The sequence below is a fragment of the Tachyglossus aculeatus genome, chromosome 6 (assembly GCF_015852505.1).
Source record: "Tachyglossus aculeatus isolate mTacAcu1 chromosome 6, mTacAcu1.pri, whole genome shotgun sequence".
In the NCBI taxonomy this organism is placed as follows: Eukaryota; Metazoa; Chordata; class Mammalia; order Monotremata; family Tachyglossidae; genus Tachyglossus; species Tachyglossus aculeatus.
This window is the reverse complement of record NC_052071.1, coordinates 40,095,333-40,167,067: the sequence shown is the minus strand read 5'-3', so window position 1 is coordinate 40,167,067 and position 71,735 is coordinate 40,095,333. Positions and strand designations below refer to the sequence as shown.

Here is a 71,735-nt window from a genome sequence, read left to right as displayed (position 1 = left end):
CGGCAACATATAGAGATGGTCCCTTCCCAACAACGGGCTCACAGGCTAGAAGGGGGAGACAGACAACAAAACAAAACAAGTAGACGGGTGTCAAAACTGTCAGAATAGATAGAATTATAGCTATATGCACATCATTAATAAAATAGAGCAATAAATATGTACAAATATATGCAAGTGCTGTGGGGAGGGGAAGAGGATAGGGCAGAGGGAGGGAGTGGGGGGCAATGGGGAGGGGAGGAGGAGAGGAAAAAGGGAGCTCAGTCTGGGAAGGCCTCCTGGAGGAAATGAGCTCTCAGTAAGGCTTTGAAGGGAGGAAGAGAGCTAGTTTGGCGGATGTGTGGAGGGAGGGCATTCCAGGCCAGGGGAGGGACGTGGGCCAGGGGTTGACAGTGGGACAGGCGAGAATGAGGCACAGTGAGGAGACTAGTGGCATAGGAGTGGAGGGTGTGGGATGAGCTGTAGAAGGAGAGAAGGGAGGTGAGGTAGGAGGGGGTGAGGTGATGGAGAGCCTTGAAGCCTAGAGTGAGGAGTTTTTGCTTGATTCGTAGGTTGACAGGCAACCACTGGAGATTTTTGAGGAGGAGAGTGACATACCCAGAGCATTTCTGCACAAAGATGGTCCGGGCAGCAGCGTGAAGTATAGATTGAAGTGGGGAGAGACAGGAGAATGGGAGATCAGAGAGGAGGCTGATGGAGTAATCCAGTCGGGATAGGATGAGAGATTGAACCAGCAGTGTAGTGGTTTGGATGGAGAGGAAAGGGCGGATCTTGGTGATGTTGTGGAGCTGAGACCGGCAGGTTTTGGTGACAGATTGGATGTGAGGGGTGAACGAGAGAGCAGAGTCGAGGATGACACCAAGGTTGCGGGCTTGTGAGACGGGAAGGATGGTAGTGCCGTCAACAGTGATGGGAAAGTCAGGGAGAGGGCAGGGTTTGGGAGGGAAGATAAGGAGTTCAGTCTTGGACATATTGAGTTTTAGATGGCTAGCACTCGTAAACTACCCTTCTTCATAGGTACCTTTAGGAAGAGTCATGTCTTCTGCCATGGAAATACTCTACTTTTCTCTCCTTTTCTTTTTTTGGTTTTTGTTAAGCACTTTTACCATGTGCCAGGCACTGTGCTAAGCGCTAGAGTAGATACAAATTAATCAGGTTGGTCACAGTCCCTGTCCCACATGGGGCTCACAGTCTTAATCAGCGTGGCTCAGTGGAAAGAGCCCAGGCTTGGGAGTCAGAGGACCTCAGTTCTAATCCCAGCTCCGGCCCCTGCTTCCTGTGTGATTTTGGGCAAGTCACTTAACTTCTGTGTGCCTCAGTTTCCTCATCTGTGAAATGGGAATTCAATGCCTGTTCTCCCTCTTAGTTAGACTGTGAGATAGAGATAGAGATACAGAGATAATCCAGGCAGAAGAGTGAAGTATAGACTGAAGCAGGGAGAGACAGGAGGATGGGAGATCAGAAAGGGATCTTTCTGCCTGCTCTGAGATATTCCTTTCCCTCCTTTCTTAGATGAATGGCTGAAAAATGTCTTCACTAAACTATTAACCTTTTTCAAACTCAGCAGGAAAAGCTCAGATCCTCCAAGCCCTTAGCTGACATTTTGCTCAGAATTTGATCCCTACCCACTCATTAACCTGACTTCTAGTCAAGTGCTTAGCACAGTACTAGGCCATAACAAGTATTTCATAAATACCATGATGATCATTACTACTATTCCTGAACAATAATAGTAATTGTCATACTTATGAAGCATTTACTATGTGACAAGCACTATACTAAGCTTGGAGTAAATATAAGACAATCAGGTTCCACATGGGGCTCATTGTCTAAGTAGGAAGGAGCACAGGTATTGAATTTTGCAGATGAGGGAACTACGGCACAGAGAAGTGAAATGATTTGCATACAGTCACACATGAGACAAGTGGTGGAACCGGGATTAGAACCAAGGTCATCTGACCCCCAGACCCATGGTCTTTCTACTAGGTCGTACTGCTTCTTCTTATCTTCTTATCTCCACCTATACTCACTCCCTTGGTGAACTCATTCACTCTCAGGGCTTCAACTATCATCTCTACACCCAAATCTACATCTCCTCCCCTGTTCTCTCTCCCTCTCTCCAGGCTCGTATCTCCTCCTGCCTTCAGGACGTCTCCACCTGGATGTCCACCTGCCACCTAAAACTCAACATGTCAAAGACTGAGCTCCTTATCTTCCCTTCCAAACCCTGTCCTCTCCATGACTTTCCCATCACTGTGCATGACACTACCATCCTTCCCATCTCATAAACCCGCAACCTTGGTATCATCCTTGACTCCGCTCTCTCATTCACCCCACACATCCTACCCGTCACCAAAACCTGCAGGATTCACCTTCACAACATCACCAAGATCCGCCCTTTCCTCTCCATCCAAACCGCTACCTTGTTGGTACAATCTCTCATCCTATCCTGACTGGATTACCTCATCAGCCTCCTCTCTGATCTCCCATCCTACTATCTCTACCTGCTTTAGTCTATACTTCACTATGCTGCCTGGATTATCTTTCTAAAGAAATGCTCTGGGAATGTCACTCCACTCCTCAAAAATCTCCAGTGGTTGCCTAACAACCTTCACATGAAACAAAAGCTCCTCACTATTGACTTCAAAGCAGTCCATCACCTTGCCCCCTCCTACCTCACCTCCCTTCTCTCCTTCTACAGCCCAGCCCTCACCTTCCACTCCTCAGCCACTAACTTCCTCACTGGGCTTCATTCTCACCTGTCCCGCTGTCGACCCCTTGCCCACGTCCTACCTCTGGCCTGGAATGCCCTCCCTCCTCACATCCGCCAAACTAGCTCTCTTCCCCTTTTCAAAGCCCTACTGAGAGCTCATCTCCTCCAGGAGTTCTTCCCAGACTGAGCCCCCTTGTTCCTCTGCTCCTCCTCCCCTCCTCATTGCCCCTACTCCCTCCCTCTGCTCTACCCCCTTCTCTGCCCCATAGCACTTGTGTATATTTGTATGTATTTATTAGTCTATTTTATTAAGGATGTGTATATATCTATAATTCTATTTATCAATTTTGACGCTATTGCTGCCCGACTACTTGTTTTGTTTTGTTGTCTGTCTCCCCGTTCTAGACTGTGAGCCAGTTGTTGCATAAGGATTGTCTCTATCTGCTGCCGAATTGTACTTTCCAAGGGTTTAGTACAGTGCTCTGCACACAGTAAGGGCTCAATAAATATGATTGAATTAATGAATGAATTTGTATGAGTCGTTTGTATGGTGTCTCAGCAGTCTGAAAGCACCCCAAGAACAAGGATTCCATGCATCCATGACTGAACTCGGCTCGTACACGGGCCAGCAAAGAGTGCAGGACTTCATCGAGCCTAGACTACATCTGTCCCCCACCTCACCTTGAGTGCCATATTGTCCACTCTCTTGATGAGATCTTCCTGTCACCTTGCCCTCACCTCATTCACTTGCAGTTTGCTATTCAGGTTATAAATCTGCTCTTGGATCCTCATGGCTGAGGAAAAAAACAACAACCAAAAAAAAAAAAAAGAAACCAAAAAAAACCAGACTATAAAAATGGACTCCTTTCATCATGCTTCTCATTTCAGCCCAAGGGAGTAGCAGCCCGAGAGGGTGGACCCCTCCTCATCTTCCCTAGAACAGACCTCCAGTAATCTTTCCCGGTTGAGCTTCAACCATGACCAAGGTACACCTTCCACTCTCTTTTTTTAATGGTATCCGTTAAGTTCTTACTTAGTGTCAAGCACTGTTGTAAGCACTTAAATTGAAACGAGTTTATCAGGTTGGACAGTTCCTGCTCCATGTGGAGCTCACAGTCTAAAATGGAGGGAGGAAGACTTAATCCCCATTTTACAGATGAGGTTACTGAGGCTCAGAGAAGTGAAGTGACTTGCTTAAGGTCCCACAGCATGCAATTACCAGAGCCTGGATTAGAACCCAGGTCCTCTGACTTCCAGGCCTGTGTTCTTCCACTAGGCCATGCTGCTTCTCTCTTCCCTAACCTACCTAGGAAATTGGTTTCCTCCTTTTCCTGGTCTTGCCCATCCAGGTCACTCAGCAGTTCCTCCAGTTTCCTTTCTAACTCCTCTTCCATGTCATCAAAATTGATCTCATCATTCTCATCTTCACTGCTGCTACTGTTGCCGCTGTTTCTGCTGAGCTCATTGAATTACTCACGCAGCTTATTGAATTCTGGTAATTTCCAGCGGAAGAACCAACAAAATGAAGCAGATTAAACACCACCCCTGGCCATGCCCACCTGGCTCTCTCCTCTCACCCGAACTGGCAAGACACACAGTACCAATAACCATACGTTATTGAAAATCACAAGCATCTTCGGGGAAGCAGCGTGGCTCAGTGGAAAGAGCACGGGCTTTGGAGTCAGAGGTCATGGGTTCGAATCCCGACTCAGCCACATGTCTGCTGTGTGACCTTGGGCAAGTCACTTAACTTCTCTGAGCCTCAGTTACCTCATCTGTAAAATGGGGATTAAGATTGTGAGCCCACGTGGGACAACCTGATCACCTTGTATCCCCCCCAGCGCTTAGAACAGTGCTCTGCACATAGTAAGTGCTTAATAAATGCCATTGTTATTATTATTATTATTATCTTTGCCTGGAGGTGCCATTGTCCTGGGCAATGATGTCTTGTGCTAATCCAGGATCTAACTGGTCAAGTAGAAGACTTCGCAATGGATTTCTCTGAAGGCACTCAGACCTAGTGAGGCTCCTGCTTGGGTCCAGTAATGTGGACGAGTGGTGGGAGCTAAAAGAAACCAGGACCCCTACTTTTCAGACCCCCGTCCTCCCCAGCAGACTATGTGCCTCACAGGTCCTGGAAAATCCAGAAAGAGCCTCAAGGTGACCATTTCCAGGTTATCAGAGCCCAGTGGGTCACCAGGGAAGAGGACCCTCAGTCAATAAATCATATTTATGGAGTGTTTACTGTGTGCACAGTATTGTACTGAGTGCTTAACCCTCAGGTGGGGGCAGGGGGAAGAGAGAGAAGAGGGCAAGAGAGACCAGGGGAAAAACCCTTCCTTCGTGAGCCCCATTTTGCCTCAGCCAATGTACCTGACAAGCTGTGGCCCAACTTGCAGTTAGACAATCCTGGAGGTACATCGGGGCTCAGGAGGGAGCTGCAATTCCCCGCTTCCTTATTTTCCTCTTTAGCAACAAGCTCCCAGCCTGGGATCAGGTGTCCTGAGTCAAGGAATAACCCAGCAAAAAGGCTAGGGTACAAGCCAGAGGCATCTAAGGAGCCACTGTCAGAAGAGGCTAGAGTTAGAGTTCGTTAGTTAGCCACTGTCAGTTAGAGTTCGTGCAGAAAGGCTTTGGTGGAGTTGGAATGGAGGAGAGGAGAGTAGGAGGGAAGAGCATGGTTAGGTGAGAGGAGGGTGGGTATTCTATCCAGGTCTGCGCAAATTCTGAGTTCAAACAAATTCCTGATGTGGTGGCAAATCTAACCATACACGCATGGGCTTCCTATTAAAGAGGAGAGCTGGTTAACCCAACCCTTTCCTACTCATCCTGGGAGTTAGGGCCTAACACAAGGTGTGGGTATATAGGCAGTGTAAGGCTCAGGGGGCTGTGTAAAGCCTGGGTCTAGCACAGACCGGAAACAATCAATCAATCATATTTATTGTGTGCTTATTGTGGGTAGAGCATTGTTCTTCAGTAGGGGGGTGGTAAAGTTCAGTCTTGACCATTTAACTTCCTGCTGATTTACTCCTGTGGACTTTGGGACCTCACAGCTCATTCCCCTCGATGAGCTACTTTTCTGGGTCCAGACTGCCCTACTCAGGGATCTCTGCTGCTAAAGGATACGGACACTGACGGCTTCAGCATCGGTACTCAGCAGTCGCTTCACTTCCTTCTCGCTGGCTGGAGTCCAACTGGGTGCAGAAACTCCTCACCCTGGGCTTCAAGGCTCTTCATCACCTCGCCCCCTCCTACCTCACCTCCCTTCTCTCCTTCTACAGCCCAGTCCGCACCCTCCGCTCCTCCGCTGCTAATCTCCTCACCGTACCTCGTTCTCGCCTGTCCCGCCATAGACCCCCGGCCCACGTCATCCCCCGGGCCTGGAATGCCCTCCCTCTGCCCATCTGCCAAGCTAGCTCTCTTCCTCCCTTCAAGGCCCTACTGAGAGCTCACCTCCTCCAGGAGGCCTTCCCAGACTGAGCCCCTTCCTTCCTCTCCCCCTCGTCCCCCTCTCCATCCCCTCCATCTTACCTCCTTCCCTTCCCCACAGCACCTGTATATATGTATGTATGTTTGTACATATTTATTACTCTATTTATTTATTTATTTTACTTGTACATATCTATTCTATTTATTTTATTTTGTTAGTATGTTTGGTTTTGTTCTCTGTCTCCCCCTTTTAGACTGTGAGCCCACTGTTGGGTAGGGACTGTGTCTATATGTTGCCAATTTGTACTTCCCAAGTGCTTAGTACAGTGCTCTGCACATAGTAAGCACTCAATAAATATGATTGATGATGATGATGATGATGCAGGACAAGAATGAAACCAGAGAATATTCATCCAATCGTTCAATCGTATTTATTGAGCGCTTATTGTGTGCACAGCACTGTACTAAACACTTGGGAGAGTACAACATAACAATAAACAGATGCATTCCCTGCCTACAACAAGTTTATAGTCTAGAGGATACTCATCCTAGTGTTTGTTAAGCTCTTTCTATGTGCCAAACACTATACTAAATGCTGGGGTACTCTCCTTCTCTAGTCTATAAATTTGCGTGGGCTGGGAAATTGTCTCTTGTTGTATTGTACTCTCCCAAGCACTTAGTACAGTGCTCTGAACAAAGTAAGTACTCAATAAATATGACTGAATGAATAAAAGCAGATTCCCTGTACTACTCAGTGTTCACAGTCTCAGGGGGAAGGATTCTCCATTTTACTGCTGAGGAAAAGGAGTCCCAAGAAAGTGAAATGACTTGCCCAAGGTCACCCAACAGGGAAGTGGTGAAGCTGGGATTAGAACCCAGGACTCCCACCTCTCAGGTCTGTGCTCTGTTTCCCTGGGCCATGCTGCTTCTCTAAGACAAACACTCCCCAACCCCAGATCAGGAGGGGCTGTCCCCTAGCTGCCCATGGAAGAGCAGTCGATCAGAGCTTCTTCTTCGAGGCCTCAGCCATCACTGTCACTGATGCCTTCCAGCCAACACCCCCAGGGAGCCACCTAGCTAGGTCCCTGCCCACCCCCACCCTCTTGCCCCAGCCAAGGGCGATCAGCCAGGTGGGGTGCTCCTTCTCACCTTCTTCTTGGCTGTTCTCCTGAACCACCACTTCCAGACGTTCTTCAGGGGCCCTGAGACTAGAACAGAGAGGGAGACGGAGTCTGTCAATCAGGCTGGCAGAGGCGGGGAAAGGCGGGAGGGAGTTGGGGGCCGATAAGGAGAAGGCTGTGGGATGAACAGACGTGTTGGCCACTGGGGCCCTTTGGGCAGGACAGGGTTGACTGCTGCAGTCAGGCTCAGAATGGGGCCTTTGTCTGCTAGACTGGACAGGAGACCTGGAGGCTCCAAAGGTAGGAGAAGAGACTTGAAAGGATTGGAGGGGGATGTCCTCTGACCAGAAGGTCAAGGCCAGCCAAGAGTCTGAGACTTACTGCCGTGGTCCAAGATGAACCTCTTCTCTCTCACAGCCATTTTTTTGGCTATTGGGTCAGTGGGGAAAGAGTATTTTTCTGGAGGAGGGCAGAGGTCTCCTTCCTCTCCTTCCTCTGGGCACACCAGCACCTGAACAATACAGAATAATAATAATAATAATTAATTATGGTACTTATTAAGCATATACTATGTGCCAAGCACTGTTCTAAGTGCTGGGGTAGATGAAAGCTGTTCGGTATGGACACAGTCCTTGTCCCACATGAGGCTCACACTCTTAATTCCCATTTAACAGAAGACAAAGGGCAGGCAATAGCTAGAATACTCCCTCTGGGGAGGAAGGAGCCTGTGGAGGACACAGATCCAGGCACTCGTATGGTCTAAGAAGATAACACCTGCATCAGCCTCCTCACTGGTCTCCCTGCCTCCAATTGCTCTCCTCACTCTGCTGCCCAGATCATTTTTCTAGAACATAGCGTCTCCCCACTCCCCCCAAAATATCAAATGAAAACCGATTCTTCACTGCATCAAGCTGAAACTCCTGACCTTTGGCTCACTCAATCAGTCGTACTTATTGAGCGCTTACTGTTTGCAGAACACTGTACTAAGGGCTTGGCAGAGTACGCTATAACAGAGTTGGTAGACACACTCCCTGCCCACATCAAGCTTACAGTCTAGAAGGGGAGACAGACAATATAAACTGTAGATAGTACATTAGGCTGAGAGAGGGGTTAATAAAGGGTGCAAATCCAAGTGCAAGGGCGATGCAGAAAGTAGTGGGAGAAGAGGAAATGAGGGCTTCTTGGAATAAGGCCTCTTGAAGGAGCTGTGCCTTCAATAAGGCTTTGAAGGTGGGGAGAGTGATTAGCTGTGGAATATGAAGAGGGAGGGCATCCCTCTAAACTGTGAGCTCACTGTGGGTAGGGATTGTGTCTGTTTGTTGTTGTGTTGTACTCTCCCAAGCACTTTCTACAGTGTTCTGCACAAAGTAAGTGCACAATAAATACGATTGAATGAATTCCAGGTCAAAGGCAGGAAGGACATGGGCGAAAGGTCAGCGGCGAGCTAGACAAGATCGAGATACAGTGAGTAGATTGGCATTAGAAGAGCAAAGTGTACAAGCTGGGTTGTAGTAGGAAATCAGGGAGATAGATAGGAGGGAAAAAGGTAATTGAGGGCTTTAAAGCCAGCTGTAAGGAGCTTCTGTTTGATGCAGAGGTGAATGGGCAACTACTAGATGTTGTTTAGAAGTGGGAAAACATGGACTGAACGTTTTTGTAGAAAAAATGATCCGGGCAGCAGGGTGAAGTACGTACTGGATTGGGGAGAGACAGGAGGCAGGAAGGTCAGCAAGGAGGCTGATGCAGTAATCACATCAGGATAGGATAAATGTTTGGCTTTCAGGCACTCAATCAGTTCTCTCCTCCTTTCCTCCAACTACCCCCTAAGTCGCACTCACGCTAACCTACTTTCTGTCTGGTTCTCATCTCTCCCACTGCCACCCTCTTGCTCTCACCCTCCTCCCTGCAAAGAACTCTCTTCCCCTTCATAATTGGTAAACCACCTTCTCACTATCTTCAAGAACTTTTTGAATTCACAGCTCCTCCAGGAAGCCTTCCCCAACAAATTTTAAATCTCTCCATGGCCACTTCAGCACTTCTGTAAATAACCTGATTATTTAAGCACTTATTCATGTCCAGATCCCCATTTCCTTCCTCCTACCTGTAACTTACATTTGTGTCTGGCTCCCCAGCTAGACCGTAAGTCCCTTGAGGACAGGGACTGTAGCTATGAATTCGATTGTACCCTCCCAAGCACTTGGTATAGTTCTCTGCATATAGGAGGCACTCAATAAATACAACCAACTGACTGAATGATCAGCAGTGGGACTTGGTGGGTCAGTGCCAAACTGCACCTCTACTCAGAGGAGTTATTGCAGGCGGCTCTAGAAGTGCCAAAGGAAGAGCAGGATGGCCAAATGGAAAGAGCATAGGCATGGGAGTCAGAGGACCGGGGTTCTAATTCCGGCACTGCCAATTTCTTGCTGTGTGACCTTGGGCAAGTCACTTCACATCTCTGTGCTTCAGTTCCTCAACTGTAAAATGGAGATTAAAGACCTTTTCTCCCTATATGTCAAACATTGTTTTAAGCTCTGGGGAGGTTACAAGGTGAACAGATTGTCCCACATGGAGCTCACAGTCTTAATCCCCATTTTACAGATGAGGTAACTGAGGCCCAGAGAAGTTAAGTGACTTGCCCAAAGTCACATAGCTGACAAATGGTGGAGCCGGGATTAGAACCCGTGACCTCTGACACCAAGCCCGGGCTCTTTCCACTGAGCCAGGCTGCTTCTCTAACGGGGACTGTGTCCAACCTAATTAACTTGGACTTAACCAAGTGTTTAGAATGGTGCTTGAAAATACCATAAAAAGACCCCAGTGGCTTTGGGTTACTAGAAATGGGGAACCCCCATCATGCCACAAGCTGTTGTTTCCAGTTTCTCTTGTTGACCAAACAGCTCATCTCAAACTCCACCCCACTGTCTCACTTCAGAGCCCCTCAGGCCTGTACCAAGCACTTAGTACAGTGCTCTGCACATAGTAAGCGCTCAATAAATACGATTGATTGATTGATTGGAAATCAGCAGTGATAAGATACCATTTAAAAAATTGAATTGGGAAGAGAGGGCAGGGCCTACGGGGGAGCAATTTCATTTACATGAGCTGCTGGTTCCTCCTTGGGTCCACATTGATTCTTTGAGTCCCTGGGCATTTGGGCTGGTGTTTATTTTCATGGTGGCCTAAACTGGGTGAAAGTGGGCTACAAAGGAGACTGCTCAATTCCATCAGGTCAAAGCAGTGACAATTTGGTTTCCTCCCCAGGGAGTGGGCAGCTATCAGTGGTGCCCTCATAAACGCTCATTTGGAAAGGAGATTTGGCCCTTATGTTTGATCTGAGAGACACAGGCAATCCCGAGGCAGGTTTGGGTGTCTGTCTTAGGGAGCTCAGCTCTGCTGGGGGACTTGTTTATTGCTTTTTAGGTTCACTTTATTGGGGGAATGTTTTTCTTCCTCCTTTTTTCACAACTTCGAAGTTATTCTTTGTTTCAGAAGGAAAAGTTGAAACTTTCTCCCATTGCTCATAATTATCCCATTATTACTGTGCTGAAAAGTTTCTTGGGAAGAAGTGTCAAGTTTGTTGTCTCCTTAATAAGGCCCAGAGTGTGATGTCTGGGTGTTTGCAAAAAGTGGTTTTAATTGCTCCACTCTGTTCACTGCATTGGTAATAAGCAATGCCCAACGAGCCTATTAATGCTCAACAAACCTAACTGAGTAAGATAATCATGAGAGGCTTTCACCCCTTTCAGTGACAGGTTGAAAAATGAAAGCCTAGGAAGGAAGAACACTTTAAGAAAAGGAAAATATACAGACATTTTTCCAACAAAGATTATGGCTTCTTAAAAAGTCAGGTTGGGAGCTGGATATTTGAATCAAAGCAGATGTATTTACCTGGTAATACAAAGATTGCCATTTTCCTCCTATTTCTAATGGGAAAAATTAAGATAGTGTTTCTTTGACTAGAATGCATCAGGTGGAAAATCGGGAAGAATGACTTTATTATTACTAGTCTACATTTGAATTCAGAGTGACCCCTGCCTCTCTGTGTCCCCTCTACTTCAAGGTTAGAGTTTTCTGAGGAAATGAGAGAGGTTTTGGCTTCAACCCGACAGAGAGAGACTCAGTATTGTAGCATCACAATCTCAAGGCCCATTTCTGGCTCTGGCCCCTCCACAGTTGTGTTCTAGCACCTCGCTCTGTGGTAGTTGCAAATTCTCCTGTTTACATCACAACCTGCATCTAATCTCCTACTCCTGTACTGGGATCTAACATAAGAAAGAACTAGTCTTCCCCAGTGATCAGAGCAGGGCAAATCTCAAATAGTGGGACAACAGAGAGATGAACTGTGTGTAGCCAATAGTGATGCTACATCATCCCGCAATGGTCATTTGGGGTTCTTCCACCACCATTTGGCAGCTTTTTAGAGGACCCTTTCAGGGTCTTGTTTTTGGCCTAGGTGAGTGGGACAGGACCCCCTACTGTATGGTGATGCTGGCAGTAGTGGCAGCTACTATTGCCACTCCTGCAGAAGAGGGAGATTTCTAATAATTATTATTATGGTACCTGTTAAGTGCTTACTATGTGCCAAGCACCACATTAAGTGCTGGGGTATTTATGAGATTATTGGGTCAGACAAAGTCTCTGCCCCTCATGGAACTCACAGTTTCCAAGTGGGAGGAATAACAGGTATTTAAACCTCATTTTACAGATGAGGAACCTGAGACACAGAGAAGCTAAATGACTTGCCCAAAGCCACACAGCACAAGATAGCAGAGCCAGGATTAGAACTCAGGTCCCCTGACACCCAGTCCCATACTCTTTCCTCTAGGCAACACTGTTTCCCAGTGACTGGGACAACAATGTCACTGCTACTGCCTCCCTTTCTGATCTTTCCCCAGGATAGCAGTGACCCACTGAAGCTTACACGACAATGTGGGGGACCAATATAAAAGTATTTACAACTTTCAATTGTGTGGACATGTATACCTGAATACCGAGGGGAGTTTAGGTAAAGTTCATAAGTGCTAGAGTTGATGGAAGGGATGATATGGCTTAGGACCCAGGAAAATTAATCAAGGAAAGCTTGTCTTGTCTTGATTGTCTTTTTTCTATACCATACAAGAAGAGGACAGAGGTACAAAATAATGATAATAATAATGGCATTTGTTAAGAACTTACTCTGGGTCAAACACTGTTCTAAGTGCTGGGGTTGATATAAGTTAATCAGGTTGGACATAGTCTCTGTCCCTCAGGGGGCTCGCAGACTAAGAAGGAAGGGGAACAGGTATTGAATTCCCATTTTACTGATGAGGAAACTGAGACAGAGAAGTGAAGTGACTTGCTCAAGGTCACCCAGCAGGCACGTGGTGGAGCCAGGATACCCAAGTCTCCTGGCTCCTAGGCCCGTGCTCTGTCCAATAGGCCATGCTGCTTAGCTGGAAAAGGAAGCATGAAGGATTTGGTAGCATCAATTGTCTGCCTGGGAGCTACCAAAGAAAGTTATGTAATCTCTTTCTTGAGAAAACTCATTCATTCCCCCTCCTAGGTCCTCAGCACTTATATGAATATCTGTAATTTTTTTATTTATGGTAATGACTGTCTCCCCCTTCTAGACTGTAAGCTCATTGTGGACAGGGAGTGTGTTTGTTTATTGTTATATTGTACTCTCCCAAGCACTTGGTGTAGTTCTCTCCACAGGACTGAATTAATGAATGACTTCAGGATTCCTGGAATGGGACTGGGCCCAGTCCAGGGGTACCTGGTTCCTAAAACATCCCTGCTGGCACCGTGCAATCCCACTGGCATTATGTTGGCTTGGAAAGTTATGTTTTTGTCTTGGGCAGACGTAGATCAAAAATTATATTTTTTACAATGATTGCATCTTTCCAAAGTCTGCAAGCCACTGCTGCTGCAAGTGGCGCATCTGAGCTCTGTGATCTGAGATCATTCACATCCCAGAGCTAAGTAAGAAATGGGCTATTTCACTGACCTCTGTGGGGAGCCACCGCCTTAAGGGGCTTGAATTATGGCACATCCTCTGTCACAGTAAAGACAGATGAAAAGGGATTTTGAGAGCAAACCACTTAATTCCTCACAGGATTTGACAGTCCATGCCCTTTCCCCTGCCCTGCGCTTTGATTATTGCTTGTGATTGGCAGGGAGAAAGGAGAGTGAGTGGGGCTGTTCAAACCTCTAGTACCAGAATCAATTCCACTGAACAAATTCTTGGTCCTCAGTGTCAGTAACATGGCTTATTTGTCCCCTTTGAGAGATAAAAGATGTCACTGATGGCAGATCATTTTCCAAAGAATCCCAGGAATTAAATTCTGTGGGAAATGAAGTTTGGTCCCTAAATTATGCTACCTCTTCTTCAGGGAGTACTAATTCTATTTCTTATATGTCCATCTCAATTGATTTTTATGAGTAATAATAATGGAAATCACTCGCTGCAGCTTGCTTAACAAGGATCTCAATGTAGGTGGGGAGAAGTTGTGTTGAGGGGTGAGGTTTGAAGGCCTGGGGATGGGAACAGGGAAGCCTGTTCCAGCTGCCCAAAGAACAAGGAGGAAGGGTGGTGAACTGGAAATATTTTCCTTTCATTTTCCTAACAGGAAAATTGTCATGTGCAGTGTGTTTTGCCTGATGCAAAGGTGCTACACTGATGGGCCTCTGATTCCGGAACCAATCCCTGGTACTGAACCTATGAATCCCTGTCATTACCACAGGATGGGGTAGAAGATATCTCAGACTTGCTCTGCATCTGCTCCTCACTTCTCTTGGGGCCCTTATGCCTGTTGCATCGCCTTGCAGGCAGGACCCAGGCGACATTTGTCCTGACAATTTTGACATCTATCTATATGCTTTGTTTTGTTGTCTGTTTCCCCCTTCTAAACTGTGAGCCCATTGTTGGGTAGGGACCGCCTCTATATGTTGCCGACTTGTACTTCCCAAGCGTTTAGGACAGTGTTTACAGTGTTTACTATGTGCAAAGCACTGTTCTAAGCGTTGGGGAAGTTGCAAGGTGATCAGGTTGTCCCACGTGGAGCTCACAGTCTTAATCCCCACTTTACAGATGAGGTAACTGAGTCCCACAGAAGTTAAATGACTTGCCCAAAGTCACACAGCTGACAATTAGCAGAGCACGGATTTGAACCCATGACCTCTGACTCCAAAGCCCATGCTCTTTCCACTGAACCACGCTGCTTCTCTCATCACTAGCCTCATCATCGTCCTCATTTGGGGTGACCTTCACCTCCACACCCTCTCATACTTCTTCCTCAGCAATTTGTCATTTCTGGATTCACGAGCTTCCATGCCCATCCGTCCTCCTGGACCCGAGCTACCTTTCCCCCAGATGGGCATCTTCCTCTTCCCGGCCAAGGAGGAAAGCCTTCCGCTCGTCATTGCAATTACTGCTCTTTGTCGCTAACTTGCAGTCCCTTGAGCTCCCTGCTGATCATGAGCCATCAGGTGTATGGGCTGGTGACAGCTACCTGGTTGGGGGGCACCCCTCCTGCCAACCGTCCTGCTCACCCTGTCGCTGCGGCTCTGCTTCCGTGAGCCCGGCACCATAGAACGCTTTGTCTGTGACGTCCCCTCCTCCATCAAGCTGGCTGGCTCCCACCACCGCATTCCTCAGATGACTATTCTCACCTCTGAAACCTTAGCGCTGCACAGGCCCTGCTCCTGCATCTTCCCCTCCTATTTCCACATCATCCGGACAGCCGTGCTGAAGGAGATCTGCTGTGCTGAAGAAGACCCGCTAGGCCAAAGGAGATTCACCATGACCTCAGCCAACACGAACTCTTTGTCACCTTTGCTGAAAGGCATACGAGGTCTTGTATTGGGTAAATTTCAGAGTAGGTGCCAGATGATTCTGTCCTATACTAAATAACAATTTTATCAGTCAATAGTATATACTGAGTACTTACTGAGTATACTGTTTGCAAGATTACAAGGCAATAGAGTTGGAAGACACGATTCCTGGAGTGGCTAGTGGCTAGATCACGGGCCTAGAAGTCAGAAGGACCTGAGTTCTAATCCCGTCTAGGCCACTTGTCTGTTCTGTGATTTTTTGGGGTGAGTCACTTAACTATGCTGAGCCTCAATATCCTCATATATAAAACAGGGATAAAACCCATGTCTTCCCCCCCCCTTAGGCTGTGAGCTCCATGTGAGGCCCAGACTGCGGCTAATCTGATTATCTTTTACCTAATCCCAGCACCTAGAACAGTGCTTGGAACATAGACATCCAAGACTACAATAATTACAATCTACAATAATTATATAATACAATTAGTATGTAATAATAATTTTAAAAGGGAAGTCAGAGTCCCCAAGGAAAAGGAGCAGCATGGGGTACTGGAAAGAGCCTGGGTCTGCGAGTCAGAGGACCTGGGTTCTAATCCCAGCTCCTGCACCTGCTTCTTGGGTGATTTTGGTTAAGTAACTTAACTTTTCTGTGCCTCAGTCTCCTCATCTGTAAAATGGGAATTCAATGCCTGTTCTCCCTCCTAGTTAGACTGTGAGCCCCACATGGGACAGGGACTGTGTCTGATCTGATTTACTTGTATCTACCCCAGCACTTAGAACAACGCTTGACACAATGTAAGCATTTAACAAATATGATGATGATCATAATAATGACCACAGCAGCAGCAGCAGTCCCTCCCATAACAGGGGCAGGGCAACTTTCTCTTTCCAAATTTCCTACGATTGCCACCGCTCACCCAGGAATCTTTCTGCCCAGGCACATTCCAGGTCTGACCATGCAGCACAAAGGTAAATAAAGTCTTGGAGGTCTCCAGCTTGGTTATCCACTCTGATCAAGTTCACTGGATAATTACTCAAGTTCCACCTCTCTGGATAGCCCCACAACATGAAATAAAAGGGCTTTCCTCAAACTTTAAAATCTTCATTAATCTCAAAGCTCATTTCTGATTTCCCTCTCCGAGTTTTCAAAAATAACTTGGGAATTCTGAAGGGACTTGAATGCCGGGGCTTAAGGGACTGTGGGACTCTGCCAGACTTTATTTTGTGATCAATTTCCATCATCATAATAGAGTGGGAAATGGTGGCCTTCTGCCTTTTTAGGTCTTTAAAGACTTTCCTCTCCTAATCCTCATCCCCCACAAAATCTCCACTCCCTTTCCAGCCCCATACTCCCAATGAAAAATTGTCTCCAAAGGCTCAGACCGTTATAGAAAAGTTATTTTCTAACTATGGCTCACGTAATTGTCCACCCTCCCTTGCTCTTAGTAACCGAGAGGCTCTGTAAACAGTTTCACTTGTGCAGATCAGAGACTCATTACAAGAGGGAAAAAAGACTCTGCTTGGCTTTAATGATCTACAACTGAAAAAAGGTATCTTTTCCTCAGAGAGCATGTCAACACATTGCTGGTCCCTTCAATCCACTTCCCATTGGTGGAATTTCACTATTAGGGTTATGATCCCTGGAGTCTTCTTGAAATATTAAATGCCTTCCTGTTCTTGGTACTGGTCTGAATATCAGTGATATGCAGGTCTTTCTCTCAAGGTGAGTGCAAGAACCAGTATCATATCCCTCTTGCCAGTTGATCTAAGCTATATCATACTAAATCATCTTTGTTGTTTGCCTTGGAGAGTGTAATGTATCAGCCACTCAGAGAGCGCAGATCTGGCCTCAGATCATTTACTATTTTGAAGACAAGGTAAGAGACATGTTTATACTAGCTACTATCCCTTAAAAAAAAATTGGTACAGTGTTGAATGTACTGCTTGAAATTCCATCAACTCAGTATTTGATGTACTATTCTAGACTATACACTCACTGTGAGCAGGAAACGTGTCTGCTAACTGTTGTATTGTACTTTCCCAAGTACTTAGTACAGGATTCTGTACATAGTAAGAGCTCAATAAATATCACTGACTGAGTCCCTCTAAGTGCCCTACAAATATGGAGTCAGATTTTAAAATAAGAAAATGGTGTTCCAAATAATTAGTTTTGTTTCTTAGGGTAAATTCAGAGATTCAGTTACTGTCAAGCAAATTCATCACTGGACATACAAAATTGTATGTGCCTTTTCTCATGCTGGGTTTGTGAGGAACCAAAGCAATACCAACCAATTTGACCACCCTTAAGCCAGGCTTGGCTGGATGCTTTGGTGACCCATCACTGACCAAAGGCTATCTGTGGATTTCATTGTTACTGTGAAAGGACTACATTTCCAGCAGGAGTTACCTTGGAAACTATACAATTCAGTGAGTATCCGGTCTTCTTCACAACCGGAAGGCCCATTCCAGCTTTTTGATTATTTTAAAAAAGGATCTAATTCATTCCCTTCCCACCTCTTAAGCTAATGGAGGACTTTGCATTTTAATTCTAGATGTTAACCATTGGGAATAAAAAGTTCTGTATTATCTTGTATTTCCTACAGTCACCCCTGGAATTCCATTGGGCTGACTCACTGGAGAGTCGGTAGTTCCTTTGAAATGAAGGTGATAGGTGCCTGAGAGCTCCAGCTGGTGAAGTCAGACCAAATCTGTAGCTTCCCAAATAGGCACAGCTATCTTCCAAACTTTTGACATACTCTAACTCCAGGTACATTTTTGCATAAGAATTAAATGTATTTTCCAGCTAAATATCACTTAAGAGAAATGGGATGTTATTTTGTGAGATGAACATGTTGGCTGAGGTAAGAAAGTAGCCTTCTCTTCATGTCCCCTCCCTCCTGCCCCCAAAAGGTTAATGAAATTAAGATATTACATTCATCCTGTATCTCTGGGCTTCTAAGTAGTGAAGGAACAGCAAGTGCCTTAATAAAATATGGTATTTCATTAATTCAATTCATTCAATTGTATTTATTGAGCACTTACTGTGTGCAGAGCACTGTACTAAGCACCTGGAAAGTACAGGTTGGCAATATATGAAGATGGTCCCTACCCAACAATGGGCTCACGCTCTAGAAGGGTGAGACAGACAACAAAACAAAACATGTAGACAGGTGTCAAGTCGACAGAACAAATAGAATTAAAGCTATATGCACATCATTAACAAAATAAATAGAACATTAAATATGTACAAGTAAAATAAAGCAATAAATCTGTGCCAACATATGTATAGGTGCTGTGGGGAGGGGAAGGAGGTAGGGCGGGGGGGATGAGGAGGTGGAGAGGAAAAGAAGGGCTCAGTCTGGGAAAGCCTTTTGGAGGAGGTGAGCTCGCATTATGGCTTTGAAGGGAGGAAGAGAGCTTGCTTGGTGGATGTGTGGAGGGAGGGCATTCCAGGCCAGGGAGAGGACATGGGTTGGAGGTCAATGGCGGGACAGGAGAGAACAAGGCCCAGTGAGGAGGTTAGCGGCAGAGGAGCAGAGAGTGTGGGCTGGGCTATAGAAGGAGAGAAGGGAGGTGAGGTAGGAGCGGGTGAGGTGATGGAAAGCCTTGAAGCCGAGAGTGAGGAGTTTTTGCCTGATTCATAGGTTGACAGGCAGCCACTGGAGATTTTTGAGGAGAGGAGTAACATGCCCAGAGCATTTCTGCACAATGATGATCTGGGCAGCAGCATGAAGTATAGACTGAAGAGGGGAGAGACAGGAGGATGGGACTTCAGAGAGAAGGCTGACACAGTAATCCAGTTGGGATAGGATGAGAGGTTGAACCAACAAGGTAGTGGTTTGGATGGAGAGGAAAGGGAGGATCTTGGCGATGTTGCAGAGGTGAGACTGGCAGGTTTTGGTGACAGATTGGATGCGAGGGGTGAACGAGAGAGCAGAGTCGAGGATGACACCAAGGTTGTGGGCTTCTGAGAAGGGAAGGATGGTAGTGCCATGTACAGTACTGGGAAAGTCAGGGAGAGGGCAGGGTTTGGGAGGGAAGATAAAGAGTTCAGTCTTGGACATATTGAGTTTTAGATGGCGGGCAGACATCCAGTTGGAGATGTCTTGAAGGCAGGAGGAGACACGAGCCTGAAGGGAGGGAGAGAAAGCGGGGCAGAGATGTAGATTTGGGTGTCATCAGCACAGAAATGATAGTTGAGGCCATGGGAGTGAATGAGTTCACCAAGGGAGTGAGTGTAGATAAAGAACAGAAGGGGACCAAGAATTGACCCTTGAGGAACCCCTACAGTAAGGGGGTGGGAGGAGAAGGAGGAGCCCGCAAAGGAGACTGAGAATAAATGGCCAGTGAGATAAGAGGAGAACCAGGAGAAGACATAGTGTGTGAAACCAAGGTTGGATAGCATGTTGAGGAGAAGAGGGTGGTCCACAGTGTTGAAGGCAGCTGAGAGGTCGAGGAGGATTAGGATAGAGTAGGAGCCGTTGGATTTGGCAAGAAGGAGGTCATTGGTGACCTTTGAGAGAGCAGTTTTTCTGGAGTATAGGGGACAGAAGCCGGATTGGAGGGGGTCAAGGAGAGAGTTGGCATTGAGGAATTTGAGGCAGCAGGTGTAGATGACTCGTTCTAGGAGTTTGGAAAGGAATGGTAGGAGGGAGATAGGGCGATAACTAGAAGGGGAGGTGGGGTCAAGAGAGAGTTTTTTTAGGATGGGGTAGACGTGTGCATGTTTGAAGGCAGAGGGGAAGAAACCAATGGAGAGTGAGCAGTTGAAGATGGAAGTTAAGGAGGGGAAGAGGGAAGGGGCGAGCGATTTCATAAGATGAGAGGGAATGGGGTCCAAGGCACAGGTGGATGGAGTAGCACTTGAGAGGAGGGTGGAGATTTCATCTGAAGATACTGCTGGGAAGGATGGGAGAGTAACGGAGAGGGTTGAGAGCAGGGGGGTTGGAGAAGGGGGAGGAGTGACTTTGGGGAGCTCAGAATTGATGGAGTTACTTTTACTAATGAAGTAGGAGGCCAGATCGTTGAGGGTGAGGGATGGAGGAGGGGGAGGAAAAGGGTGTCTGAGAAGGGAGTTAAATGGACAGAAGAGCTGATGGGGATGATAGGCATGGGTGTCAATAAGGGAGGAGAAATAGCTTTGCCTGGCAGAGGAGAGGGCAGAGTTAAGGCAGGAAAGGATAAACTTGAAGTGAACAAGGTTGGTTAGCACTGTACTCTGCACTAGGGTAGATATAAAAAAATCAAGTCCCACATGGGCTCACAGTCTAAGTAGGAGGGAGAATGGGTACTGAATCCCCTTTTGAGAATAAGTTACTTTATTCAAGGCAAGCACAGAGAAGTTTAGTGATTTGCCAAGTGTCACCCACCAGGCAAATGGAGAAGCTAGGATTAGAAAACAGGTCCAAAGTAGTTCAGCTAATAACCCACAGAGAGGCTAGATAAAGAAAAATATGTTCCCATTCAATGAAATCTATCAGTGCAGTCAGAGCCAGAGTAGAGTCTTCCTCCCCTCCCCGCCCCCCAAAAAAATCCCAACATAGAGCTCATTTTTAGTTTAGGAGGGGATAAGATTGCTGATTAGAAAAATCTTCTCTCCCTCTGTCTTTATGACCTCAGTTTCTGCAATGAGGGCATCTGCTCCAGCAGCAGATGTAGCCATCAATTCTCAAAAGCATTCAAAACACTGGATTTAGGAAAATTCATCCTCCACCTCAAAGATGGAGAATCCATTCAAGTTTAACGTAGAAGGCTGAGAAGGGTTCTAGGATGTTCACTCTTCAAGCAAATTTTGCAGCTTTTTCCCCATCACTGGATAGAGATTCAGCCTATTTTGATTATCCATGAAAAGCAAAAGGCTAAATTAAGATAACTTCTTTGGCACCAATTTCCTTCAGAACTTTGAGTCCTGTAGGCTACCCAGAGGTACCACTTTCCTAGCAGGGGATTTCCTCATTTGGAAGAAAGAAAATAAAAACAGGAGCAAACAGTAGTTCATTTATTCAATTGTATTTATTGAGTGCTTACTGTGTGCAGAGCACTGTACTAAGCGCTTGAGTACTAAGCACTTTACTAAGAGCTTGTAGTGAGAATTGAAGTTCTACCCACTACAAAAAAAGCAGAGAACTCACTTGCCTTTCCTGATCAACAAAAGCTAATTCCACCCTAATTTGAACTGCCTTCAGTAACCTAATGACCTCAGACTAGAGACCAGGTTATCCACAGATCCCAGCTCTGAGGAATACACAGTTTTGTGTTGGGTGCCTCCTAGAAATTATACCATCTGCTCCTTGCCAGATGATGGCTAATGACCAGAAATCTTGGGGAACAGATCAAGTAACTCCCATCCATCCCCCTTGGAGTCAGAACTCATTGGGCTTCTACTTTCTAAAATTCAAGCTCGCTTTCCCTTGTCTTGGTTCCACAGGTAAGAGAAAATGAATAAACTGAAAGGAACCAACTACACTGAGGTCACAGAATTCATCCTGGTTGGACTTTCCAATCAGCCCAAAAGTCAAATCATTTTCTTCTGTATCTTCCTCCATCTCTATCTGGGAACCATCATGGGAAATATCTTCATCATCACGGTAGTGTGGAAAGAGCCGCGACTTCACACCCCCATGTATTTCTTCCTTTGTAATCTGTCCTTTGTTGACCTGGGTTCCACCACCACTGCGGTGCCTCTGATCCTTGTCAACTGCCTAAGAGACTGCCCCACTATCACCTACAATGACTGTTTTGCTCAAATGACCATCTCCATCTTCTGGAGCATCACCGAGTGCTGCCTATTGGCCATCATGGCTTACGACCGATTCATCGCCATATCAAACCCCTTGGGTTACATGCTGATCATGACACTGAAGGTTTGTTTCCAGATTGCCACTACCATGTGGATAAGTAACTTCCTGCTGGCCCTACTTACTGTGGTAGCCATACCGGTTCAATTTTGTGCAGGCCACAATGTAGTGAACCATTTTGTATGTGAAGTGGAAGCCGTCTTAAAGCTGGTCTGCTCTGACACCACTGTCAGTGAGATCCTGATGTGGATAGGTGCTATCTTCATCTTGCCCCTCCCCTTTCTGTTCATCCTCCTCTCTTATATCCGGATCTTGGTGGCCATCTTGAAAATCCGCTCCACAGCTGGGCGGGGGAAGGCTTTCTCCACCTGTGGATCACACCTGACTGTGGTGACCATCTACTACGGGACCCTCATCTCCATGTATCTCAAACCTCAGAACAAAGACAGTAAGGACCAGGACAAAATCATCTCTATATTTTATGGAACAGTGATCCCCATGATGAACCCTCTCATTTATACACTGAGAAACAAGGATATGATAGCAGCCTTGAGAAAGGCAGCTGGGAAAACCAAGCAAGTTAGTCTCTCGGTGTGAATTCTGTGACATGTAATTCTGAGTTAAGAATGACTTGAGAAAGAGGTATAATTCATTACAGGAGAGAAATGAACTAGAATTGATCCATAAAGGCATTTGGAGGGCTCCCACTCCACGTCTGCCTCCTCCACTTGCTGTGGGGCCTTGTGCAAGTACCTGAATTCATCTGTGCCTCAGTTTCCTTATCTGTAAAATGGGGATTCCATACCTATTCTCTGTCCTTCTTAGACTGTGAGCCCAATGTTGGACAGAGACTTGATTACTCCAGTGCTTAGTACACTACTTGGTCCATAAACACGTAACAAACACAATTATTACGATGAAATGATATATTATAAATGACATAGTTATATTAATGTCTCTCTCCCACTCTGGAATGTAAGCTTGTTCTAAGCAGGGAGCATGCTGCCAACTGTGTTGCATCATGTGCTCCCAAGCAGTGCTCAACCTATAGTAAGTGCTTCAATACCACTTTTGTTATTCTTCCCAGTGTAGGGAGGGGTTGGGCAGAGGGGGATAGGAAGGGGGGGTATTGTGTCTGTGTGTCTGTGTGTGTGAGTTTTCACTCAGCATGGAGAAGCAGAAACATGAGACCTAGCAAAAGCAGAGACACCTAGTGAGTTGGAGAGAGTACCCTACAACTGGAGAGAAAGGATCAGACTAACTGAGGGCTACCTCCTGTCACTGGAGCCCACTAGCCCCCTCCCTCTGCCTGTGTTTTTCCTCAAAATTCTCCTCTATTCCTAGTCCCCAGCAGACCAGGGGCTTCCCGAGCTGGAACCTGTCTAGAGCCCAATGGCCGAGCTCTCTTGAAAATAGAAAGATGGAGTAATTCTCCCCTTTTGGGGGGCCCCCTAAGATAGAGGAGCAGATTTTATAATTACTCTGATTAGGGGAATTAGAGAAGCTGACCCCAAAGAAGGGAAACTCACAAAGGCTGGATGGTTACCCACAGATGTAAATATGAGGGACCTGACTAGCAAGAAGAACAGTGACATTTTATTTCAGAGATAATCTCTCGGCTGAGTTCTCTCAGGTTTACCAAGTACAAAAAATTAGGGGTTTTCACCCATTAAATCTTTCAGGATTTGGAGTAGGTTTGTGAGGAAGGTGGGAAGGGGAGACAACCAAGTGTAAACCCAGTCATATTTTCTCTCAGCTTCAGTCTAAGGGAAACCCACTACAACTGGGAGAAGAATGCTGAAGTCATCTTGGTCTAGGCCAGGTCCCCTCCCACCCCTTCACTGCTGCATGAAGCTCTCCAACTGTTCTTGCAGGGAGTTGAGCTGTGGAGAGATAGATGCACAAAGGAAACAGGTGGCATTTCTGCAGGCCCTCTGGTACCAGATTTTGGGGGGAAGAAAATCTACTCCAGCAGGTAACTTCTCCACTAGACCTACATTTCATCCCAACTGCAAGCCTAGGGCCAGTCTTCTGTGACTCATCCAGTGGTTCTTTGCAGTTTGGAGTGTGGATGGGGGCGACAAAGGGCCATCCTGAAGGTAGCCAGCCAAGGGGTCAGGTTTTATTCCAGGGAGGCAGAGTGAAAAGAGGGAGAGTCAGAAGACTCAGATTCTAGTCCCAGTTCTACAGCGTGACTTGGTGCAAGGCGCTGAGGGAACTGAGGCACAGAGACATCGGTTGAGAGCCCTGCTCCCCGGCTTTAGTTCTGTTCCAGTGAGGTCCTTGGATTAACCCCAGGATTCCCATTCGATAGCCTTCAGCGTGGCAACCTCCTCTCCCCAGCTCTGAGCCTCAGAGACACCCTCCGCTCCCTCCCCGAGGATCCTCGACCCCCATTTTCTCACATCATCTGAGAGGCACTCCTCTGGCGGAGGACGAGGTGCATGCGGAGTTTCCCACGGAGACATGGCCTCAGCTTCATGACATTTCACCCCTTCCTGGCTCTGCACTTACTTCTCAGGCTGGGTCTTCCCCTTCCTCCCTGCCCTCTACCAGTAGGAGTTGGCATTTGTCTCAAAGAGATGAAGGAAATGCAACACCCAGAATGAGAGTGAGTCAGTCCAATGGAATGGAGGAAGGGTCAGGAAATTCGGCTCCGGAGATGGTCTGACAACCTACTAGGCCGAGGCTCACTCTGCCTGAGAACCCCATTGTATCATTATAATTATAATTATTAATCATATTTATTGAGCGCTTACTATGTTAGGAAAATACAATATAACATCAAACACATTCCCTGCCCACAATGAGCTCACATTGGCCCCATCCCCTCTGAGGTCCCTAACATCAGCCCCTCTTCACTGCGCCCTTCGGTGGATGCTTTAATCTTTTTTATTGTAATAATGATAATAATGATGGTATTTGTTAATCACTTCTTATGTGACAAGTTAATCAGGTCAGACTCAGTCCTTGTCCCACATGGGGCTCACAGTCTTAGCCTCATTTTACAGATGAGGTAACTGAGGCACAGAGAAGTTCAGTGTTCTGCACACAGTAAGAGCTCAATAAATACGATTGATTGATTAATTCAGTGACTTGCCCAAGGTCACATAGCAGACACATAGTGATGGAGTTGGAATTAGGACCCAGGCCCTTCTCACTCCCAGGCCCGTGTACTATCCACTAGACCATTCCCCCACCGCCTCCACCTCTGCCCTACCTCCTTCCCCTCCCCACAGCACTTGTACATATTTGTGCAGATTTATTACTGTATTAATTTTACTTGTACATATTTACTATTCTATTTATTTTGTTAATGACATGCGTATAGCTGAAATTCAATTTATTCTGACAGTTTGGACACTTGTTTACGACTTTTGTTTTGTTGTGTGTTTCGCCCTTCTAGACTGTGAGCCAGTTGTTGGGTAGGGACTGTTTCTACATGCTGCCGACTTGTACTTCCCAAGCGCTTAGTACAGAGCTCTGCACTCAGTAAGAACTCAATACATATGCTTGAATGAATGAATATCATCGTCAAAATTTATTGAGCGCTTGCCAAGGGGAACACTGTACTAAGCGCTTGGGAGAGTACAATACCTCTTCTCTGCACCCTGAACTCGCCCCTGCCCCCCTTCTGCTGTTGAATACGCTTGAATGAATGAATACCATCATCATCGTCAACATTTATTGAGCGCTTGCCATGGGGAACACTGTACTAAGCGCCTGGGAGAGTACAAAACCTCTTCTCTGCACCCTGAACTAGTTCCTATTCCCGTTCTGCTGGTGACTCTTATTCCCTTTTTGCTCGGTCCAGTCTATGCCCCAGACCTCTCGGCTGACACTGTGGCTGGGAAAAGCTTGGCGGGTAGGGAAGGGATGGACTAGGGAGCGACAGTAGAGTAGGGGGGTCTTTTACAGGGACAGAGGAGGAAGGGAAGGAGGGAGGAAGGGAGCTCTCACCACTCCCTCTGCACCCCTGCCTCACCCCAAACCAGCTGACTGAAGATCCACCTGAAATGTCCATTCTTAAAGCAACAGTGTGCTCTAATGGAAAGAGCAAGGGGCTGGGAATAAGGGGACCTGAGTTCTAATCCCAGATCTGTCACTTGTTTGTGGTGACCTTGGACAAGTCATTTCACTTCTCTGGGCCTCAGTTTCCTCATCTGTAAAATGATGATTCAATATAGCTTAGTCTATGAGCCCTGTGGTGGATATGGATTGTCAGGTTTTCTGAGGGGTTTTTTGCTGGGGTGGGGGAGGGGGTCGGGGGGAGAGGGTTGGTATATGTTAAGCACTTACTATGTGCTAGGCACCTTTCAAAACGCTGGGTTAGACAAAAGCTAGTCAGGTTGGATCCAGTCCATATTTTACAAATGAGGTAACTGCAGCCCAGAGAAGTAAAGTGATTTGTCCAAGGTCGCACTGTACACAAGTGGCAGAGTGGAGATTGGAACCCAGATCCACAGCTCCCAGGTCTGTGCTTTATCCACCAGGCTACATTCCTTCTCAAGTCTGATCAGAGTACTATCTGGTTAGTCTATATCTACCTCGGGGTTTAGCACAGTGTTTGGCACAGGGTAAGCATTTAACAAATTCTAGTACTGTCAGTATTATTATTATTAAGGAGGTCACCCTTCCCTGGGGTGGTTCCAGGAGGAGGAAAGTGGGGTATCGGTTGGTAGACCATGGCTGCCCTTCATCTCAGCCTACCTCCAGGAAAAGGGGTACGGAAGGTAAAAGGGAAAAAAAGAGAAGGGGATGAGGAGAATAGTCGGGCCCTCATCACTCACTAACCAAACATCTCGGGTGTCAAAGAAGCTGCATAAAAAGTAGCTTGGATTCGTCTCTACCTGTTCTGGGAGAAGATGAGGTGCAGTCAGGAATCCCAGGGAAGTTGTGGGGGATGCAATGTAGCCTGGGGAGAAAAACTGATTTTCTTTCATTTATGACTCTGCCTTAACCCTGTCCTGGCCCCCAGAGCAGCAGACAATACCCAGAATCCACAATCAGGGATGCTTTTTATTTTTATACATTTATATATTGCTTGCACAGGTTCTATTTGCCGTCTCATGTTATATATATTTTTTTCATTTGACTCTAATAATTTTAATGAGCAGCTATGCAGCACAAGCAAGAAATGCTTAATTGAACTTCAGCCAGGAAGCCGACAGAAGCTACTAGAATTTCAGAGGAAATCAATCTTATTTAATCAATCGTATTTATTGACCACTTACTTTCTGCAGAGCATCTTACAAAGCACTTGGGAGAGAACAATGCAACTGAATTAGCACACATGTTCCCTGTCTATAACGAGCTCACAGTCTCCCTTTCAAATGAAAAATTCCTTGTCAGAATCCTATATCAATTCATTAAGCGCTTAGTACAGTGCTCTGCACACAGTAAGCACTCAATAAATACGATTGATGATTAAAAGTATTTATTGTATACAATAGAGTCAGAAAACACAATTCCTGCCCTCGAGAAGCTTCCACTCTAGAAGGGGAGATATGCCTACAATTAGCTGTCCTGTGCAGTTCACACTAAATAATGGACTTCACGTGCGTTATTATCGCAAGAATGCATGCCGAGTCCTCTTATAGATTTTTATTTTACCATGGCAAAATTCACCTTTAATTTGAAGAGTTCTGGATAATAACCCATCTATAAGATTATTGAAGACAGATTTTTTCTAGAACCCCTGAGAAATTAATGACATGAGCTTATATTTTTCACTTAGTTATTACCCTTTTAAAAATTCATTTGCATTACAGCGATCAATTTTCCCATTTTGATATATATTTTTAAGGAGCTTATAAATATTCCAGGCTGGAAAACAAACCCAAAGTATTCCTATCACATTAAAACTGAAAACTGTGGAGTCAAGCCATACGCAATTCTGCTCACTATTACTGTTTCTCAGAGTTTCTCACACCCCTGTCTTTTAGCATATCGGATAACGTTAAATTACAACAAAAGAAATCTCTTGCTTAGGTGATAATCACTTCGCTAATATAACTGGGAATAGGTTAGAACTCCTAAACTACCCTTCTTCACAGGTACGTTTAGGAAGAGTCATGTCTTCTGCCATGGAAATAACCTACTTTTCTCTCCTTGGTGTTTTTTGGGGGGGTTTTGTTAAGCACTTTTACCATGTGCCAGGCACTGTGCTAAGCGCTGGAGTAGATACAAATTAATCATGGTCACAGTCCCTGTCCCACATGGGGCTCACAGTCTTAATCAGCTTGGGTCACTGGAAAGAGCCCGGGCTTGGAAGTCAGAGGTCATGGGTTCTAATCCCTGCTCCATCACTTGTCAGTTGTGTGACTTTGGGTAAGTCACTTCACTTCTCTGTGCCTCAGTTTCCTCATCTGTAAAATGGGAATTAAAACTGTGATCCCCACATGGGACAACCTTGATTACCTTGTATCCCCCCTGCCCAGTGCTTAGAACAGTGCTAGGCATGTAGTAAGCGCTTAACAAATACCACCATCATTATTATTATTACTATTATTATTATTATTACTAATCCCCATTTTACAAATGAGGTAATTGAGGCCGAGAGAAGTTAAGTGCCTTGCTCAGGGACACACAGCAAACAAGTGGCAGAGCCAAATCAGAACCCAGGTCCTTCTGACTCTTAGGCCTGTGCTCTGTCCACTAAGCCATGTTACGTTTCTTCCCCCAAAATTCCCAACCTGTGCTTTTTGAGTTCTTTTTCTTCCAGCTACCATAATTTCAGATCATGCACTTTTCAGACACGAGTGGGGGGGGGTCTCCCTTTCCCTTCACCCCATCCCCAGGTACCCCCAAATCTACTGCTACCTCCAACTCCCTAGCCTGCTTCTGATTTCTGAATCAGTCACCCTGTATTTTCTTTGAAGCCTGCTACCCCTCTACAAGCTCCTTAAGAGCCTTTATATACAGTTCTCTTCAGTGCCTCCTTCACTTCGCAATTCCTCAAGCTGTAGATAGTGGGGTTCATCATGGGGATGACTGTCGTGTAAATTTCAGAGACCACTAAATCCTGATCCAGGGAGTAGCTCGAGGTAGGTCGTTGGTAGATGAATATGTGTCCCATAAAATTAGCTGACAACACCCAGGTGTGAGGCACAGGTAGAGAAGCTCTTGAGTTTCCTGTCAGGGGAACAGATCTGCAGGATGGTGATGATGATGAATAGGTAGGAGATCAGCACTATCGACAGAGAACTTACTAGAATAAACCCTCCAAAAGCAGAGACCAAGATCTCACAGGTACAGGTATCAGAGCAGGACAGAGCATGTTTTGTTAGGTCCTACACTATTTCCATCACAGTCTGGCCAAAACTTGGAGGGTAATTGTGCATTCTGGCCATACTCAGTGTGCTTGGGTTTAGTGTGGGTGAGAAAATAGATCCAACCTCTATAATTACTGAACCAGCATCAGCAGCTCTAACTACTCCTTCTTCCTTTGGCAGGCAATGATAGAAGCAGCGTGGCTCAGTGGGAAGAGCATTGGCTTTGGAGTCAGAGGTCATGGGTTCAAATCCCAGCTCCTCCACTTGTCAGCTCTGTGACTTTGGGGAAGTTACTTAACTTCTCTGTGCCTCAGTTACCTCATTTATAAAATGAGGATTAAGACTGTGAGCCTAACGTGGGACAATCTGATTACCTTGTATCTACACCATTTCTTAGAACAGTGTTTGGCACACAGTAAGTGCTTAACAATAATACTACTAACAATAATGAAGGCATGTATTAAGCACTGATACAACCTGATCACCTTGTAACCTCCCCAGCACTTAGAACAGTGCTTTGCACATAATAAGTGTTAAATAAATGCCATCATTATTATTATTATTATTAAGCACTTACTATGTGCCAAACACTGTTCTAAGAAATGGGGTAGATACAAGGTAATCAGGTTGTCCCACATGGATCACGGTCTTAATCCCCATTTCACAGGTGAGGTAACCGAGGCCAAGAGAAGTTAAGGGACTTGGCCAAAGTCACAAAGCTGACAAGTGGCAGAGCTGGGATTAGAACCCAGGAGCTCTGACTCCCAAGTCTGTCCTCTTTCCACTAAACCAGGCAGGCAACAGTGAGGAAACTCTGTAACATGGGGGTGGATGACTGGCTGAGCATTTAACTGGTGCCCTTCCCACCAAGCAGCACAGCCGGCCCCCAGACAGCTCAGAATTAGCTACTTCCAGAACCAGGACCCCAGTACTTCCCTGACACTAGAGTGAATGTGGGGTGGCCTGCTACAACTAGCCAAAATGGTGAATCATCCGGTGAGTATGTGCATGGCTCTCAAGTTTGGGGGGTTGGGGGGTGAGTGTGTGTATGGAGTTGTGGGTGTGGGTGTGTGTAAGAAGCAGTGTGGCTTAGTGGAAAGAGGATGGGGCTGAGAATCAGGAGGTCTGGGTTCTAATCCCAGTCTGCTACTTCTCTGCTGTGTGATGCTGGGCAACTCACTTAACTTCTCTGTACCTCAGGTTCCTCATCTGTAGAATGCGGATTCATTTCCCATTCTCACTCCCAATTAGTCTGTGAGCCCCATGTGGGATAAGGACTCTGTCCAACCAGATTATCTTGGATCCATTCCCCTACATGACAAATAGTAAGTGCTTAACAACTAACATCTGCCAGGTGTAGCTTAGAGAAGGAATAGACTCCTTTGTCATTCAGGTCACACTGACAAGTGGCCTCTGACCTCTGACCCCAATCCGAAGAACCGATTGAGAATATTTCAAAGGGGTTGAGCATATTGAATGTGGGGTGGTCTCAGGAGGTGGGACGAGACTTCTCAGAGCCACTTGGATTGTGAACTTCAAGTCGGGCTCAGTGAGACGGTGCCCATGATTGAGGAGGGTTTTGGTGTTGCAAAGATTGTCACGTGACCACTCCCATCTAGTCACTGCATTCTTTTCCCTGGTGCTTTATTTTGGGGACTCCATCCAATGCTTGACACCATGTAAGCACTTAACAAATATGATGATGCTGTTAATAATAATAATGTCCCCAGCAGCAGCAGTCCCTCCCGGAACAGGGGCAGGGCTGCTTTCTCTTTCCAATTGTCCTACTGTTACCACCGCTCACCCAGGAATCTTTCTGCCCAGCTACAGTCTGGCTCTGTCTAAGCAGCACAAAGGTAAATTAAGACTCTGAGTCCTCCAGCTTCGTTATCCACTATGATCAACTTTACTGGATAATAACTCAAGTTCTACATCTTTGGGTAGCCCAGTGAAAAGAAGTAAAAGGGCTTTCCTCAAACTTTAAAATCTTCATTAATCTCAAAGCTCATTTCTGATTTCCCTCTCCTAGTTTTCAAAAATAACTTGGGAATTCTGAAGGGAATTGAATGCCGGAGCTTGAGGGACTCTGCCAGATTTTACTTTGTGATCCACTCCCATCATCACAGTAGAGTGAAATTGGTGGTCTTCTGGCTTTTTAGGTCTTTAAAGACTTTCCTCTCCCAGTCCTCATCCCCTGTAAAATCTCTGCTCCCTTTCCAGCCCCATACTCCAAATGAAAAATTGTCTCCATAGGCTCAGACCATTATTGAAAACTTATTTTCTAACTATAGCTCACGTAAATCTCCACCCTCCCTTGCGTCTAGTAACCAAGTGAGTCTCTGTAAACAGTTTCACTTGCACATATCAGAGACTCATTACAAGAGGGAAAAAAAGACTCTGCTTGGCTTTAATGATCTACAACTGAAAAAAGGTACCTTTTCCTCAGAGGGCACGTCAACACATTGCTGGTCCCTTCAATCCACTTCCCATTGGTAGAATTTCACTGCCTATTAGGGATATGATCCCTGGAGTCTTCTTGAAATATTAAATGCCTTCCTGTTCTTGGTACTGGTCTGAATATCAGTGATATGCAGGTCTTTCTCTCAAGGTGAGTGCAAGAACCACTGTCATATCCCTCCTGCCAGTTGATCTAAGCTATATCATAGTAAATCATCTTTGTTGTTTGCCTTGGAGAGTGTAATGTATCAGCCAATCAGAGAGAGCAGATCTGGCCTCAGATCATTTAGTATTTTGAAGGCAAGGTAAGAGACATGTTTATACTAGCTACCATCCCTTAAAAAAAAGGCTTTGGTACAGTGTTGAATATAGTGCTTGAAATTCCATCAACTCAGGATTTGATGTACTATTCTAGACTATACACTCACTGTGAGCAAGCAACATGTCTGCTAATTGTTGTATTGTACTCTCCCAAGTACTTAGTACAGAAGTCTGCACATAGTAAGGGCTCAATAAATATCATTGATTGAGTCCCTCTAAGTGCCCTACAAATATGGAGTCAGATTTTAAAATAAGAAAATGGTGTTCCAAATAATTAGTTTTGTTTCTTAGGGTTAATTCAGAGATTCAGTTACAGTCAAGCAAATTCATCACTGGATGTACAAAAGTGCCTTTTCTCACACTGGGTTTGTGAAGAACCAAAGGAATATCAATCAATTTGACCACCCTTCAACCAGGCTGGGCTGGATGCTTTGGTGACCCATCACTGACCAAAGGCTATCTGTGGATTTCATTGTTACTGTGAAAGGACTACATTTCCAGCAGGAGTTACCTTGGAAGCTATAGAATTCAGTGAGTATCTGGTCTCCTTCACAACCGGAAGGCCCTTTCCAGCTTTTTGATTATTTTAAAAAAGGATCTAATTCATTCCCTTCCCACCTCTTAAGCTAATGGAGGACTTTGCATTTTAATTCTAGATGTTAACCATCAGGAATAAAAAGATCTGTATTATCTTGTATTTCCTACAGTCACCCCTGGAATTCCATTGGGCTGACTCACTGGAGAGTTCGTAGTTCCTTTGAAATGAAGATGATGGGTGCCTGAGAGCTCCAGCTGGTGAAGTCAGACCACATCTGTAGCTTCCCAAATAGGCACAGCTATCTTCCAAACTTTTGACATACTCTAACTCCAGGTACATTTTTGCATAAGATTTAAATGTATTTTCCTGATAAATATCACTTAAGAGAAATGGGATGTTATTTTGGGAGATGAACATGTTGGCTGAGGTTAGAAAGTAGCCTTCTCTTCATGTCCCCTCCCTCCTGCCCCCAAAAGAGTTAATGAAATTAAGATATTACATTCATCCTGTATCTCTGGGCTTCTAAGTAGTGAAGGAACAGCAAGTGCCTTAATAAAATATGGTATTTCATTCATTCAATTCATTCAATTGTATTTATTGAGCACTTACTGTGTGCAGAGCACTGTACTAAGCGCCTGGGAAGTACAGGTTGGCAATATATGGAGATGGTCCCTACCCAACAATGGGCTCACGGTCTAGAAGGGGGAAACAGACAACAAAACAAAACATGTAGACAGGTGTCAAGTCAACAGAACAAATAGAATTAAAGCTATATGCACATCATTAACAAAATAAATAGAACATTAAATATGTACAAGTAAAATAAAGCAATAAATCTGTGCCAACATATGTACAGGTGCTGTGGGGAGGGGAAGGAGGTAGGGCGGGGGGGATGGGGAGGAGGAGAGGAAAAGAAGGGCTCAGTCTGGGAAAGCCTCTTGGAGGAGGTGAGCTTGCATTAAGGCTTTGAAGGGAGGAAGAGAGCTTGCTTGGTGGATGTGCGGAGGGAGGGCATTCCTGGCCAGGGGGAGGACATGGGCTGGGGGTCAATGGCGGGACAGGCGAGAACAAGGCCCAATGAGGAGGTTAGCGGCAGAGGAGCAGAGAGTGTGGGCTGGGCTGTAGAAGGAGAGAAGGGAAGTGAGGTAGGAGCGGGTGAGGTGATGGAAAGCCTTGAAGTTAAGAGTGAGGAGTTTTTGCCTGATTCATAGGTTGACAGGCAGTCACTGGAGATTTTTGAGGAGGGAGTAACATGCCCAGAACGTTTCTGCACAATGATGATACGGGCAGCAGCATGAAGTATAGACTGAAGTGGGGAGAGACAGGAGCATGGGAGTTCAGAGAAAAGGCTGATGCAATAATCCAGTCGGGATAGGATGAGAGATTGAACCAACAAGGTAGTGGTTTGGATGGAGAGGAAAGGACGGATCTTGGCAATGTCGCAGAGGTGAGACTGGCAGGTTTTGGTGACAGATTGGATGTGAGGGGTGAACAAGAAAACAGAGTCGAGGATGACACCAAGGTTGTGGGCCTGTGAGAAGGGAAGAATGGTAGTGCCATGTACAGTACTGGGAAAGTCAGGGAGAGGGCAGGGTTTGGGAGGGAAGTTAAGGAGTTCAGTCTTGGACATATTGAGTTTTAAATGGCGGGCAGACATCCAGTTGGAGATGTCTTGAAGGCAGGAGGAGACACGAGCCTGAAGGGAGGGAGAGAGAGCAGGGGCAGAGATGTAGATATGGGTGTCATCAGCACAGAAATGATAGTTGAGGCCGTGGGAGTGAATGAGTTCAACAAGGGAGTGAGTGTAGATAAAGAACAGAAGGGGACCAAGAACTGACCCTTGAGGAACCCCTACAGTAAGGGGATGGGAGGGGAAGGAGGAGCCCGCAAAGGAGACTGAGAATAAATGGCCAGAGAGATAAGAGGAGAACCAGGAGAGGACGTAGTCTGTGAAGCCAAGGTTGGATAGCATGTTGAGGAGAAGACAGTGGTCCACAGTGTTGAAGGCAGCTGAGAGGTCGAGGAGGATTAGGATAGAGTAGGAGCCGTTGGATTTGGCAAGAAGGAGGTCATTGGTGACCTTTGAGAGAGCAGTTTTCCTGGAATATAGGGGACAGAAGCCGGATTGGAGGGGGTCAAGGAGAGAGTTGGCATTGAGGAATTTGAGGCAGCAGGTGTAGATGACTCATTCTAGGAGTTTGGAAAGGAATGGTAGGAGGGAGATAGGGCAATAACTAGAAGGGGAGGTGGGGTCAAGAGAGGGTTTTTTTAGGATGGGGTAGACGTGGGCATGTTTAAAGGCAGAGGGGAAGGAACCAATGGAGAGTGAGCAGTTGAAGATGGAAGTTAAGGAGGGGAAGAGGGAAGGGGCGAGCGATTTCATAAGATGAGAGGGAATGGGGTCCAAAGCACAGGTGGATGGAGTAGCACTTGAGAGGAGGGTGGAGATTTCATCTGAAGATACTGCTGGGACGGTTGGGAGAGTAACGGAGAGGGTTGAGAGCAGGGGGGTTGGAGAAGGGGGAGGAGTGACTTTGGGGAGCTCAGACCAGATCGTTGTGGGTGAAGGATGGAGGAGAGGGAGGAAAAGGGTGTCTGAGAAGGGAGTTAAATGTACAGAAGAGCTGATGGGGATGATGGGCATGGGTGTCAATAAGGGAGGAGAAATAGTTTTGCCTGGCAGAGGAGAGGGCAGAGTTAAGGCAGGAAAGGATAAACTTGAAGTGAACAAGGTTGGTTAGCACTGTACTCTGCACTAGGGTAGATATAAAAAAATCAAGTCCCACATGGGCTCACAGTCTAAGTAGGAGGGAGAATGGGTATTGAATCCCCTTTTGAGAATAAGGAACTTTATTCAAGACAAGCACAGAGAAGTTTAGTGATTTGCCAAGTGTCACCCACCAGACAAATGGAGAAGCTAGGATTAGAAAACACGTCCAAAGTAGTTCAGCTAATAACCCACTGAGAGGCTAGATAAAGAAAAATGTGTTCCCATTCAATGAAATCTATCAGTGCAGTCAGAGCCAGAGTAGAGTCTTCCTCCCCTCCACGCCCCCCAAAAAAATCCCAACATCGAACTCATTTTTAGTTTAGGAGGGGATAAGATTGCTGATTAGAAAAATCATCTCTCCCTCTGTCTTTATGACCTTAGTTTCTGCAATGAGGGCATCTGCTCCAGCAGCAGATGTAACCATCAATTCTCAAAAGCATTAAAAACACTGGATTTAGGAAAATTCATCCTCCATCTCAAAGATGGAGAATCCGTTCAAGTTTAACTTAGAAGGCTGAGAAGGGTTCTAGGATGTTCACTCTTCAAGCAAATTTTGCAGCTCTTTCCCCATCACTGGATAGAGATTCAGCCTATTTTGATTATCCATGAAAAGCAAAAGGCTAAATTAAGATAACTTCTTTGGCACCAATTTCCTTCAGAACTTTGAGTCCTGTAGGCTACCCAGAGGTACCACTTTCCTAGCAGGGGATTTCCTCATTTGGAAGAAAGAAAATAAAAACAGGAGCAAACAGTAGTTCATTTATTCAATCGTATTTATTGGGTGCTTATTGTGTGCAGAGCACTGTACTAACCGCTTGACTACTAAGCACTGTGCTAAGCGCTTGTAGTGAGAATTGAAGTTCCACCAACTACAAAAAAAGCAGAGAACTCACTTGCCTTTCCTGATCAACAAAAGCTAATTCCACCCTAATTTGAACTGCCTTCAGTAACCTCATTACCTCAGACTAGAGACCAGGTTATCCACAGAACCCAGCTCTGAGGAATACACAGTTTTGTGTTGGGTGGCTCCTAGAAATTATACCATCTGCTCCTTGCCAGATGATGGCTAATGAGCAGGAATCATGGGGAACACACCACATAATTCCCATCCAGCCCCCTTAGAGTCAGGACTCACTGGGTTTGTACTTTCTTAAATTCAAGCTCTCTTTCCTTTGTCTTGGTTCCACAGGTAAGAGAAAATGAATAAACTGAAAGGAACCAACTACACTGAGGTCACAGAATTCATCCTAGTTGGACTTTCCAATCAGCCCAAAAGTCAAATCATTTTCTTCTGTATCTTCCTCCATCTCTATCTGGGAACCATAATGGGAAATATCTTCATCATCATGGTAGTGTGGAAAGAGCCTCGTCTTCATACCCCAATGTATTTCTTCCTCTGTAATCTGTCCTTTCTTGACCTGTGTTCCACCACCACCACTGTGCCTCCCACCCTTGTCAACTGCCTGAGAGACTGCCCCACTATCCCCTACAATGACTGTTTCGCTCAAATGACCATCTCCATCTTTTGGAGCATCACCGAGTGCTGCCTATTGGCCGTCATGGCTTACGACCGATTAATCGCCATATCAAACCCCTTGGGTTATACGCTGATCATGACACTGAAGGTTTGTTTCCAGATTGCCACTACCATGTGGATAAGTAACTTCCTGCTGGCCCTACTTACTGTGGTCACCATACCGGTTCGATTTTGTGCAGGCCACAATGTAGTGAACCATTTTGTATGTGAAGTGGAAGCCGTCTTAAAGCTGGTCTGCTCTGACACCACTGTCAGTGAGATCCTGATGTGGATAGGCGCGATCTTCATCTTGCTCCTCCCCTTTCTGTTCATCCTCTTCTCTTATATCCGGATTGTGGTGGCCATATTGAAAATCCGCTCCACAGCTGGGCGGGGGAAGGCTTTCTCCACCTGTGGATCGCACCTGACTGTGGTGACCATCTACTACGGGACCCTCATCTCCATGTATCTCAAACCTCAGAACAAAGACAGTAAGGACCAGGACAAAATCATCTCTACATTTTATCTAACAGTGATCCCCATGATGAACCCTCTCATTTATACACTGAGAAACAAGGATATGATAGCAGCCTTGAGAAAGGCAGCTGGGAAAACCAAGCAAGTTAGTCTCTCGGTGTGAATTCTGTGACGTGTAATTTTGAGTTGAGGCTGACTTGAGAAACAGGTATAATTCAGTACAGGAGAGAAATGAACTAGAATTGATCCATAAGGGCATTTGGAGGGCTCCCACTCTAAGTCTGGCTCCTCCGCTTGCTGTGGGGCCTTGTGCAAGTACCTGAATTCATCTGTGCCTCAGTTTCCTTATCTGTAAAATGGGGATTCCATACCTATTCTCTGTCCTTCTTAGACTGTGAGCCCAGTGTTGGACAGAGTCTTGATTACTCCGGTGCTTAGTACACTACTTGGCCCATAAGCGTGTAACAAATACAATTATTACGATGAAATGATATATTATAAATGACATAGTTATATTAATGTAACTGAGCTACATTAATGTAATGTACATTAATACATTAATACATTAATGTACATTAATGTAACTGAGCTCAGTCAGACTGAGCCCCTTCTTTCCTCTCCCCCTCGTCCCCCTCTCCATCCCCCCATCTTACCTCCTTCCCTTCCCCACAGCACCTGTATATATGTATATATGGTTGTACATATTTATTACTCTATTTATTTATTTATTTTACTTGTACATTTCTATCCTACTTATTTTATTTTGTTGGTATGTTTGGTTCTGTTCTCTGTCTCCCCCTTTAGACTGTGAGCCCACTGTTGGGCAGGGACTGTCTCTATGTGATGCCAATTTGTACTTCCCAAGCGCTTAGTACAGTGCTCTGCACATAGTAAGCGCTCAATAAATACGATTGATTGATTGATTGATTAATGTCTCTCTCCCACTCTGGAATGTAAGCTTGCTCCAAGCAGGCAACGTTCTGCCAACTGTGTTGCATCAGTGTGGCTCAGTGGAAAGAGCCCGGGCTTTGGAGTCAGAGGTCATGGGTTCAAATCCCTGCTCCGCCAACTGTCAGCTGTGTGACGTTGGGCAAGTCACTTCACTTCTCTGTGCCTCAGTACCCTCATCTGTAAAATGGGGATTAAGACTGTGAGCCCCACGTGGTGGGACAACCTGATCACCTTATATCCCCCTAGCATTTAGAACAGTGCTTTGCACATAGTAAGCGCTTAACAAATATCATCATTATTATTATCGTATGCTCCCAAGCACTTAGCCCACAGTGCTCAACCTATAGTAAGTGCTTCAATACCACTTCTGTTATTCTTCCCAGTGTAGGGAGGGGTTGGGCAGAGGAGGACAGGAAGCGGGGATATTGTCTGTGTGTCTGTGCGTGTGAGTTTTCACTCAGCATGGAACAGCAGAAGCATGAGACCTAGCAAAAGCAGAGACACCTAGTGAGTTGGAGAGAGTGCCCTACACCTGGACAGAAAGGAACAGGGTAACTGAGGGCTACCTCCGTTCCCTGGAGCCCACTAGCCCCCTCCCTCTGCCTCTTTGTTTTTCCTCAAAATTCTCCTCTATTCCTAGTCTCCAGCAGACCAGGGGCTTCCCGAGCTGGAACTTGTCTAGAGCCCAGTGGCCGAGCTCTCTTGAAAATAGAAAGATGGAGTAATTCTCCCCTTGTGGGGGGGCCCCCTAGGATGGAGGAGCAGATCTTATAATTCCTCTGAATAGGGGAATTAGAGAAGCTGACCCCAAAGAAGGGAAACTCACAAAGGCTGGATGGTTACACACAGATCTAAATATGAGGGACCTGACTAGCAAGAAGAAAAGTGACATTTTATTTCCCTTCAAGGCCCTACTGAGAGCTCACCTCCTCCAGGAGGTCTTTCCAGACTGAGCCCCCTCCTTCCTCTCTCCCTCGTTCCCCCCTCCATCCCCCCGTCTTCTCCTCCTCCCTCCTTCCCATCCCCACTGCACCTGTATATATGTATATATGTTTGTACGTATTTACTACTCTATTTATTTATTTATTTATTTTACTTGTACATATCTACTCTATTTACTTTATTTTGTTAATATGCTTGGTTTTGTTCTCTGTCTCCCCCATCTAGACTGTGAGCCCACTGTTGGGTAGGGACTGTCTCTATATGTCGCCAACTTGCACTTCCCAAGCGCTTAGTACAGTGCTCTGCACACAGTAAGCACTCAATAAATACAATTGATTGATTGATTGATTGATTGGTTGATTGATTTCAGAGATAATCTCTCGGCTGAATCCTCTCAGGTTTACCAAGTCCAAAGAATTAGGCGTTTTCACCCATTAAATCTTTCAGGATCTGGAGTAGGTTGGTGGGGAAGGTGGGAAGGGGAGACAACCAAGTGTAAACCCAATCATATTTGCTCTCAGCTTCAGTCCAAGGGAAACCCACTGCAACTGGGAGAAGAATGCTGAAGTCATCTTGGTCTAGGCCAGGTCCCCTCCCACCCCTTCACTGCTGCATGAAGCTCTCCAACTGTTCTTGCAGGGAGTTGAGCTGTGGAGAGATAGATGCACAAAGGAAACAGGTGGCATTTCTGCAGGCCCTCTGGTACCTGATTTGGGGGGGGGAAAAATCTACTCCAGCAGGTAACTTCTCCACTAGACCTACATTTCATCCCAACTGCAAGCCTAGGGCCAGTCTTCTGTGACTTATCCAGTGGTTCTTTGCAGTTTGGAGTGTGGTTGGGGGCGACAAAGGGCCATCCTGAAGGTAGCCAGCCAAGGGGTCAGGTTTTATTCCAGGGAGGCAGAATGGAAAGAGGGAGAGTCAAAAGACTCAGATTCTAGTCAATCAATCAATCAATCAATCAATCGTATTTATTGAGCACTTACTGTGTGTAGAGCACTGTACTAAGTGCTTGGGAAGTACAAGTTGGCAACATATAGAGACAGTCCCTCCCCAACAGTGGGCTCACAGTCTAAAAGGGGCAGACAGAAAACAAAACTAAACATACTAACAAAATAAAATAAATAGAATAGATATGTACAAGTAAACTAAATAGAGTAATAAATATGTACAAACATATATACATACATACAGGTGCTGTGGGGAAGGGAAGGAGGTAAGATGGGGGGATGGAGAAGAGGACGAGTGGGAGAGGAAGGAAGGGGCTCAGTCCCAGTTCTACAGCGTGACGGTGCAAGGAGCTGAGGGAACTGAGGCACAGAGACATCGGTTGAGAGCCCTGCTCCCCGGCTTTAGTTCTGTTCCAGTGAGGTCCTTGGATTAACCCCAGGATTCCCATTCGATAGTCTTCAGCGTGGTAACCTCCTCTCCCCAGCTCTGAGCCTCAGAGCCACCCTTCGCTCCCTCCCCGAGGACCCTCAACCCCCATTTTCTCACATCATCCGAGAGGCACTACTCTGGCGGAGGACGAGGTGCACGCGGAGTTTCCCACGGAGACATGGCCTCAGCTTCATGACATTTCACCCCTTCCTGGCTCTGCACTTACTTCTCAGGCTGGGTCTTCCCCTTCCTCCCCGCCCTCTGCCAGTAGGAGTTGGCATTTGTCTCAAAGAGATGAAGGAAATGCAACACCCAGAATGAGAGCGAGTCAGTCCGACGGAATGGAGGAAGGGTCAGGAAACTCGGCTCCGGAGATGGTCTGAAAACCGACTAGGCCGAGGCTCACTCTGCCTGAGAACCTCATTGTATCAATATAATTATAATTATTAATCGTATTTATTGAGCGCTTACTATGTTAGGAAAATACAATATAATATCAAACACATTCCCTGCCCACAATGAGCTCACATTGGCCCCATCCCCTCCGAGGTCCCTAACATCAGCCCCTCTTCACTGCGCCCTTTGGTGGATGCTTTAATCTTTTTTATTGTAATAATGATAATAATAATAGTACTTGTTAATCACTTCTTATGTGACAAGTTAATCAGGTCAGTCACAGTCCTTGTCCCACATGGGGCTCACAGTCTTAGCCTCATTTTACAGATGAGGTAACTGAGGCATAGAGAAGTTCAGTGCTCTGCACACAGTAAGTGCTCAATAAATACGATTGATTAATTGATTGATTGATTGATTGATTCAGTGACTTGCCCAAGGTCACATAGCAGACACATAGTGATGGAGTTGGAATTAGGACCCAGGCCCTTCTCACTACTAGGCCCGTGTACTATCCACTAAACCATCCCCCCACTGCCCCCACCTCTGCCCTACCTCCTTCCCCTCCCCACAGTACTTGTACATATTTGTGCAGATTTATTACTGTATTAATTTTACTTGTACATATTTACTATTCTATTTATTTTGTTAATGACATGCATATAGCTGAAATTCTATTTATTCTGACAGTTTTGACACCTGTCTACAACTTTTGTTTTGTTGTGTGTTTCACCCTTCTAGACTGTGAGCCAGTTGTTGAGTAGGGACTGTTTCTACATGTTGCCGACTTGTACTTCCCAAGCGCTTAGTTCAGAGCTCTGCACTCTGTAAGAACTCAGTAAATATGCTTGAATGAATGAATATCATCATCAACATTTATTGAGCGCTTGCCAAGGGGAACACTGTACTAAGCGCTTGGGAGAGTACAATACCTCTTCTCTGCACCCTGAACTCGCCCCGTCCCCCTTCTGCTGTTGAATATGCTTGAATGAATGAATACCATCATCATCGTCAACATTTATTGAGCGCTTGCCGTGGGGAACACTGTACTAAGCGCCTGGGAGAGTACAATACCTCTTCTCTGCACCCTGAACTCGTCCCTGTCCCCGTTCTGCTGGTGACTCTTATTCCCTTTTTGCTCGGTCCAGTCTATGCCCCAGACCTCTTGGCTGACACTGTGGCTGGGAAAAACCTGGGAGGTAGGGAAGGGATGGACTAGGGAGCGACAGTAGAGATGGGGGGTGTTTTACAGGGACAGAGGAGGAAGGGAGGGAGGGAGGAAGGGAGCTCTCACTGCTCCCTCTGCACCCCTGCCTCACCCCAAACCAGCTGACTGACAATCCACCCGAAATGTCCATTCTTAAAACAACAGTGTGCTCTAATGGAAAGAGCAAGGGGCTGGGAATAAGGGGACCTGGGTTCTAATCCCAGATCTGTCACTTGTTTGCGGTGACCTTGGACAATTCATTTCACTTCTCTGGGCCTCAGTTTCCTCATCTGTAAAATGATGATTCAATATAACTTAGTCTATGAGCCCTGTGGTGGATATGGATTAAGTCAGATTTTCTGAGGTTTTTTTTTGGGGGGGGGGGGGGTGTCGGGGGGAGAGGTTTGGTATTTGTTAAGCACTTACTATGTGCTAGGCACCGTTCAAAACGCTGGGGTAGACAAAAGCTAGTCAGGTTGGATCCGGTCCATATCCCACATGGGGCTTACAGTATTAATCCCCATTTTACAAATGAGGTAACTGCAGCCAGGAGAAGAAAAGTGACTTGCCCAAGGTCCCACTGCAGACAAGTGGCAGAGTGGAGATTGGAACCCAGATCGTCCTGGCTCCCAGGTCTGTGCTTTATCCACCAGGCTACATTCCTTCTCAAGTCTGATCAGAGTACTATATGGTTAGCCTACATCTACCTCGGGGTTTAGAGCAGTGCTTGGCACAGGGTAAGCGTTTAACAAATTCTAGCACTGTCATAATTATTATTAAGGAGGTCACCCTTCCCCGGGGATAGAGCTGGGTTCCAGGAGGAGGAAAGTGGGGTGTCGGTTGGTAGCCCTTGGCTGCCCTTCATCTCAGCCTAACCTCCAGGAAAAGGGGTACGGAAGGCAAAGGGGCAAAAAAGAGAAGGGGATGAGGAGAATGGTCGGGCCCTCATCACTCACTAACCAAATGCCTTGGGCGTCAAAGAAGCTGCAAAAAAACTAGCTTGGATTCGTCTCTACCTGTTCTGGGAGAAGATGAGGTGCAGTCAGGAATCCCAGGGAAGTTGTGGGGGATGCAATATAGCCTGGGGAGAAAAACTGATTTTCTTTCATTTATGACTCTGCCTCAACCCTGTCCCGGCCCCCAGAGCAGCAGACATTACCCAGAATCCACAATCAGGGATGCTTTTTATTTTTATACATTTATATATTGCTTGCACAGATTCTATTTGCTGTCTCATGTTATATATTTTTTTCATTTTACTCTAACAATTTTAATGAGCAGGTATGCAGCACAAGCAAGGAATGCTTAATTGAACTTCAGCCAGGAAGCCGACAGAAGCTACTAGAATTTCAGAGGAAATCAATCTTATTTAATCAATCGTATTTATTGACCACTTACTTTCTGCAGAGCATCTTACAAAGCACTTGGGAGAGAACAGTACAACTGAATTAGCACACATGTTCCCTGTCCATAACGAGCTCACAGTCTCCCTTTCAAATGAAAAATTCCTTGTCAGAATCCTATATCAATTCATTAAGCGCTTAGTAAAGTTCTCTGCAAACAGTATGCGCTCAATAAATATGATTGATGATTAAAAGTATTTATTGTATACAATAGAGTCGGAAAACATGATTCCTGCCCTCGAGAAGCTTCCACTCTAGAAGGGGAGATATGCCTACAATTAGCTGCCCTGTGCAGTTCACACTAAATAATGGAGTTCACGTGCGTTATTATTGCAAGAATGCATGCCAAGTCCTCTTATAGATTTTTATTTTACCATGGCAAAATTCACCTTTAATTTGAAGAGTTCTGGATAATAAGCCATCTATAAGATTATTGAAGACAGACCTTTTTTAGAACCCCTGAGAAATTAATGACATGAGCTTATATTTTTCACTTAGTTATTAACCTTTTAAAAATTCATTTGCATTACAGCGATTAATTTTCCCATTTTGATATATATTCTTAAGGAGCTTATAAATATTCCAGGCTGGAAAACAAACCCAAAGTATTCCTATCACATTAAAACTGAAAACTGTGGAGTCAAGCCATACACAATTCTGCTCACTATTACTGTTTCTCAGAGTTTCTCACACCCCTGACTTTTAGCATATAGGATAACGTTAAATTACAACAAAAGAAATCTCTTACTTAGGTGATAATCACTTCGCTAATATAACTGGGAATAGGTTAGAACTCCTAAACTACCCTTCTTCACAGGTACGTTTAGGAAGAGTCATGTCTTCTGCCATGGAAATACCCTACTTTTCTCTCCTTGGTGTTTTTTTGGGGGGTTTTGTTAAGCACTTTTACCATGTGTCAGGCACTGTGCTAAGCGCTGGAGTAGATACAAATTAATCATGGTCACAGTCCCTGTCCCACATGGGGCTCACATTCTTAATCAGCTTGGGTAACTGGAAAGAGCCCGGGCTTGGAAGTCAGAGGTCATGGGTTCTAATCCCTGCTCTACCACTTGTAAGTTGTGTGACTTTGGGCAAGTCACTTCACTTCTCTGTGCCTCAGTTTCCTCATCTGTAAAATGGGGATTAAAACTGTGAGCCCCACATGGTTCAACCGTGATTACCTTGTATCCCCCCTACCCAGCGCTTAGAACAGTGCTTGGCATGTAGTAAGTGCTTAACAAATACTATCATTATTATTATTATTATTAATCCCCATTTTACAAATGAGGTAATTGAGGCCCAGAGAACTTAAGTTCCTTGCTCAAGGACACACAGCAAACAAGTGGCAGAGCCAAATCAGAACCCAGGTCCTTCTGACTCTCAGGCCTGTGCTCTGTCCACTAAGCCATGTTACATCTCTTCCCTAAAAATTCCCAACCTGTGCTTTTTGAGTTCTTTTCCTTCTAGTGATCCTAATTTCAGATCATGCACTTTTCAGACATGAGTGGGGGGGTCTCCCTTCCCCTTCACCCCATCCCCAGGTACCCCCAAATCTAATGCTACCTCCCAACTCCCTAGCCTGCTTCTGATTTCTGGATCAGTCACCCTGTATTGTCTTTTAAGCCTGCTACCCCTCTACAAGCTCCTTAAGAGCCTTTATATACAGTTCTCTTCAGTGCCTCCTTCACTTCGCAATTCCTCAAGCCGTAGATAGTGGGGTTCAGCATGGAGATGACTGTCGTGTAAATTTCAGAGACCACTAAATCCTGATCCAGGAAGTAGCTCGAGGTAGGTCGTTGGTAGATGAATATGTGTCCCATAAAATTAGCTGACAACACCCAGGTGTGAGGCACAAGTAGAGAAGCTCTTGAGTTTCCTGTCAGGGGAACAGATCTGCAGGATGGTGATGATGGTGAATAGGTAGGAGATCAGCACTATCGGCAGAGAACTTACTAGAATAAACCCTCCAAAAGCAGAGAACAAGATCTCACAGGTACAGGTATCGGGGCAGGACAGAGCCTGCTTTGTTAGGTCCTTCACTATTTCCATCATCACAGTCTGGCCAAAACTTGGAGGGCAATTGTGCATTCTGGCCATACTCAGTGTGCTGGGGTTCAGTGTGGGTGAGAAAATAGATCCAACCTCTATAATTACTGAACCAGCATCAGCAGCTCTAACTACTTCTTCCTTTGGCAGGCAATGATAGAAGCAGCGTGGCTCAGTGGAAAGAGCATTGGCTTTGGAGTCAGAGGTCATGGGTTCAAATCCCAGCTCTGCCACTTGTCAGCTCTGTGACTTCGGGGAAGTCACTTAACTTCTCTGTGTCTCAGTTACCTCATTTGTAAAATGAGGATTAAGACAGTGAGTCCAACGTGGGACAACCTGATTACCTTGTATCTACACCATTTCTTAGAACAGTGTTTGGCACACAGTAAGTGCTTAACAATAATACTACTAACAATAATGAAGGCATGTATCAAGCGCTGATACAATCTGATCACCTTGTAACCTCCCCAGCACTTAGAACAGTGCTTTGCACATAGTAAGTGCAAAATAAATGCCATAATTATTATTATTATTATTATTATTATCATTCTTAAGCACTTACTGTTTGCCAAACACTGTTCTAAGAAATAGGGTAGATACAAGGTAATCAGGTTGTCCCACATGGATCACGGTCTTAATCCCCATTTCACAGGTGAGGTAACTGAGGCCAAGAGAAGTTAAGGAACTTGGCCAAAGTCACACAGCTGACAAGTGGCAGAGCTGGGATTAGAACCCAGGAGCTCTGACTCCCAAGTCTGTCCTCTTTCCACTAAACCAGGCAGGTAACAGTGAGGAAACTCGATAACATGGGGGTGGATGACTGGCTGAGCATTTTAACTGGTGCCCTTCCAACCAAGCAGCACAGCCAGCCCCCAGACAGCTCAGAATTAGCTACTTCCAGAACCAGGTCCCCAATACTTCCTTGACACTAGAGTGAATGTGGAGTGGCCTGCTACAACTAGCCGCAGTGGTGAATCACCTGGTAAGTATATGCATGACTCTCAAGTTTGAGGGGGTGGGGGGTGAGTGTGTGTATGGAGGTGTGGGTGTGGGGGTGTGTAAGAAGCAGTGTGGCTTAGTGGAAAGAGGATGGGGCTGAGAATCAGGAGACCTGGGTTCTAATCCCAGTCTGCTACTTCTCTGTTGTGTGACGCTGGGCAACTCACTTAACTTCTCTGTACCTCAGGTTCCTCATCTGTAGAATGCGGATTCATTTCCCATTCTCCTTCTCAATTAGTCTGTGAGCCCCATGTGGGACAGGGACTCTGTCCAACCAGATTATCTTGGATCCATTCCCCTACATGACTAATAGTAAGTGCTTACCAACTAAGATCTGCCAGGTGTAGCTTAGAGAAGGAATAGACTTCTTTGTCATTCAGGACACACTGACAAGTGACCTCTGACCTTTGACCCCAATCCGAAGAACCGATTGAGAATATTTCAAAGGGGATGAGCATATTGAATGTGGGGCGGTCTCAGGAGGTGGGACGAGACTTCTCAGAGCCACTTGGATTGTGAACTTCAAGTCGGGCTCAGTGAGACGGTGCCCATGATTGAGGAGGGTTTTGGTGTTGCAAAGATTGTCACGTGACCACTCCCATCTAGTCACTGCATTCTTTTCCTTGGTGCTTTATTTTGGGGACTCCATCCAGTGCTTGACACCATGTAAGCACTTAACTAATATGATGATGCTGTTAATAATAATAATGCCCCCAGCAGCAGCAGTCCCTCCCGGAACAGGGGCAGGGCTGCTTTCTCTTTCCGATTGTCCTACTGTTACCACCGCTCACCCAGGAATCTTTCTGCCCAGCTACAGTCTGGCTCTGTCTAAGCAACACAAAGGTAAATTAAGACTTTGAGTCCTCCAGCTTTGTTATCCACTACGATCAACTTTACTGGATAATAACTCAAGTTCTACATCTTTGGGTAGCCCAGCAAAAGGAAATAAAAGGGCTTTCCTCAAACTTTAAAATCTTCATTAATCTCAAAGCTCATTTCTGATTTCCCTCTCCTAGTTTTCAAAAATAACTTGGGAATTCTGAAGGGACTTGAATGCCGGAGCTTGAGGGACTGTGGGACTCTGCCAGACTTTATTTTGTGATCCACTCCCATCATCACAGTAGAGTGAAATTGGTGGTCTTCTGGCTTTTTAGGTCTTTAAAGACTTTCCTCTCCCAATCCTCATCCCCTGTAAAATCTCTGCTCCCTTTCCAGCCCCATACTCCAAATGAAAAATTGTCTCCATAGGCTCAGACCGTTATTGAAAACTTATTTTCTAACTATAGCTCACGTAAATCTACACCCTCCCTTGCGTCTAGTAACCAAGTGAGTCTCTGTAAACAGTTTCACTTGCACATAACAGAGACTCATTACAAGAGGGAAAAAAAGACTCTGCTTGGCTTTAATGATCTGCAACTGAAAAAAGGTATCTTTTCCTCAGAGGGCACGTCAACACATTGCTGGTCCCTTCAATCCACTTCCCATTGGTGGAATTTCACTGCCTATTAGGGATATGATCCCTGGAGTCTTCTTGAAATATTTAATGTCTTCCTGTTCTTGGTAGTGGTCTGAATATCAGGGATATGCAGGTTTTTCTCTCAAGGTGAGTCCAAGAACCACTATTGTATCCCTCTTGCCAGTTGATCTAAGCTATATCATAGTAAATCATCTTTGTTGTTTGCCTTGGAGAGTGTAATGTATCAGCCAATCAGAGAGAGCATCTGGCCTCAACTTATTTAATATTTTGAAGGCAAGGTAAGAGACAAGTTTATATTAGCTACCATCCCTTAAAAAAACGGCTTTGGTATGGAGTGTTGAATGTACTGCTTGAATTTCTATCAAATCAGGATTTGATGTACTATTCTAGACTATAAACTCACTGTGAGCAGGAAACGTGTCTGCTAACAGTTGTAATGTACTCTCCCAAGTACTTAGTACGGGCTCAATAAATATCATTGACTGAGTCCCTCTAAGTGCCCTACAAATATGGAGTCAGATTTTAAAATAAGAAAATGGTGTTCCTAATAAGTAGTTTTGTTTCTTAGGGTTAATTCAGAGAGTCAATTACAGGCAAGCAAATTCATCACTGGACATGCAAAGGTGCCTTTTCTCACGTTGGGTTTGTGAGGAATCAAAGGAATACCAATCAATTTGACCACCCTTAAACCAGGCTGGGATGGATGCTTTGGTGACCCATCGTGGAACAAAAGCTATCTGTGGATTTCATTGTTACTTTGAAAGGACTACATTTCCAGCAGGAGTTACCTTGGAAGCTGCAGAATTCAGTGAGTATCTGGTCTCCTTCACAACCTGAAGGCCAATTCCAGGTTTTTGATTATTTTAAAAAAGGACCTAATTCATTTTCTTCCCACCTCTTACATTTTAATTCTATCGTAACCATCGGAAATAAAAAGATCTGTATTATCTTGTATTTCCTACAGTCACCCCTGGAATTCTATTGGGATGACTCACTGGAGGAGAGTCGGTAGCTCCTTTGAAATGAAGGTGATGAGTGCCTGAGAGCTCCAGCTGGTGAAGTCAGACCAAATCTGTAACTTCCCAAATAGGCTCAGCCATCTTCCAAACTTTTGAGATACTCTAACTCCAGGTACACTTTTGCATAAGATTTAAATGTATTTTCTGGCTAAATATCACTTTTGAGAAATGGGATGTTATTTTGTGAGACAACTATGTTGGCTGAGGTTAGAAAGTAGCCTTCTCTTCATGCCCGCCCCCCTCCTGCCCCCAAAAGACTTAGTGAAATTAAGATATTGCATGCATCTTGTATATCTGGGCTTCTAAGTAGTGAAGGAACAGCAAACGCCTTAATAAAATATGGTATTTGTTAAGCACTTACTAAGTGCCAAGCACAGTACTCAGCACTAGGGTATATATAAGAAAATCAAGTCCCACATGGGCTCACAGTCTAAATAGGAGGGAGAAAAGGTATTGAATCCCCTTTTTAAGAATAAGGGACTAAAGCCCAGAGAAGTTTAGTGATTTGTCAAATGTCACCCACCAGACAAGTGGAGAAGCTGGGATTAGCAAACAGGTCCAAAGTAGTTCAGCTAATAACCCACTGAGGGGCTGGATAAAGAAAAATGTATTCCCATTCGATGAAATCTACCAGTGCAATCAGAGCTAGAGAAGAGTCTTCCTCCCCTCCTCGCCCGTGCAAAAAATCCCAACATAGGACTCATTTTTAGTTTAGGAGGGGATGAGACTGCTGATTAGAAAAATCTTTTCTCTCTCTGCCTTTATGACCTTAGTTTCTGCACTGTGGACATCTGCTCCATCAGCCGGTGTAACCATCAATTCTCAAAAGGATTAAAAACACTGCATTTAGGAAGATTCATCCTCCAGAAATGGTCTCAAATATGGAGAATCCATTCAAGTCTAACTTAGAAGACTGAGAAGGATTCTAGGATGTTCACTCCTCAAGCAAATTTTGTCAGCTCCTTTCCCATCACTGGATAGAGATTTGGCTTATTTTGATTATTCATGAAAAGTGAAAGGCTAAATTAAGATAACTCATCTGGCACCAATTTCCTTCAAAACTTTGAATCTTGTAGACTACACAGAGGTGCCACTATCCTAGCAGGGGATTCCCTCATTTGGAATAAAGAAAATAAAAACAGGAGGAAACAGCAGTGACAATTGAAGTTCCACCGACTACAAAAAAAGCAGAGACCTCACTTACCTTTCCTGATCAGGAAAAGCTAATTCCACCCTAATTTGAACTGCCCTCAGTAACCTAATGACCTCAGACTAGAGAAAAGGTCATCCACAGATCCCAGCTCTTAGGAATAAACAGTTCTGTGTTGGGTGCCTCCTGGAAATTATGCCATCTGCTCCTTGCCAGATGATGACTAATTACCAGGAATCCTGGGGAAGACACCAACTAACTCCCATCCATCCCCCTTAGAGTCAGAACTCACTGGGCTTGTACTTCCTAAAATTCAAGCTCTCTTTCCTTTGTCTTGGTTCCACAGGAAAGAGAAAATGAATAAACTGAGAGGAACCAACTACACTGAGGTCACAGAATTCATCCTGGTTGGACTTTCCAATCAGCCCAAAAGTCAAATTATTTTCTTCTGTATCTTCCTCCATCTCTATCTGGGAACCATCATGGGAAATATCTTCATCATCACGGTAGTGTGGAAAGAGCCACGTCTTCACACCCCCATGTATTTCTTCCTTTGTAATCTGTCCTTTGTTGACCTGTGTTCCACCACCACCGCGGTGCCTATGATCCTTGTGAACTGCCTGAGAGACTGCCCCACTATCACCTACAATGACTGCTTCACCCAAATGACCATCTCCATCTTCTGGAGCATCGCCGAGTGCTGCCTACTGGCCGTCATGGCTTATGACCGATTCGTCGCCATATCGAGCCCCTTGCATTACACACTGATCATGACAATGAGGGCATGTTTCCAGATTGCTGTTACCATGTGGATAAGTAGCTTCCTGCTGGCCCTACTTCCTGTGATCACCATGCCGGCCCAGTTTTGTGCAGGGCACAATGTAGTGAACCATTTTGTATGTGAAGTGGAAGCCGTCTTAAAGCTGGTCTGCTCAGACACCACTGTCAGTGAGATCCTGATGTGGATAATCACATTCTTCGTCTTGCCCCTCCCCTTTCTGTTCATCCTCCTCTCTTATATCCGGATCTTGGTGGCCATCTTGAAAATCCGCTCCACAGCTGGGCGGAGGAAAGCTTTCTCCACCTGTGGATCGCACCTGACCGTGGTGACCATCTACTATGGGACCCTCATCTCCATGTACCTCAAACCTCAGAGCAAAGACAGTAAGGACCAGGACAAAATCATCTCTATAATTTATGGAATAGTGATCCCCATGATGAACCCTCTCATTTATACGCTGAAAAATAAGGACATGATAGGAGCCTTGAGAAAGGCAGCTGGGAAAACCAAGCAAGTTAGTCTCTCAGTGTGAATTCTGTGACATGTAATTCTGAGTTGAGGCTGACTTGAGAAACAGGTATAATTCAGTACAGGAGAGAAATGAACTAGAATTGATCCATAAGAGCATTTGGAGGGCTCCCACTCTAAGTCTGGCTCCTCCGCTTGCTGTGGGGGCCTTGTGCAATTACCTGAATTCATCTGTGCCTCAGTTTCCTTATCTGTAAAATGGGGATTCCATACCTACTCTCTGTCCTTCTTAGACTGTGAGCCCAGTGTGGGACAGAGACTTGATTACTCCAGTACATAGTACACTACTTGGCCCATAAACGTGTAACAAATACAATTATTACGATGAAATGATATATTATAAAATGACATAGTTATATTAATGTCTCTCTCCCACTCTGGAATGTAAGCTTATTCTAAGCAGGGAACATGCTGCCAACTGTGTTGCATCATATGCTCCCAAGCACTTAGCCCGCAGTGCTCAACCTATAGTAAGTGCTTCAATACAACTTTTGTTATTCTTCCCAGTGTAAGGAGGGGTTGGGCAGAGGGGAGTTGGGGGCGGGGGGGGGGGGGGGGGGGCGGCGGTGGTAGTCTCTGTGTCTGTGTATGTGTGTTTTCATTCAGCATGGAGCAGCAGAAAAATGAGACCTAGCAAAAGCAGACACCTAGGGAGTTGGAGAGAGTGCCCTACACCTTGACAGAAAGGAACAAGGTAACTGAGGGCTACCTCCTGTCCCTGGAGCCCACTAGCCGCCTCCCTCTGCCTCTTTGTTTTTCCTTAAAATCCTCCTCTATTCCTAGTCCCCAGCAGACTAGGGGCTTCCGGAGCTGGAACCTGTCTAGCGGCCAATGGCCAAGCTCTTTTGAAAATACGAAGATGGGGCAATTCTCCTTTTTTGGGGGGCCCTGAGGAAGGAGGAACAGATCTTATAATGCCCCTGATTAGGGAAATTAGAGAAACTAACTCCAAAGAAGAGAAACTCAGAGATGCTGGAAGTTACCCACAGATCTAAATAGGAAGGACCTGATTAGCGATAAGAACAGTGAAATTTTATTTCAGAGATAATCTCTCAGGTGAGTCCTCTCAGGTTTACCAAGTCCAAAAAATTGGGGGTTTTCCCCCTTTAAATCTCTCAGGATCTGGGGTAGGTTTGTGGGGAAGGTGGGAAAGGGAGACAACGAAGTGTAAACCCAGCCACATTTCCTCTCAGCTTCAGTCCAAGGGACACCCACTACACCAACTAGAAGAAAAACTTTGAAGTCATCTTGGCCTGGGCCAGGGCCACTCCCACCCCTTCAGTGCCCCATGAAGCTCTCCAACTGTTCTTGCAGGGAGTTGAGCTGTGGAGAGATAGATGCACAAAGGAAACAGGTGGCATTTCTGCAGGCCCTCTGGTACCTGATTTGGGGGGGAAAAAATCTACTCCAGCAGGTAACTTCTCCACTAGACCTACATTTCATCCCAACTGCAAGCCTAGGGCCAGTCTTCTGTGACTCATCCAGTGGTTCTTTGCAGTTTGGAGTGTGGATGGGGGTGACAAAGGGCCATCCTGAAGGTATCCAGCCAAGGGGTCAGGTTTTATTCCAGGGAGGCAGAATGGAAAGAGGGAGAGTCAAAAGACTCAGATTCTAGTCCCAGTTCTACAGCGTGACTTGGTGCAAGGCGCTGGGGGAACTGAGGCACAGAGACAGTGATTGAGAGCCCTGCCCCCCGGCTTTAGTTCTGTTCCAGTGAGGTCCTTGGATTAACCCCAGGATTCCCATTCGATAGCCTTCAGCGTGGTAACCTCCTCTCGCCAGCTCTGAGCCTCAGAGCCACCTTCCGCTCCCTTTCCAAGGAACCTCGACCCCCATTTTCTCACATCATCTGAGAGGCACTCCTCTGGCGGGGGATGAGGAGCACGCGGAGTTTCCCACGGAGACATAGCCTCAGCTTCATGACATCTCACCCCTTCCTGGCTCTGCGCTTACTTCTAAGGCTGGGTCTTCCCCTTCCTCCCTTCCCTCTGCCAGTAGGAGTTGGCATTTGTCTCAAAGAGATGAAGGAAATGCAACACCCAGAATGAGAGCGAGTCAGTCCAACGGAATGGAGGAAGGGTCAGGAAACTCGGCTCCGGAGATGGTCTGAAAACCAACTAGTCCGAGGCTCACTCTGCCTGAGAACCTCATTGTATCAATATAATTATATTTATTAATCGTATTTATTGAGCGCTTACTATGTTAGGAAAATACAATATAGCATGAAACACATTCCCTGCCCACAATGAGCTCACATTGGCCCCATCCCCTCCGAGGCCCCTAACATCAGCCCCTCTTCACTGTGCCCTTCGGTGGATGCTTTAATCTTTTTTATTGTAATAATGATAATAGTAATAGTATTTGTTAATCACTTCTTATGTGACAAGTTAATCAGGTCAGACACAGTCCTTGTCCCACATGGGGTTCACAGTCTTAGCCTCATTTCACAGATGAGGTAACTGAGGCACAGAGAAGTTCAGTGCTCTGCACACAGTAAGTGCTCAATAAATACGATTGATTGATTGATTGATTCAGTGACTTGCCCAAGGTCACATAGCAGACACATAGTGATGGAGTTGGAATTAGGACCCAGGCCCTTCTCACTCTCAGGCCCGTGTACTATCCACTAGACCATCCCCCCACCGCCCCCACCTCTGCCCTACCTCCTTCCCCTCCCCACAGCACTTGTACATATTTGTGCAGATTTATTACTGTATTAATTTTACTTGTACATATTTACTATTCTATTTATTTGGTTAATGACATGCATATAGCTGAAATTCTATTTATTCTGACAGTTTTGACACCTGTCTACAACTTTTGTTTTGTTGTGTGTTTCGCCCTTCTAGACTGTGAGCCAGTTGTCGGGTAGGGACTGTTTCTACATGCTGCCGACTTGTACTTCCCAAGCGCTTAGTACAGAGCTCTGCACTCAGTAAGAACTCAATAAATATGCTTGAATGAATGAATATCATTGTCAACATTTATTGAGTACTTGCCAAGGGGAACACTGTGCTAAGTGCTTGGGAGAGTACAATACCTCTTCTCTGCACCCTGAACTCACCCCGTCCCCCTTCTGCTGTTGAATATGCTTGAATGAATGAATACCATCATCATCGTCAACATTTATTGAGCGCTTGCCGTGGGGAACACTGTACTAAGCGCCTGGGAGAGTACAATACCTCTTCTCTGCACCCTGAACTCGTCCCTGTCCCTGTTCTGCTGGTGACTCTTATTCCCTTTTTGCTCGGTCCAGTCTATGCCCCAGACCTCTCGGCTGACACTGTGGCTGGGAAAAACTTGGGGAGTAGGGAAGGGATGGACTAGGGAGCGACAGTAGAGTAGGGGGGTCTTTTACAGGGACAGAGGAGGAAGGGAGGGAGGGAGGAAGGGAGCTCTCACTGCTCCCTCTTCACCCCTGCCTCACCCCAAACCAGCTGACTGAAGATCCACCCGAAATGTCCATTCTTAAAGCAACAGTGTGCTCTAAAGGAAAGAGCAAGGGGCTGGGAATAAAGGGACCTGGGTTCTAATCCCAGATCTGTCACTTGTTGGCGGTGACCTTGGTTAAGTCATTTCACTTTTCTGGGCCTCAGTTTCCTCATCTGTAAAATGATGATTCAATATAGCTTAGTCTATGAGCCCTGTGGTGGATATGGATTGTCAGGTTTTCTGAGGGGTTTTTTTTGGGGGGGGTCGGGGGGAGAGGGTTGGTATTTGTTAAGCACTTACTATGTGCTAGGCACCGTTCAAAATGCTGGGGTAGACAAAAGCTAGTCAGGTCGAATCCGGTCCATATCCCACATGGGACTTACAGTATTAATCTCCATTTTACAAATGAGGTAACTGCAGCCTGGAGAAGTAAAGTGACTTGCCCAGGGTCACACTGCAGACAAGTGGCAGAGTTGAGATTGGAACCCAGATCGTCCTGGCTCCCAGGTCTGTGCTTTATCCACCAGGCTACATTTCTTCTCAAGTCTGATCAGAGTACTATCTGGTTAGTCTATATCTACCTCGGGGTTTAGCACAGTGTTTGGCACAGGGTAAGCATTTAACAAATTCTAGTACTGTCAGTATTATTATTATTAAGGAGGTCACCCTTCCCCGGGGATAGAGCTGGGTTCCAGGTGGAGGAAAGTGGGGTATCAGTTGGTAGCCCTTGGCTGCCCTTCATCTCAGCCTACCTCCAGGAAAAGGGGTACGGAAGGCAAAGGGGCAAAAAAGAGAAGGGGATGAGGAGAATAGCTGGGCCCTCATTACTCACTAACCAAACGCCTCGGGCATCAAAGAAGCTGCATAAAAAGTAGCTTGGATTTGTCTCCACCTGTTCTGGGAGAAGATGAGGTGCAGTCAGGAATCCCAGGGAAGTTGTGGGGGATGCGATGTAGCCTGGGGAGAAAAACTGATTTTCTTTCATTTATGACTTTGCCTCAACCCTGTCCCAGCCCCCAGAGCAGCAGACAATACCCAGAATCCACAATCAGGGATGCTTTTTATTTTTATACATTTATATATTGCTTGCACAGGTTCTATTTGCTGTCTCATGTTATATATTTTTTTTTCCATTTGACTCTAATAATTTTAATGAGCAAGTATGCAGCACAAGCAAGAAATGCTTAATTGAACTTCAGCCAGGAAGCCGACAGAAGCTACTAGAATTTCAGAGGAAATCAATCTTATTTAATCAATCGTATTTATTGACCACTTACTTTCTGCAGAGCATCTTACAAAGCACTTGGGAGAGAACAATGCAACTGAATTAGCACACACGTTCCCTGTCCATAACGAGCTCACAGTCTCCCTTTCAAATGAAAAATTCCTTGTCAGAATCCTATATCAATTCATTAAAAGTATTTATTGTATACAATAGAGTCGGAAAACACGATTCCTGCCCTCGAGAAGCTTCCACTCTAGAAGGGGAGATATGCCTACAGTTAGCTGCCCTGTGCAGTTCACACTAAATAATGGACTTCACGTGCGTTATTATCGCAAGAATGCGTGCCGAGTCCTCTTATAGATTTTTATTTTACCATGGCAAAATTCACCTTTAATTTGAAGAGTTCTGGATAATAAGCCATCTATAAGATTATTGAAGACAGACTTTTTCTAGAACCCCTGAGAAATTAATGACATGAGCTTATATTTTTCACTTAGTTATTAACCTTTTAAAAATTCATTTGCATTACAGCGATTAATTTTCCCATTTTGATATATATTTTTAAGGAGCTTATAAATATTCCAGGCTGGAAAACAAGCCCAAAGTATTCCTATAACATTAAAACTGAAAACTGTGGAGTCAAGCCATACACAATTCTGCTCACTATTACTGTTTCTCAGAGTTTCTCACACCCCTGTCTTTTAGCATATCGGATAACGTTAAATTACAACAAAATAAATCTCTTGCTTAGGTGATAATCACTTCACTAATATAGCTGGGAATAGGTTAGAACTCCTAAACTACCCTTCTTCACAGGTACGTTTAGGAAGAGTCATGTCTTCTGCCATGGAAATACCCTACTTTTCTCTCCTTGGTGTTTTTTGGGGGGGTTTTGTTAAGCACTTTTACCATGTGCCAGGCACCGTGCTAAGCGTTGGAGTAGATACAAATTAATCATGGTCACAGTCCCTGTCCCACATGGGGCTCACAGTCTTAATCAGCTTGGGTCACTGGAAAGAGCCCGGGCTTGGAAGTCAGAGGTCATGGGTTCTAATCCCTGCTCCACCACATGTCAGTTGTGTGACTTTGGGCAAGTCACTCCACTTCTCTGTGCCTCAGTTTCCTCATCTGTAAAATGGGGATTAAAACTGTGAGCCCTACATGGGACAACTTTGATTACCTTGTATCCCCCCTGCCCAGTGCTTAGAACAGTGCTTGGCATGTAGTAAGCATTTAACAAATACCACCATCATTATTATTATTATTACTATTATTATTATTATTAATCCCCATTTTACAAATGAGGTAATTGAGGCCCAGAGAAGTTAAGTTCCTTGCTCAAGGACACACAGCAAACAAGTGGCAGAGCCAAATCAGAACCCAGGTCCTTCTGACTCTCAGGCCTGTGCTCTGTCCACTAAGCCATGTTGCATCTCTTCCCCAAAAATTCCCAACCTGTGCTTTTTGAGTTCATTTTCTTCCAGCTACCATAATTTCAGATCATGCACTTTTCAGACATGAGTGGGGGGGTCTCCCTTCCCCTTCACCCCATCCCCAGGTACGCCCAAAACTAATGCTACCTCCCAACTCCCTAGCCTGCTTCTGATTTCTGGATCAGTCACCCTGTATTGTCTTTGAAGCCTGCTACCCCTCTACAAGCTCCTTAAGAGCCTTTATATACAGTTCTCTTCAGTGCCTCCTTCACTTCGCAAGTCCTCAAGCTGTAGATAGTGGGGTTCAGCATGGGGATGACTGTTGTGTAAATTTCAGGGACCACTAAGTCCTGATCCAGGGAGTAGCTCGAGGTAGGTCATTGGTAGATGAATATAAGTGTCCCATAACATTAGCTGACAACACCCAGATGTGAGGCACAGGTAGAGAAGCTCTTGAGTTTCCTGTCAGGGGAACAGATCTGCAGGATGGTGATGATGATGAATAGGTAGGAGATCAGCACTATCGACAGAGAACTTACTAGAATAAACCCTCCAAAAGCAGAGAACAAGATCTCACAGGTACAGGTATCGGAGCAGGACAGAGCCTGTTTTGTTAGGTCCTACACTATTTCCATCATCACAGTCTGGCCAAAACTTGGAGGGCAATTGTGCATTCTGGCCAAACTCAGTGTGCTTGGGTTTAGTGTGGGTGAGAAAATAGATCCAACCTCTATAATTACTGAACCAGCATCAGCAGCTCTAACTACTCCTTCTTCCTTTGGCAGGCAATGATAGAAGCAGCGTGGCTCAGTGGAAAGAGCATTGGCTTTGGAGTCAGGGGTCATGGGTTCAAATCCCAGCTCCTCCACTTGTCGGCTCTGTGACTTTGGGGAAATTACTTAACTTCTCTGTGCCTCAGTTACCTCATTTATAAAATGAGGATTAAGACTGTGAGCCCAACGTGGGACAATCTTTTTACCTTGTATCTACACCATTTCTTAGAACAGTGTTTGGCACACAGTAAGTGCTTAACAATAATACTACTAACAATAATGAAGGCATGTATTAAGCGCTGATACAACCTGATCACCTTGTAACCTCCCCAGCACTTAGAACAGTGCTTTGCACATAATAAGTGTTAAATAAATGCCATCATTATTATTATTATTATTATTAAGCACTTACTATGTGCCAAACACTGTTCTAAGAAATAGGGTAGATACAAGGTAATCAGGTTGTCCCACATGGATCACTGTCTTAACCACATTTCACAGGTGAGGTAACTTGGCCAAGAGAAGTTAAGCCATTTGGCCAAAGTCACACAGCTGACAAGTGGCAGAGCTGGGATTAGAACCCAGGAGCTCTGACTCCCAAGTCTGTCCTCTTTAAACTAAACCAGGCAGGCAACAGTGAGGAAACTCTATAACATGGGGGTGGATGACTGGCTGAGTATTTTAACTGGTGCCTTTCCCACCAAGCAGCACAGCCAGCCCCCAGACAGCTCAGAATTAGCTACTTCCAGAACCAGGACCCCAATACTTCCCTGACACTAGAGTGAATGTGGGGTGGCCTGCTACAACTAGCCACAATGAGGAATCACCCGGTGAGTATGTGCATGGCTCTCAAGTTTGGGGGGTTGGGGGGTGAGTGTGTGTATGGAGTTGTGGGTGTGGGTGTGTGTAAGAAGCAGTGTGGCTTAGTGGAAAGAGGATGGGGCTGAGAATCAGGAGACCTGGGTTCTAATCTCAGTCTGCTACTTCTCTGCTGTGTGATGCTGGGCAACTCACTTAACTTCTCTGTACCTCAGGTTCCTCATCTGTAGAATGTGGATTCATTTCCCATTCTCCCTCCCAATTAGTCTGTGAGCCCCATGTGGGACAGGGACTCTGTCCAACCAGATTATCTTGGATCCATTCCCCTACATGACAAATAGTAAGTGCTTAACAACTACCATCTGCCAGGAGTAGCTTAGAGAAGGAATAGACTCCTTTGTCATTCAGGTCACACTGACAAGTGGCCTCTGACCTCTGACCCCAATCCGAAGAACCAATTGAGAATATTTCAAAGGGGATGAGCATACTGAATGTGGGGCGGTCTCAGGAGGTAGGACGAGACTTCTCAGAGCCACTTGGATTGTGAACTTCAAGTCGGGCTCAGTGAGACGGTGCCCATGATTGAGGAGGGTTTTGGTGTTGCAAAGATTGTCACGTGACCACTCCCATCTAGTCACTGCATTCTTTTCCCTGGTGCTTAATTTTTGGGACTCCATCCAATGCTTGACACCATGTAAGCACTTAACAAATATGATGATGCTGTTAATAATAATAATGTCCCCAGCAGCAGCAGTCCCTCCAGGAGCAGGGGCAGGGCTGCTTTCTCTTTCCAATTGTCCTACTGTTACCACCGCTCACCCAGGAATCTTTCTGCCCAGCTACAGTCTGGCTCTTTCTAAGCAGCACAAAGGTAAATTAAGACTTTGAGTCCTCCAGCTTTGTTATCCACTACGATCAACTTTACTGGATAATAACTCAAGTTCTACATCTTTGGGTAGCCCAGCAAAAGGAAATAAAAGGGCTTTCCTCAAACTTTAAAATCTTCATTAATCTCAAAGCTCATTTCTGATTTCCCTCTCCTAGTTTTCAAAAATAACTTGGGAATTCTGAAGGGAATTGAATGCTGGGGCTTGAGGGACTGTGGGACTCTACCAGACTTTATTTTGTGATCCATTCCCGTCATCACAGTAGAGTGAAATTGGTGGTCTTTTGGCTTTTTAAGTCTTTAAAGACTTTCCTCTCCCAGTCCTCATCCCCCGTAAAATCTCTGCTCCCTTTCCAGCCCCATACTCCAAATGAAAAATTGTCTCCATAGGCTCAGACCATTATTGATAACTTATTTTCTAACTATAGCTCACATAAATCTCCACCCTCTTTTGTATCTAGTAACCAAGTGAGTATCTTTAAACAGTTTCACCTGCACATATCAGAGACTCATTATAAGAGGGAAAGAAACACTCTGCTTGGCTTTAATGATCTACAACTGAAAAAAGTTATCGTTTCCTCAGAGGGCACATCAACACATTGCTGGTCCCTTCAATCCACTTCCCATTGGTGGAATTTCACTGCCTATTAGGGATATGATCCCTGGAGTCTTCTTGAAATATTTAATGTCTTCCTGTTCTTAGTAGTGGTCTGAATATCAGTGATATGCAGGTCTTTCTCTCAATGTGAGTGCAAGAACCAGTATCATATCCCTCTTGCCAGTTGATCTAAGCTATACCATACTAAATCAACTTTGTTGTTTGCACTGGAGAGTGCAATGTATCAGCCAATCAGAGAGAGCATCTGGCCTCAAATCATTTAATATTTGAAGGCAAGGTAAGAGACATGTTTATATTAGCTACCATCCCTTTAAAAACACGGCTTTGGCATGGTGTTGAATGTACTGCTGGAATTTCTTTCAAATCAGGATTTGACGTACTATTCTAGACTATACAATCACTGTGAGCAGGAAACGTGTCTGCTAACTGTTGTAATGTACTCTCCCAAGTACTTAGTACAGGATTCTACACATAGTAAGTGCTCAATAAATATCATTGATTGAGTCCCTCTAAGTGCCCTACAACCATGGAGTGAGATTTTAAAATAAGAAAATGGTGTTCCAAATAATTAGTTTTGTTTCTTAGAGTTAATTCAGAGATTCAATTACAGGCAAGCAAATTCATCACTGGACGTGCAAAGGTGCCTTTTTTCATGCTGGGTTTGTGAGGAACCAAAGGAATATCAGTCAATTTGACCACCCTTAAACCAGGCTGGGCTGGATGCTTTGGTGACCCATCTCTGACCAAAGGCTATCTGTGGATTTCATTGTCACTTTGAAAGGACTACATTTCCAGCAGGAGTTACCTTGGAAGCTATAGAATTCAGTGAGTATCTGGTCTCCTTCACAACCTGAAGGCCAATTCCAGCTTTTTGATTATTTTTAAAAAGGATCTAATTTTTTCCCTTCCCATCTCTTAAATTAATGGAGGACTTTGCATTTTAATTCTAGATGTTAACCATGGGGAATAAAAAGATCTGTATTATCTTGTATTTCCTACAGTCACCCCTGGAATTCCACTGGGCTGACTCACTGGAGAGTCGGTAGTTCCTTTGAAATGAAGGTGATGGGTGCCTGAGAGCTCCAGCTGGTGAAGTCAGACCAAATCTGTAGCTTACCAAATAGGCACAGCTATCTTCCTAACTTTTGACATACTCTTACTCCAGGTACATTTTTGCATAAGATTTAAATGTATTTTCTGGCTAAATATCACTTAAGAGAAATGGGATGTTATTTTGCGAGACAACTATGTTGACTGAGTTTAGAAAGTAGCCTTCTCTTCATGTCCCCTCCCTCCTGCCCCCAAAAGAGTTAGTGAAATTAAGACATTGCATTCATCCTGTATCTCTGGGCTTCTAAGTAGTGAAGGAACTGCAAATGCCTTAATAAAATATGGTATTTGTTAAGCACTTCCTATGTGTCAAGCACTGTACTCAGCACTAGGGTAGATATGGGAAAATCAAGTCCCACATGGGCTCACAGTCTAAATAGGAAGGAGAATGGGTACTGAATCCCCTTTTTGAGAATAAGGGACTAAAGCCCAGAGAAGTTTAATGATTTATCAAATGTCACCCACCAGACAAGTGGAGAAGCTGGGATTAGAATCAATCAATCAATCAATCGTACTTATTGAGCACTTACTGTGTGCAGAGCACTGTACTAAGCGCTTGGGAAGTACAAGCTGGCAGCATATAGAGACAGTCCCTACCCAACAGTGGGCTCACAGTCTAGAAGGGGGAGACAGAAATTAGAATTAGAAATTAGGATTAGAAATTAGAAATTAGGATTAGAAAACAGGTCCAAAGTAGTTCAGCTAATAACCCACTGAGAGGTTAGATAAAGAAAAATGTATTCCCATTCGATGAAATCTACCAGTGCAGTCAGAGCCAGAGAAAAGTCTTCCTCCCCTCCTCGCCCCCCTAAAACATACCAACATAGAACTCATTCTTAGTTTAGGAGGGGATGAGATTGCTGATTAGAAAAATCTTCTCTCTCTCTCTGCCTTTATGACCTTAGTTTCTGCACTGGGGGCATCTGCTGCATCAGCTGATCAATTCTCAAAAGGATTAAAAACACTGGATTTAGGAAGATTCATCCTCTAGAAATGGTCTCAAAGATGGAGAATCCATTTGAGTCTAACTTAGAAGGCTGAGAAGGGTTCTAGGATGTTCACTCTTCAAGCAAATTTTGTCAGCTCCTTTCCCATCACTGGATAGAGATTTGGCTTATTTTGATTATCCATGAAAAGTAAAAGGCTAAATTAAGAAAAGTTATTTGGCACCAATTTCCTTCAAAACTTTGAATCTTGTAGGCCACCCAGAGGTACCGCTATCCTAGCAGGGGATTTCCTCATTTGGAAGAAAGAAAATAAAAACAGGAGGAAACAGTAGTGACAATTGAAGTTCCACCGACTACAAAAAAAGCAGAGACCTCACTTACCTTTCTTGATCAACAAAAGCTAATTCCACCCTAATTTGAACTGCCCTCAGTAACCTAATGACCTCAGACTGGAGACCAGGTCATCCACAGATCCCAGCTCTGAGGAATAAACAGTTTTGTGTTGGGTGCCTCCTGGAAATTATACCATCTGCTCCTTGCCAGATGATGGCTAATTACCAGGAATCCTGGGGAAGACACCAACTAACTCCCATCCATCCCCCTTAGAGTCAGAACTCACTGGGCTTGTACTTTCTAAAATTCAAGCTCTCTTTCCTTTGTCTTGGTTCCACAGGAAAGAGAAAATGAATAAACTGAGAGGAACCAACTACACTGAGGTCACAGAATTCATTCTAGTTGGACTTTCCAATCAGCCCAAAAGTCAAATTATTTTCTTCTGTATCTTTCTCCATCTCTATCTGGGAACCATCATGGGAAATATCTTCATCATCACGGTAGTGTGGAAAGAGCCACGACTTCACACCCCCATGTATTTCTTCCTTTGTAATCTGTCCTTTGTTGACCTGTGTTCCACCACCACTGCGGTGCCTCTGATCCTTGTGAACTGCCTGAGAGACTGTCCCACTATCACCTACAATGACTGCTACGCCCAAATGACGATCTCCATCTTCTGGAGCATCGCCGAGTGCTGCCTACTGGCCGTCATGGCTTATGACCGATTTGTCGCCATATCGAGCCCCTTGCATTACACACTGATCATGACAATGAGGGCATGTTTCCAGATAGCCGTTACCATGTGGATAAGTAGCTTCGTGCTGGCCCTACTTCCTGTGGTCACCACACCACTTCGGTTATGTGCAGGGCACAATGTAGTGAACCATTTTGTATGTGAAGTGGAGGCCATCTTAAAGTTGGTCTGCTCAGACACCACTGTCGGTGAGATGCTGATGTGGATAGGTGCGATCTTCATCTTGCTCCTCCCCTTTCTGTTCATCCTCTTCTCTTATATCCGGATCTTGGTGGCCATCTTGAAAATTCCCTCCACAGCTGGGTGGAGGAAAGCTTTTTCCACCTGTGGATCGCACCTGACCGTGGTGACCATCTACTACGGGACCCTCATCTCCATGTATCTCAAACCTCAGAACAAAGACAGCAAGGACGAGGACAAAATCATCTCTATAATTTATGGAATAGTGATCCCCATGATGAACCCTCTCATTTATACACTGAAAAATAAGGACATGATAGGAGCCTTGAGAAAGGCAGCTGGGAAAACCAAGCAAGTTAGTCTCTCGGTGTGAATTCTGTGACATGTAATTCTGAGTTGAGGCTGACTTAAGAAACAGGTATGATTCAGTACAGGAGAGAAATGAACTAGAATTGACCCATAAGGGCATTTGGAGGGCTCCCACTCCAAGTCTGGCTCCTCCCCTTGCTGTGGGGCATTGTGCAAGTACCTGAATTCATCTGTGACACAGTTTCATTATTTGTAAAATGGGGATTCCATACCTATTCTCTATCCTTCTTAGACTGTGAGCCCAATGTTGGACAGAGACTTGATTACTCCAGTACGTAGTACACTACTTGGCCCATAAACATGTAACAAATATAATTATTACGATGAAATGATATATTATAAAATGACATAGTTATTAATGTCTCTCTCCCACTCTGGAATGTAAGCTTATTCTAAGCAGGGAACATGCTGCCAACTGTGTTGTATCATATGCTCCCAAGCACTTAGCCCACAGTGCTCAACCTATAGTAAGTGCTTCAATACCACTTTTATTATTCTTCCCAGTGTAGGGAGGGGTTGGGCGGGGGGGATAGGAAGGGGGGGTATTGTATCTGTGTGTCTGTGTGTGTGAGTTTTCACTCAGCATGGAAAAGCAGAAACATGAGACCTAGCAAAAGCAGACACCTAGGGAGTTGGAGCGAGTGCCCTACACCTAGACAGAAAGGAACAAGGTAACTGAGGGCTATCTCCTGTCCCTGGAGCCCACTAGCCGCCTCCCTCTGCCTCTTTGTTTTTCCTTAAAATCTTCCTCTATTCCTAGTCCCCAGCAGACTAGGGGCTTCCGGAGCTGGAACCTGTCTAGCGGCCAATGGCCAAGCTCTTTTGAAAATAGGAAGTTGGGGCAATTCTCCCTTTTTGGGGGGGTGGGGGGTGAGGAAGGAGGAACAGATCTTATAATGCCCCTGATTAGGGGAATTAGAGAACCTAACTCCAAAGAAGAGAAACTCAGAGATGTTGGAAGTTACCCACAGATCTAAATAGGAAGGACCTGACTAGCGATAAGAACAGTGAAATTTTATTTCAGAGATAATCTCTTGGGTGAGTCCTCTCAGGTTTACCAAGTCCAAAGAATTGGGGGTTTTCCCCCTTTAAATCTCTCAGGATCTGGGGTAGGTTTGTGGGGAAGGTGGGAAAGGGAGACAACGAAGTGTAAACCCAGCCACATTTCCTCTCAGCTTCAGTCCAAGGGATACCCACTACACCAACTAGAAGAAAAACTCTGAAGTCATCTTGGCCTAGGCCAGGGCCCCTCCCACCCTTTCAGTGCTGCATGAAGCTCTCCAACTGTTCCTGCAGGGAGTTGAGCTGTGGAGAGATAGATGCATAAAGGAAACAGGAGGCATTTCTGTTCTGCAGGCCCTCTGGTACCTGATTTGGGGGAGAAAAAAACACATCTAGCCCAGCAGGAAACTTCTCTACCAGACCTATGTTTCATCCCCAACTGCAAGCCTTCTTGCAGAAGGGCCAGTCTTCTGTGACTCATCCAGTGGTTCTTTGCAGTTTGGAGTGTGGATGGGGGGTGACAAGGGGTCATCCTGAAGCTATCCAGCCTAAGGGTCAGGTTTTATTCCAGGGAGGCAGATTGGAAAGAGGGAGAGTCAGAAGGCTCAGATTCTAGTCCCAGTTCTGCAATGTGACTTAGGGCAAGGCGCTGAGGGAACTGAGGCACAGAGAGGTTGGTTGAGAGCCCTGTCCCTTGGCTTTAGTTCCAGTAAAGCCATTGGATTAACCCCAGGATTCCCATTCGATAGCCTTCAGCCTGGTAACCTCCCTTCCCCAGCCCTGAGCCTCAGAGCCATCCCCCGCTCTGTCCTCGACGACGACCCTCAACCCCATGTTCTCACATCATCTGAGAGGCACTCTCTGGTGGGGGACGAGGTACATGAGGAGTTTCCCACGGAGGCTTGGCCTCAGCTTCACGACATTTCACTCCTCCCTGGCTCTGCGCTAATTTTTGAGGCTGGGCCTCCCCCTTCCTCCCTGCCCTCTGCCAGTAGGAGTTGGCATCTGTCTCAAAGAGATGAAGGAAATGCAACAGCTAGGATGAGAGTGAGTCAGTGCAATGGTATGGAGGAAAGGCCAGGAAACTTGGCTCCAGAGATTGTTCTGAAAACTGACTAGGCTGAGGCTCACTCTGCCTGAGAACCCCATTGCATCATTATAACTATTAATTGTATTTATTGAGCGCTTACTATGTGCAAAGCACTGTACTAACAGCTTAGGAGAATACAATATAACATCAAACACATTCCCTGCCCACAGTGAGCTCACATTGGCCCTGTCCCCTCCGAGGTCCCTAACGTCAGCCCCTCTTCACTGTGCCCTTCGGTAGGTGCTTTAATCTTTTTTGTAATAATAATGATAATAATAATAGTATTTGTTAATCACTTCTTATGTGACAAGTTAATCAGGTCAGACACAGTCCTTGTCCCACGTGTGGCTCACAGTCTTAGCCTCATTTTAAAGATGAGGTAACTGAGACACAGAGAAGTTTAATGACTTGCCCAAGGTCACGTAGCAGACACATAGTGGTGGAGTTAGAATTAGGACCCAGGCCCTTCTCACTCCCAGGCCCATGTTCTATCCACTAGACCATTCCCCACCACCCCCACCTCTGCTCTACCTCCTTCCCCTCCCTACTGCAATTGTATATATTTGTACAGATTTATTACTGTATTTATTTTACTTGTACATATTTTGTTAATGATGTGCATATAGCTAAAATTCTATTTATTCTGATGGTTTTGACACCTGTCTACATTCATTAATTCAATCGTATTTATTGAGCGCTTACTGTGTGCAGAGCACTGTACATGTTTTGTTTTGTTGTGTGTCTCCCCTTTCTAGACTGCGAGTACGTTGTTGGGTAGGGATCATCTCTACATGCTGCCAACTTGTGCTTCCCAAGAGCTTAGTACAGAGCTCTGCACGCAGTAAGCGCTCAATAGATACAATTGAATGAATGAATGAATATCATCATCATCATCAATATTTATGGAGCGTTTGCCATGCAGAACACTGTACTAAGCTCTTGGGAGACTACAATACCTCTTGGTACCCTGAACTTGCCCCTGGCCCCGTTCTGCTGGTGACTCCTATCCCCTTTTTTCTTGGTCCAGTCTATGCCCCGGACCTCTCGGCTGATACAGTGGCTGGGAAAAGCCTGGGGGATGGGGCAGGGGTGGACTAGGGAGCAGGGTCCTTTACATCGATGGGAGAGGAGGGAGCTCTCACCGCTCCCTCCACACCCCTGCCTCACCCCAAACCAACTGACTGAAGACCCCCCACAAAATGTCCACTCTCAAAGCAACAGCATGGTCTAATGGAAAGAGCACAGGGCTGAGAATCAGGGGACCTGGGTTCTAATCCCAGATCTGTCACTTGTTTGCGGTGACCTTGGACAAGTCATTTCACTTCTCCGGGCCTTAGTTTCCTCATCTGTAAAATGATGATTCAATGTAGCTTAGTCTATGAGCCCTGTGGTGGCTATGGATTAAGTCAGGTCTTCTTAGGGTTTTTTTTTTTTTCTGGGGATGAGGGGAGAGGAGAGGGTTGGTATTTATTAAGCACTTACTATGTGCTAGGCACCTTCAAAACACTGGGGTATACAAAAGCTAGTCAGGTTGGATCTGGTCCATATCCCACATGGGGTTTACAGTATTAATCCCCATTTTACAAATGAGGTAACTGCAGCCCGGAGAAGTAAAGTGACTTGCCCAAGTTCACACTTCAGACAAGTGGCAGAGTGGAGATTGGAACCCAGATCGTCCTGGCTCCCAGGTCTGTTCTTTATCCACCAGGCTACATTCCCATCATATTAAAACTGACAACTGTGAAGTCAAGCCATACACAACTCTGCTCACTATTACAGTTTCTCAGAGTTTCTCACACCCCTGTCTTTTAGCATATCGGATAACATTAAATCACAACAAAAGACATCCCTTGCTCAGGTGATAATCACTTCGCTAATATGACTGGGAATAGGTTAGCACTCATAAACTACCCTTCTTCACAGGTATCTTTAGAAAGAGTCATGTTTTCTGCCATGGAAATACCCTACTTTTATCTACTTTTTTTTTTAGTATTTGTTAAGCATTTACCATGTACCAAACACTATGGTAAGCACTGGAGTAGATACAAATGAATCAGGTTGGTCACAGTCCCTATCCCACATGGGGCTCACAGTCTTAATTCCCATTTTACAAATGAGGTGATTGAGGCCCAGAGAAGTTAAGTGACTTGCCCAAGGACAAACAGCAAACAAGTGGCAGAGCCAAATCAGAACCTGGGTCCTTCTGACTCTCAGGCCCAAGCTCTGTCCACTAAGTCTTGTTACATCTCTTCCCCAAAAATTCCCAACCTGTGCCTTTCGAGGATCTTTTCCTTCCAGTTACCATAATTTCAGATCATCCACTTTTCAGACATGAGTGGGGGTCTCCCTTCCCCTTTTCCCCATCCCCAGGTACCCCCAAATCTAATGCTACCTCCCAACTCCCTAGCCTGCTTGTGATTTCTGAATCAGTCACCCTGTATTGTCTTTGAAGTCTACTACTCCTCTACAAGCTCCTCAAGAGCCTTTATATACAGTTCTCTTCAGGGTCTCCTTCACTTCGCAAACCCTCAGACTGTAGGTAGTGGGGTTCAGCCTGGGGATGATTGTTGTGTAAATTTCAGAGATCACTAAATCCTGATCCAGGGAGTAGCTCGAGGTGGGTCGTGAGTAGATGAATATAAGCATCCCATAAAATAAGCTGACAACACCCAGGTGTGAGGCACAGGTAGAGAAGCTCTTGAGTTTCCCGTCAGGACACCAGATCTGCAGGATGGTGATGATGATGAATAGGTAGGAGATCAGTATGATCGACAGAGAATTTAGTAGAATAAACCCTGCAAAGGCAGAGACCAAGATCTCACGGGTATGGATATCAGAGCAGGACAGAGCCTATTTTGTTTGGTCCTTCACTATTTCCATCATCACAGTCTGGCCAAACCTTGGAGGGAAATCGTGCATTCTGGCCAAACTGAGTGTGCTTGGGTTAAGTGTGGGTGAGACAATAGCTACAACTTCTATAATTACTGACCCAGCATCAACAGCTCTAACTCCTCCTTCTTCCTTTGGCAGGCAATGATAATAATAATGATGATGGTATTTGTTAAGCACTTACTATGTGCCAAATACTGTTCTAAGAAATGGGGTAGATACAAGGTAATCAGATTGTCCCACATGGCCTCACAGTCTTAGTCCCCATTTCACAGGTGAGGTAACCGAGGCCAAGAGAAGTTAAGCCATTTGGCCAAAGTCACACAGCTGACAAGTGGCAGAGCTGGGATTAGAACCCAGGAGTTCTGACTCCCAAGCCTGTTCTCCTTCTACGAAACCAGGCAGGCAATGGTGAGGAAACTCTGTAACATTGGGGTGGATGACCAGCTGAGTGTTTTAACTGGTGCCCCTCCCACCCAGCAGCATGACCAGCCCCCAGACAGCTCACAGTTAGCTACTTCTGGAACCAGGTCCCCAACACCTCGTTGACGCTAGAGTGAATGTGGGGTGGCCTGCTGCAACTACCCACAAAAGTGAATCACCTGGTGAGTATATACATGGCTCTTAAGTTTGTGTAGGGGGTTGGGGGGGTGTAAGAAGCAGTGAGGTTTAGCAGAAAGAGGATGGGGCTGAGAATCAGGGGACCTGGGTTCTAGTCCCAGTCTGGTACTTCCCTGCTGTGTGACACCAGACAAGTCACTTAACTTCTCTGTATCTCAGTGTCCTCATCTGTAGAATGGGGATTCATTACCCATTCTCCCTCCCAATTAGTCTGTGAGCCCCACGTGGACAGGGACTGTGTCCAACCAAATTATCTTGTATCCATTCCCCTACATGACAAATAGTAAGTGCTTGAACAACCAACATCTGCCAGGTGTAGCTCAGAGAAGGAATAGGCTCCTCTGCCTTTCAGGTCACAGATTGATCTCCTCTCTGGAGATACTGATAGGTGGCCTCTGACCTCTGACCCCAGTCCGAGGAAGTGATTGAAATTATTTCAAAGGGGATGAGCATATTGAATGTGGGGTGGTCTCAGGAGGTGGGACTAGACCTCTCAGAGCCACTTGGATTGTGGACCTCGAGTTGGGCTCAGTGAGACAGTGCCTAAGATTGAGGAGGATTTTGGTGTTGCAAAGATGGTCACATGACCGCTCCCATCTAGTCACTGCATTCTTTTGCCCAGTGCTTGATTTTAGGGGCTCCATCCATCTGGGCAGGACACATTAAAATCCTTTGGCCCAATGGTTCTCAGAACGGTAGCCGGGGCAGCCGATCCAGTGGCCAGGTGGCCTGAGTCCTGCTGGAGCTGATTGGTTGTGCTGGTGTTCCTTCTGCCACAGGTTATGTCTTCCCCTCCTCGGTACCCTCACTTCTTTCTCTAGCCCCCCACCCTGCTAGATCAAGGGATCCCAAGTTTCTCCCTGCAGCTCAGGGACCAGTCAATCAATAGTAGTTAATGCACCGTACTATCTAGGAGAGTACAACATGTCCCCTGCCCTCTAGGAGTTTACAATCTAATGGGGGTGACGGATGGTTGGAAATTGTTTGAAATTAGTGGGGGGAGGAATAGGAGAATATGAGAAGCAGCATGGCCTAGTGAATAGAGTATGGGCCTGGGAGACAGAAGGACCTGGGTTCTAATCCTAGCTCCACCATGTGACTGCTGTGTGGCCTTGGGAAAGTCTCTTTACTTCTCTGTGTCACATCTACCTCATCTGCATAATGGGGATTAAGACTGTGAACCCTATGTGGAAAAAAGACTGCTTTTGCCTATCCCAGTGCTTGGTACAGAGCTTGGCACATAGTAAGGACTTTACAAATACCATTAAAAAAATTGAATTGGGAAGAGGAAGTAGAGTCCACAGGGAAGCAATTGTCTTTAGACGAGCTGCTGGATCCTCCTTGGGTCCACATTGATTCTATGAGATCCTGGGCATTTGGGCTGGTTTTTATTTTCATGGTGGCCTACACGGGGTGAAAGTGGGCTACAAAGGAGACTGCTCAATTCCATCAGGTCAAGATGGTGACAGTTGGATTTTCTCCCCAGGGATTGGGCAGTTGTCAGTGGTGCCCTCGTAAGTGCTCATTTGGAAAGGAGATTTGGCCTTTAAATTTGATCTGAGAGACAAAGGCAATCACGAGGCAGATTGGGTGTATGTCTCAGGGAGTTCAGCTCCGCTGAGAGACTTGTTTATTGCTTTTTATGTTCAGTTTATTGGGGAAATGTTTTTCTTCCTCCTTTTTTCACATCTTCAAAGTTTTTCTTTGTCTCTGAGAAGGAAATGTTGAAACTTTCTCCCATTGCTCATAATTATGCCG

The 71,735-nt window shown here is 45.5% G+C and overlaps 4 protein-coding genes across 4 annotated transcripts; all 4 read left to right on the top strand.

Annotated features, from left to right (window-relative positions):
• Positions 1-21,506: 21,506 nt before the first annotated feature.
• LOC119929578 (olfactory receptor 13H1-like) lies at positions 21,507-22,463 on the top strand. Its single transcript, XM_038747750.1, has one exon. It carries the CDS (start codon positions 21,507-21,509, stop codon positions 22,461-22,463), a length of 957 nt encoding a protein of 318 aa, XP_038603678.1.
• A 14,088-nt stretch (positions 22,464-36,551) lies between these two features.
• On the top strand, positions 36,552-37,382 carry LOC119929576 (olfactory receptor 13H1-like). The gene has a single exon (XM_038747749.1). It carries the CDS (start codon positions 36,552-36,554, stop codon positions 37,380-37,382), a length of 831 nt encoding a protein of 276 aa, XP_038603677.1.
• Positions 37,383-50,542: 13,160 nt separating this feature from the next.
• Positions 50,543-51,499, top strand: LOC119929575 (olfactory receptor 13H1-like). Its single transcript, XM_038747748.1, has one exon. The coding sequence runs from the start codon at positions 50,543-50,545 to the stop codon at positions 51,497-51,499; it is 957 nt and encodes a 318-aa protein (XP_038603676.1).
• An 11,923-nt stretch (positions 51,500-63,422) lies between these two features.
• On the top strand, positions 63,423-64,379 carry LOC119929574 (olfactory receptor 13H1-like). Its single transcript, XM_038747747.1, has one exon. The coding sequence runs from the start codon at positions 63,423-63,425 to the stop codon at positions 64,377-64,379; it is 957 nt and encodes a 318-aa protein (XP_038603675.1).
• Positions 64,380-71,735: the final 7,356 nt, after the last annotated feature.

Bases quoted from the DNA above. Each gene is read 5' to 3' on its own strand.
- LOC119929578 (XM_038747750.1), top strand. From the start codon at position 21,507: ATGAATAAACTGAAAGGAACCAACTACACTGAGGTCACAGAATTCATC.
- LOC119929575 (XM_038747748.1), top strand. From the start codon at position 50,543: ATGAATAAACTGAGAGGAACCAACTACACTGAGGTCACAGAATTCATC.
- LOC119929574 (XM_038747747.1), top strand. From the start codon at position 63,423: ATGAATAAACTGAGAGGAACCAACTACACTGAGGTCACAGAATTCATT.
- LOC119929576 (XM_038747749.1), top strand. From the start codon at position 36,552: ATGGGAAATATCTTCATCATCATGGTAGTGTGGAAAGAGCCTCGTCTT.